At 38.7% G+C, this 72,089-nt stretch overlaps 1 protein-coding gene across 1 annotated transcript; it reads left to right on the top strand.

The window, feature by feature from the left end:
* Positions 1-27,629: 27,629 nt before the first annotated feature.
* On the top strand, positions 27,630-57,601 carry LOC103974394 (zinc finger protein BRUTUS). Its single transcript, XM_009389210.3, has 14 exons — positions 27,630-27,982; positions 35,404-35,709; positions 47,928-48,122; positions 48,235-48,590; positions 48,954-49,182; positions 49,261-49,429; positions 49,525-50,778; positions 50,905-51,076; positions 51,152-51,373; positions 53,454-53,591; positions 54,470-54,704; positions 54,828-54,887; positions 56,989-57,060; positions 57,130-57,601. The coding sequence occupies exons 1-14, from the start codon at positions 27,698-27,700 to the stop codon at positions 57,256-57,258; spliced, it is 3,822 nt and encodes a 1,273-aa protein (XP_009387485.2). The 5' UTR covers positions 27,630-27,697; the 3' UTR covers positions 57,259-57,601.
* Positions 57,602-72,089: the final 14,488 nt, after the last annotated feature.

The following is a 72,089-nucleotide window of genomic DNA, read 5'->3' as shown; positions in this document are numbered from 1 at the left end:
TATAATTTGCTCTTTTGGATGAGCATCTACATACTTCCATTCTTTTGGTAAAGAAATTTCGGAAGAAGATGCATTCAAATGGCTATTTTGAGGAGAGGGTTCATTTAAATTCAAATTATCAAAACCAAGATCATCATCAAAATCATTTTTCTTTAAATCACAAATTTCATTAAAAACTACATGAATAGACTCTTCAATTACTAAAGTTCTTTTATTAAAAACCCGAAAAGCTTTAGAAACGGAAGAGTAACCAAGAAAGATGCCTTCATCGGATTTAGCATCAAATTTTCCTAAAGCATCCCTTTCATTTAAAATAAAGCATTTACAACCAAAAACTTTAAAATAGGAGATGTTTGGTTTTTTGTTATTCCATAATTCATAGGGAGTTTTGGATAAGGATGGTCTTATTAGGACTCTATTCATGATGTAGCAAGCCGTATTTACGGCTTCGGCCCAAAAGTACTTAGGTAAACTATGTTCATTCAACATAGTTCTTGCCATTTCTTGTAGGTTTCTATTTTTCCTTTCAACTACTCCATTTTGTTGAGGATTTCTTGGAGTTGAGAAGTTGTGATTGTACCCATTACTTTCGCAAAAATTTTGAAAGTCACGGTTTTGGAATTCACCACCGTGATCACTCCGAATTGATGAAATCATGAAGCCTTTTTCGTTTTGAGTGAGTTTACAAAATTTAGAGAAACACTTGAAGCAATCACTTTTGTGAGCTAAGAAATAGGTCCAAGTGTATCTAGAGTAGTCATCCACAATCAAAAAAGCATATTTGCTTCCACCTAGACTTGTTGTATCAATTGGTCCAAATAGCTCCAAATGGATCAATTGTAATGGTCTAGTAGTGCTAATTTGATTTTTTGGTTTGAAGCTTGTTTTTATTTGTTTGCCTAGTTGACATGCATCGCATACTTTGTCCTTAATAAACTTTATATTTGGAATTTCTCGTATTAATTCTTGAGATGAGATCTTAGATATTGTTTTCATGCTTGCATGGCCTAATCTCCTATGCCAAAGCCAAGCATCATCATTTACGGCGGAGAAGCACATTTCATTACTTAGTTCATCAAGATTGATGGTATAGACATTATTTTGTTTTAAAGCAATCATAGTCATGTTATGATTTGGTTTTTCAATAATGCACATATTTGATTCAAATCTAACGATGTAACCTTTATCGTATAGTTGACTAATACTCAAGAGATTATGTTTCAATCCATCAACTAGTAAGACATCATCAATGGAAAAATTAAATTTGTTACCAATAGTTCCCTTGCCAATGATTTTGCCCTTGTTGTTGTCTCCGAAGGTAACGTACCCTTCTTCTTTGCTAGTGAGCATAGAGAAATGAGATGGATCTCCAGTCATATGTCTTGAGCATCCACTATCGAGATACCATCTCTTGCTCCTAGCTTGTGGGTTTGTCTACAAAAGAGGATGATTTTTAGGTACCCATTTGATTTTGGGTGCCTCAAAAATTGACCCACTAACTTTGTTATTTATTATTGAATTCTTTATAGTTCCTTTAGGAACCCATATTAATTTTTGTGAACTAATTTTCCTAAATGGGCATTTGTAGGCAATATGTCCGGATTTGCAACAAAAGTTGCATTTCATATAAGAGGAAACATGTAATGTAGTTCCTTTTATGAAAGTGGTAGGATTTTGATGTAATCCTTTTACAAATCCAATTCCATTTCTATTTGCGATGTGACCCTTGTGTGCAAGGATCATATCTAATCCTTTGCTACCGACCTTAAACTTGTTTAAGGTTTCCTTAAGAAGCAAATTTTCATTTTTTATTGCTTCTAAGTGCTCACACTTAGAGCATGGAGGAGTTTGAAGACTATCAAACTTATCTTGTAGCAAAGCATGCTCTTTCTTTAAGATACTTAACTTCTTGCTAACAGCTCTACATTCATCAAATAATTCATGAAAAGCGATAGATAGTTCTTCAAAAGATAACTCTTCATTAAATAAATCACATACCTCTTCTCCTAACGCCATTAGCGTGTAATGAGCAACTTGCTCGGTGTTGGACTCCTCTTCTTCGGATGCGCTTGAATCATCCCACGTTGCCTTGAACGCCTTCTTCTTCGATGTTCTCTTTTTGGCTTGAGGACAATCGTTCTTGTAGTGTCCCGGTTTTTTGCATTCATAGCAAATCACTTGGTCCTTCTTTTGTTCAAATTTGTTTTTAAATTTGTTCTTTCTTAAGTATTTCTTAAATTTTTGAGTCAAAAGTGCAATGTCATTATCACTGTCCTCATCACTTGATGTTCCTTTCAAGTGGTCTTCTTGTGATTTGAGTGCCATATCCTTCCTGTTCTTTGGAAGGGGGTTCTCGAGCTCGTCATGAGCTTGACATGTCATTTCGTAGGTCATTAGAGACCCAATGAGTTCTTCAAGAGGGAATGCTTTAAGGTCTTTGGCCTCTTGAATGGCCGTAACTTTTGGATCCCAACTTTTAGGGAGGGATCTTAAGATTTTAGTTACTAGTTCAAAGTTAGTAAAATCTTTACCAAGAGCTTTGAGTCCATTGATGACATCCGTAAACCGGGTGTACATGTCTCCGATGGACTCACTTGGTTTCATTCGGAAAAGTTCGTAAGAGTGCATAAGGATATTGATTTTGGACTCTTTCACTCGGCTAGTGCCTTCATGAGTGACCTCAAGAGTTCTCCAAATATCAAAAGCCGAATCACACATTGAAACACGATTAAATTCATTTTTGTCTAGTGCACAAAACAAGGCATTCATAGCCTTTGCATTTAAAGCAAAAACCTTCTTCTCCGATTCATCCCATTCGCTCATCGGAAGAGAAGATTTTTGAAATCCATTCTCGACAATAGACCAAAGCTCAAAGTCCATAGAAATGAGGAAGATTCTCATGCGAGTCTTCCAATATGTGTAATCCGACCCATTAAACAAAGGTGGTCGTGCAATAGAATGACCCTCTTGCATGCCGGAGTAAGCCATCTCTCTTGGGTATTAAACCAAATATGAGAGATAACCTTGCTCTGATACCACACTTTAGGATCGGAGCGGCACTAAGAGGGGGGGGTGAATTAGTGCAGCGGATTAAAACTTCGATTTTAATCAAAATCTTTCGTACGTTAAGAACGAAACTTGAGAAATTTAACTTGAAGGCGTATTCTTAAAGTTGCGCAGCAAGAGTAATACAAACTAAAGCAGTAAGAAGATTTGCAGTAATGTAAATGACAATAATAAAAAGCAAACCAGAGATTACGCCGATTTTTAGAGTGGTTCGGTCAAATGACCTACTCCACTTGCGAGGCCCCTCTTCGATGAGGCTCCCATCTTCCACTAGCAAGTCTCTTGAAATGGAAGGGTAAACACCCCTCTTACAACCTTTTACAAGCAGCTCAACCTCTTACAAATTTTTAATAAGAAAGAAGGAGGAGAACTCTCTAGCAAATTGAAAACAAGACTTGCTAAGACTTTCTAAGATTTTTCTCTCAATCAAAATACTTCTCAAAAGTTGTTCTCTTAGCTGAGATTAGAGGGGTATTTATAGGCCTCAAGAGGATTCAAATTTTGGGCTCCAAAATTTGAATTTTCTTAGGGTTTCCGGTGCTGGAGGTGCCACCGCCCAACCAGGCGGTGCCACCGCCCAGCGCTCGGGTGCTGGACGGTGCAACCGCCCAGCCAAGGAGGTGTCACCGCCCAGCTCTCGGGTGCTGGGCGGTGCCACCGCCCAGCTAGGCGGTGCCACCGCCTACAGTGTTTTCAGCCCGACTACAGTGTTTTCAGCCACTAGTTGGGCTTCAATCTTGGCTCTCTAGTTCGCTGGTTTAGCTTAATTTTTAGCCTAAACCAACTCTGACTTTGGGCCCAGTTGGCCCCTAACCAAGATATAGGATTATCTCTTAATCCTAATCCTAATTACAAGTGAACTACATAACAAAAACACATCCTAAGCAAGCTTTCAACCGCGAACGTCGAGTCTTGTTTCGGCGAGCTTTCCGACGAACTTCTTCCGACGGACTCCCATCAAGCTCCCGATCTTGTGATGACTTTAACGAGTAGCCGAGCCTTCTCGGTGATCTCCGTGAACCTCCGACGATCTCTTTGGCGAACTTCTGATAGGTTCCCGATTTCTTCTCGGTTGGTTCCAGCAGCATCTCCGACGATTCTTCGGACTCTTAAACGTCCATCGATCTTGACTCCGGTATTCTTGCTTTGTGTTTTCTGGTTATCGTAGTTAATCCTACACACTTAACTCAATAATATGGATTAGATCAAATAACCCATCAATTGATTTTATCATCAAAATCCGAGATTCAACACAACCTTGGCTGCAAGTTGGTACTTAAGGATGTGAGACATGTGGTTGACTTGAGGCTGAATTTAATTTCAGTTGGAAGACTAGATGATGAAGACTATGAAAGCAGATTTCACAGAGGACAATGGAAACTCAGTAAGGGTTCTCTTGTTATAGCTAATGGAAAGAATTGTCATACTTTGTACAGGTTGCAGGCTAAAGCTTATGGTGAGCAGTTAAATGCTACAGAGAAAGACTTCAGTATGGAGTTGTGGCATAGGCGATTGGGACACATGAGCGAGAAGGGGCTGCAAACTCTTTCCAAGAGAGAGGTATTACCAGATCTCAGAGGTATACATCTGAACCCTTGTATTGATTGTTTAGCTGGTAAACAACATAGAGTTTCATTTGCTAGTGCTGCTTTGTCTAGAAAAATGCATGCCTTAGACCGTGTTTATACAGATGTATGTGGTCCTTTGAGGACAAAAACTCCTGGTGGATCTGTTGATATTCTTGGTATAAGTGGTGCACTTTATTTTGTCACTTTTATAGATGATTTTTCTAGGAAAGTTTGGGCCTATGCTTTGAAGACCAAAGATCAGGTTATTAATGTCTTTAAAGAGTTTCATGCCAAGGTTGAAAGGGAGACAGAAAGGAAATTGAAATGCATAAGATCAGATAATGGTGGTGAGTATACAGGATTGTTTAATGACTATTGCAGGTCACATGGAATCCAACATGAGATGACAGTTCCTGGTACACCTCAGCATAATGCAATTGCAGAGAGGATGAACCGCACCATCATGGAAAAGATCAGATGTATGCTTTCACAGGCCAAGCTATCCAAAAGGTTTTGGGATGAGGCTTTGAGGACTGCAGTTGATGTGATCAACTTATCACCATGTACAGCCCTAGATGGTGATGTTGTAGAGCATGTATGGTCAGGGAAAGATGTTTCCTACAGGCATTTGAAAGTGTTTGGTTGTCGTGCATTTGCACATGTTCCAGATAATGAGAGGTCCAAGCTGGATGGTAAGTCTAAAGAATGTATTTTTCTTGGTTACTCACATGATCAGTTTGGTTACAGGCTTTGGGATCCAGAAAAGCAGAAGGTGTTCAGGAGCAGAGATGTGATCTTCTTTGAGGATCAAACCTTTGAGGATTTGAAGAAGAAGGCACCAGCCAAGACTTCTGTAGAAGGATTAGCAGATTGTGACCCAGTTACTCCTCCAGTATATCAGGGTGATGGGGGAGATATGCAGGAAGATGGTGTAGAACCTGATATTGATCTACCTGTAGGACATGTTGAGCAAGAAGAAGTAGGAGAGCAAGTTCCCGCAGAACCTCAGTTGAGAAGATCTTCTAGACAACGTCAACCTTCCAGAAGATACTCTACAGATGAGTATGTGATGCTTACTGATGCAGGTGAACCAGAGAGTTACTAGGAAGCAGTTGAGAGTGAGCAGAAAGAGAAGTGGTTAGCTGCTATGCAGGAAGAGATGGATGCTCTTCAGAAGAACCACACTTATGATTTGGTGCTGCTACCAAATGGAATGAAGGCCTTGAAGAACAAGTGGGTTTTTAGGTTGAAGACTCAAGAATATTGTTCTCAACCAAAGTACAAAGCTAGATTGGTTGTGAAAGGCTTTGGTCAAAAGAAAGGTATTGACTTTGAAGAGATATTTTCTCCTGTTGTTAAAATGTCTTCTATTCGTGTTGCTCTTGGTATTGCTACTAGCCAGGACTTGGAGGTTGAGCAGTTAGATGTGAAGACAGCTTTCCTTCATGGTGATTTGGAGGAGGAAATTTATATGGAGCAACCAGAAGGCTTCAAAGTCAAAGGTAAAGATAATTTTGTCTGCAAGTTGAAGAAGAGCTTGTATGGGCTAAAGCAAGCTCCAAGACAGTGGTACAGAAAGTTTGATTCATTTATGACAGAAAATGGATACAAAAGAACAGCTTCAGATCATTGTGTGTACATCAAATGGTTTGGTGAGGATTTTATTATTCTCTTACTTTATGTTGATGACATGCTTATTCTTGGGAAAGATATGTCTAAAATTGACAGGTTGAAGAAGGAAATGAGTGAGTCTTTTGCAATGAAGGACATGGGGCCAGCAAAGCAAATACTAGGCATGCAGATTTCTCGTGACAGGAAAAACAAGAATATTTGGTTGTCACAGGAGAAATACATCGAGAAGGTATTGGAAAGATTCAGTATGAGCAATGCTAAGCCAGTTGGTTCTCCTCTTGCAGGTCACTTCAAGTTGTGCTCAGAACAGAGTCCGTCAAGTGATGAGGAGAAGGAGAAAATGCAAAAGGTTCCTTATGCTTCAGCAGTTGGAAGTTTAATGTATGCAATGGTATGTACGAGGCCAGACATCGCATATGTAGTGGGTGTTACTAGCAGATTTCTTGCAAATCCAGGCAAAGAGCACTGGGCAGCGATGAAGTGGATTTTTAGATATCTCAGAGGGAGCTCTAAGGTTTGTTTAAGCTTTGGAGGTGGACCACCTGTGTTGACAGGTTACACAGATGCAGATATGGCCAGAGATATAGATACGAGGAAGTCTACTTCAGGTTATGTACTTACTTTTGCAGGGGGAGCTGTGTCATGGCAATCCAGGTTACAAAGGTGTATTGCTCTCTCCACCACAGAAGCAGAATATATTGCTGCTACAGAGGTATGCAAAGAAATGTTATGGATGAAAGAATTCTTACAAGAATTGGGGCTGAAACAGAAAAATTATGTGGTGCATTGTGACAGCCAGAGTGCCATCCATTTGTGTAAGAACCCAATGTTTCATTCCAAGTCAAAGTATATAGATGTCAGATACCACTGGATTCGAAATGTATTTGAAGAGAAGCAGTTGCAGCTTTAGAAAATTCATACAGATGACAACGGAGCAGACATGTTGACGAAGACCTTACCAAAAGAAAGACAGGAGATATGCCGACAGTTGGTCGGCATGGCTTCACATTGAGGAGTCATGGGACAGCCTCCCTTATGGGCTGAAGGGGGAGGTTGTTGGGCTGATGGCCCATATTCAGCCCATGTGGGCTTTATCAGCCTACAGCCCACACCCTCTCTTAACCTAACCCTAATTAAGATTAGGGGGGTGTGGTGGCTGCGTTTTAGAGGCAGATTAAGGCTATAAAAAGGCAGCAACGAGGCAGATCTTTGAGGCCACGGGATTCCAAAGAGAAGAAGGAGATCAAGGCAGAAAAGGAAGAGAAAGAAAGGGAAGAAGACAAGGACAACGCAGAGAGACTGTTCACAATCATCTAGCAGTGTTCTCATCTCAGGTCAGATCAAATCTACAGTAGACTCTTGCTGTGATTACTTGGGGAGGTTTTAGATATTGTGGGCAGTGACGTGATCCTTGTATCCTAGTTATTCTCTTGTGGTTGTTGCTAGGGTTTTGGGCAAGAGATTGAGATTTGTACATTCATTATTCTCATAGTGGATTATCTCTAGTTTGCCCCGTGGTTTTTACCCTTCACATTGAAGGGGTTTTCCACGTATATCTTGGTGTTCTGTTTGATTGTGTTTCCATTTTATTCCGCTGCGTATTTTGGTCTTCTAGTATTTGTTCCTATACAAAGGTTATTCCTGTTTATATCCCCATCACTAGTGCCTTCATGAGTGACCTCAAGAGTTCTCCAAATATCAAAAGCCGAATCACAAATTGAAACACGATTAAATTCGTTTTTGTCTAGTGCACAAAACAAGGCATTCATAGCCTTTGCATTTAAAGCAAAAACCTTCTTCTCCGACTCATTCCATTCGCTCATCGGAAGATAAGATTTTTGAAATCCATTCTCGACAATAGACCAAAGCTCAAAGTCCATAGAAATGAGGAAGATCCTCATGCGAGTCTTCCAATATGTGTAATCCGACCCATTAAACAAAGGTGGTCGTGCAATAGAATGGCCCTCTTGCATGCCGGAGTAAGCCATCTCTCTTGGGTATTAAACCAAATATGAGAGATAACCTCGCTCTGATACCACTTGTTAGGATCGGAGCGGCACTAAGAGGGGGGTGAATTAGTGTAGCGGATTAAAACTTTGGTTTTAGAAAAATCTTTCGTACGATAAGAACGGAACTTGAAAAGCTTAACTTGAAAGCGTATTCTTAAAGTTGCGCAGCAAAGGTAATAAGGAACTAAAGCATGTAAAAAAGGTTTGCAGTAATATAAATAGCAATAATGAAATGTAAACCAGAGATTACGCCGATTTTAGAGTGGTTCGGTCAAATGACCTACATCCACTTGCGAGGCCCCTCTTCGATGAGGCTCCCACCTTCCACTAGCAAATCTCTTGAAATGGAAGGGTAAATACCCCTCTTACAATCTTTTACAAGCAGTTCAACCTCTTACAAATTTTTAATAAGAAAAAGAAGGAGGAGAACTCTCTAGCAAATTGAAAACAATACTTGCTAAGACTTTCTAAGACTTTTCTCTCAATCAAATGCTTCTCAAAAGTTGTAATCTCAGCTGAGATTTGAGGGGTATTTATAGGCCTCAAGAGGATTCAAATTTTGGGCTCCAAAATTTGAATTCTCTTTGGGTTCCCGATGCTGGCGGTGCCACCGCCCAGCCAAGCGGTGCCACCGCCTGACTCTCCGGTTCACTGGTTTAGCTTAATTTTAGCCCAAACCAAATCTGACTTTGGGCCCAGTTGGCCCCTAACCAGGATATAGGATTATCTCTTAATCCTAATCCTAATTACAAGTGAACTACATAACAAAACACATCCTAAGCAAGTTTTCAACCGCGAACATCGAGTCTTGTTCCGGCGAGCTTTCCGACGAACTTTCTTCCGACGGACTCCCATCAAGCTCCCGATCTTGTGATGACTTTAACGAGTAGCCGAGCCTTCTCGGTGATCTCCGTGAACCTCCGACGATCTCTTCGGCGAACTTCCAAAAATTCCGATAGGTTCCCGATTTCTTCTCGGTTGGTTCCGGCAGCATCTCCGACGATTCTTCGAACTCTTAAACGTCCATCGATCTTGACTCCGGTATTCTTGCTTTGTGTTTTCTGGTTATCGTAGTTAATCCTGCACACTTAACTCAATAATATGGATTAGATCAATTAACCCATCAATTGATTTCATCATCAAAATCCGAGATTCAACAGACCTTATGAGGGCTATTGAGTGTCGATAGAGGATCATCCACTCTCGGCGTCATGAGAGGAATATCCCATGTGTTCTTGCTCAGACAAATCCCTAGCCAGGGTCATTCGGGTTGAGAGAGAAAGAGTTCTCCGAGAGAATCCGATTAGAGCGAGACTCGAGTAGAAACCGTATGGGTCTGACAACACCATGCTCGATATACGGTCTCTGGGATATTAGATGGATGAGGGACTATAGGTACATGGTAACTGAGGACAGACAGGTCCAATGGATTGGATTCCCCTGTATCATCTGGGGACTACGGCGTAGTGGCATAGTACGCCCGTAGTCGATGAGTCAAGTGAATTATTACAGAGATAATAATTCACTGAGTTAGAAGGAGTTTTGACGGGTATGACTCACGGCCAGCTCGATATTGGGCCTAGAGGGTCACACACATATGGTAGGCATTGCAATGAGTAGAGGTTCGGATATGAGATATCCGACGGAGCCCTTGTCTTATTGGATGCAGATCCAATACCCACTAGGGGAGGACCCATTAGGGTTTGATAGGGGACCTCTATAAATAGGAGGGATTCAGAGCCTCAAAGGCTAGAGTCTTTGCTTGCCTTTCCTATTCTCCTCTCCCTCTCCACCTCAGAGTAGGCCTGGAGTTTTGAGGAGCGTCGTCGCAACCCTACTGTGTGGATCACCACTAGAGAGGAGGACGCTTGACCTCCTTCACCCTCTCTTAAGGATCTGCAAGGAAACAGGGATATACGATCTCCCTAGGTAACACAATCTACTCTATACGCAGTTTTAAGTTTTGTGGATTTTGCTCACCAATCTTCGCACGACGACGAACATCTCTTTGGGAATCGAAGATTTTATTTTCTTGTTCTTTCGCTGCGCATATGATGTCGCCCCCAAGATTTCCCAACAATGTGTTTTTCGGTTTTGAATGAGGATGCTTGGCTATGACATAGAAGATTAGGTCATGCTAGCATGAAACTAATCACTCAAATATCATCTAAAGAACTTGTAAGAGGAATTCCTCATATTAAGTTCATCAAAGATAATGTATGTGATGCTTGCTTATTAGGTAAATAAATTAAGGGTAGTTTCAAATCTAAGAATCAAATAAGCACCTCTAGGCCCTTACAATTGATCCATATGGACTTGTTCGGACCAATCTCTACATCAAGCCTAGGAGGTAGCAAATACGCCTTCGTCATTGTGGATGACTATAGCAAATACACATAGACTTACTTCTTAAAACAGAAAAATGAATGCTTTAGATATTTTACCAAGTTTTGTAAACTTGTTCAAAATGAGAAGGGTTCTATGATTTCGTCAATTAGAAGTGATCACGGTGGTGAATTTCAAAATCATGATTTCCAAGAATTTTGTGAACTCAATGGATACAACCATAATTTCTCTACTCCTAGAAATCCTCAACAAAATGGAGTAGTAGAAAGAAAAAATCAAAATTTATAAGAAATGGCAAGAACCATGTTGAATGAACATAGCCTACACAAATATTTTTGGGCCGAAGCCGTAAACACTGCATGCTATATTTTGAATAGAGTTCTAGTAACACCCTTACTCACCAAAACTCCATATGAGTTATGGAACAACAAAAAACCCAATGTTTCATATTTTAAAGTCTTTGGGTGTAAGTGTTTTATCTTGAATGAAAAAGATAACTTAGGAAAATTTGATGCTAAATCCGATGAAGGAATCTTTCTTGGTTATTCTTCGGTTTCTAAAGCTTTTCGTATCTTCAATAAAAGAACTTTAATTATTAAAGAATCTATTCATGTTGTTTTCAATGAGATTTCTGAAATTAGGAAAAATGATTTTAATGATGATGTTAATTTTGATTCCTTGAATTTAAATGAAACCCTGTCTCCAACTAGCAACTTGGATGCATCTACTTCCGAAACATCCTTACCCAAGGATTGGAAGTATGTAGATGCTCATCCTAAGGAGCTAATCTTAGGAGACACATCAAAGGGGGTTCAAACACGTTCTTCTCTTAAAAATTTTGGTGCCAACGCCGCTTTTCTCTCCCAAATTGAACCCAAATGTGTTGACGAAGCCATGAAAGATGATTCATGGATTATCGCAATGTAAGATGAATTAAATCAATTTGAGAGAAATGAGGTGTGGAAGCTTGTTCCTAGGCCAACTAACCATTTAGTTATTGGTACTAGATGAGTTTTTAGAAACAAGCAAGATGAATATGGTATCGTGGTTAGAAACAAGGCTAGATTAGTGGCCAAAGGTTTCAACCAAGAAGAATGTATCGATTACGAAGAAACCTTCGCTCCTGTGGCTCGATTAGAAGCCATAAGGATGCTCCTTGCCTACGCTAGTAGTAATAATTTTAAGTTATTTCAATGGATGTTAAAAGTGCTTTTATTAATGGCTTTATTTCCGAAGAAGTCTATGTTAAACAACCTCTTGGATTTGAAAATAATAGCCTCTCTAATCATGTGTTTAGATTAACTAAAGCTCTCTATGGTTTAAAACAAGCTCCGAGGGCTTGGTATGAGAGACTTAGTTCTTTTCTTATTGAAAATAATTTCACAAAAGGCAAGATTAATATTACATTGTTCATCAAGAATTTAAAAAAAAAATTTCTCATTGTTCAGATTTATGTTGATGATATTATCTTTGGTTCTACGAATGAATCTCTTTGTGAATCTTTTGCTAAAACTATGAGTCTTGAATTCGAAATGAGTTTAATGGGAGAATTAACATTCTTCTTAGGCTTACAAATCAAACAACTAAGCAATGACATCTTTATTAGTCAAACTAAATATGCTATAAATTTGCTAAAAAGGTTTAATATGAATAGCTCAAAAGCTATTAACACTCTTATGAGCACCTCCACTAAGTTAGAAATTGATGAAAGTGGAGAAAGCTTCGATCAAAAAACTTATAGGGGCATGATAGGAAGTTTACTTTACCTCACTACAACTAGACTAGATATCATGTTTAGTGTAGGACTTTGTGCTAGATTTCAATCAAACCCTAAGATATCTCATCTCAAAGCCGTTAAAAGAATACTTAGATATCTTAATGGTACCACAAATCTAGGATTATGGTACCCAAAATCAGAGAATCTTGAGTTAATTGCTTATGCTGATGCGGACTTTGCTGGCTGTAGACTAGATAGAAAAAGCACGTCAAGAACATGTCAATTTTTAGGACATGTCCTTATTTCCTGGTCATCTAAGAAACAAAACTCGGCTGCACTATCAACAATCGAAGTTGAATATATTGCAGCAAGTGCATGCTGTGCACAAGTTGTATGGATGAAAAACACCTTAGAAGATTATAAAGTTCATCTTAAAAATATTCCCATTAAATGTGATAACACAAGTGCAATATGCTTAACAAAGAATCCTATACAACACTCAATAACAAAACATATTGATATTAGACATCACTTTATATGAGATCATGTTACTAATCATGATGTAATCATAGAGTTCATTGATACTAAACATCAACTAGCTGATATTTTTACAAAACCTCTAAGTGAAGAACAATTTGATTTCATAAGAAGAGAATTAGGAATGTTGATGTGTCCGAATACATAAACTAGTTAAAATTATTTTTCGGACTTTATTGAATGATCAAATCACTTGATTGCCATTACATGCCTAAATAACATGTTGGAAATTATGTGTTGAATATAAAAATTTCCATAACAATAAGCATGTTTTATCTTCATGATTGTATTTGAAAATCTATAGCATAGTCTTGTCCGACTGCATGAAAGTGTTAATTTCATTTTCGGATTCGCTTAACAATTGGTATCCTAACAATCGGATTTTCTCATACACTTATTATATGAAAAATATTTTTCTGAAATGGATTTGATGAAATGATTCCTGCTTATAAATTCCATATTAAAATATGGATGATAGTGTTTTTACTTGCAAAGATTTGTTTCACATACATATCTTGATCCTTGTAAAAATGAAGCATGATTTAATCTCTCATCGATTTTAACTTCACTCAAAGTAAACTCACAAATAGTCTTCCTCCTTCATGCAAAAAGATTATAACAAATAAAAAGGAAGAAGTACTCAAAGCGATCTACATATCATGCTTTCCTTTATATGCTTGTATAATTGATTTCCTATCACTCACTATTGGAAAATAACATGAACCTAGTAAAGGCATGAACAATTATCACACTTATGCTTAAAATTTGCTTATATTATTCTCCTGGTATCATAATTACCACACTTTTTGTTGATGACAAAGGGGGAGAAATATATGAGTATTAATGCTATGCTATGCCTTGTTTGTACCGTGTCAAGATATCAAACAAAAAACTTGCATCGTAATTTTACGTATTGATATCTTACCATGTGATGAAATGCAATAATTGCTAAAACATTTGAAATGTGTGCATCATGTAATGATATCAAAATCTTACTTCGCAGTTTTACATGTTGACATCTTATAATATGATGAATTGCTACTATTACCATCATTCAAACTTGTAATGTAAAATTTGAAAATGAATGTCAAGCCTTGACATCATCTTCAGAGAGAAACATCATGATGGGAATCATGATGGGAGTATTGATAAATTTAAATGATTTTAACTTATCAATATGTCTCTTGAATTCAAAGGTTTTGAATTCAAGAATGACTTATCTCAAGTATGGCATATAGACAGGGGGAATTAAGGTTAACTCCATTATCAATTGATTGTCATCATCAAAAAAGGGGAGACTGTTGAATCTCGGATTTTGATGATGAAGTCAATTATCATTTGTTATCTAATCTATATGTTAAGATAAATGTGTAGGATTAACTACGATGAAAGTAAGAAATGCAGCAGGAGTTGCGCCGGAATCAAGACAATGATCACGTTGGGAGTTTGTGAGTTCGACGGAAGTTCGGACAGTCGTCGGAGGTTATACGGGAACAAATCCGAGAAGTCCATGAGCTTGCCAAAGAAGCTCATCGGAACTTGCCAAGTGGATCGTCACAAGTCTAGGAGTTTGCCGGAAGTCCGTAGGAGCATCACTGAGGGTTCATCGGATGATCGACGGAAGTTCGCCGGAAGCTCGCCGGAAGAAGCGATTGACGCACCGGAGCAAGTTGCAGTAAATGTCTTAGGAAATATCGTAGTTAGCACAATGATTAAGTTGGAAATGGGAGATGATCCCATTAACTTAATCTTAGGGCAATTGGGCCCCTAAAAAACCCAAATTGGGCCGAATGGATCAACCCATTCGGACCCTAATTTCTGCTAGGCGGTTGAACCGCCCCAGCCAAGAGGTGGCACCGCTTGAGCTCGATCTTCGAGCTCTGGCAGGAGGTGCAACCGCCTCAGTCAAGCGGTGGCACCGCCTGAGCTCGGTCTTCGAGCTCTAGCAGGAGGTGAAACCGCCCCTGATAGGAGGTGGCACCGCCTAGAGGCTCAGTCTTCGAGCTCTACCAGGCGGTGCAACCGCCTCAGTCAGGAGGTGCACCCGCCAGATCCCAGAATTCCAAGAATTGACAGTTTTGAGCTCGAAATTCAAACTAGGTTGGGGCCTATAAATACCCCACCCTTTCTGTTAGGATCAAGAGCACTAAGAAGGGGGAGGGTGAATTAGTGCAGCGGAAATCTTTCACTATTAAAATCGAAAGCTGCGTTCGTTTGATAAAAGCGATTTCGATGTAAAAGCCGATTCTAAGATTACTTTAACTTAAGATTAAGCGAGATGATGTTAAAGTAAATCTACGAAGGCAGTTTGCAGTTTATGATGAAAATCAGAATGCAAGCGCAAACTGAAATGCGACGTTCGTATGATAAAACCGGTTTACGTTTAAATGCCGATTTTGAAGATACTGAACTTTGAGATACGTTTTATAAATGCGCAGAAGGCAGTTTGTAGTTATGATTGAAATCAAAACATAAACGTAAACTGAAATGTAATGATCGTACGAAAAAGTCGATTTACGTCTAAACGCAGATTCGGAAAGCTCTTAACTTAGAAACTCGTTCGTAAAAGCGCAGAAGGCAGTAGCTATTTAGGAGGTTTGCAGTAAAGATAAAATGCTCAAAGTAAATGCAAACCGAGATTTAGAGTGGTTCGGTCAATCTTGACCTACTCCACTTTTGGCTTCCTCCACCGACGAAGTCACCGACGTCAACTAGTGGCCTTCCTTCAATAGGCGAAGGCCAATCACCCTTTTACAGTTTCACTCCTTTTGACGGGCTTAGGAGACAACCCTTACAGAAATTTTCTCTCATCTCTTTACAACTCAAAACTTTGAAGAATAGAGGGAGAAGAACTTTCGGCTTTTACAACAATTTTGAGCTCTAAGAATCACATAAAAAGATCAAGATTTCGAGTGTAAGTTGTGCTCTCTCAGTGCTGAATGGGTGAGGTATTTATAGGCCCCAACTCAGTTCAAATTTGGAGCTCAAAACTGTCAATTCCCGGAATTCCGGGATCAGGCGGTTGCACCTCCTGACTGGGGCGGTTGCACCGCCTAGCAGAGCTCGAAGACTGAGCCTCTAGGCGATGCCACCTCTGTCAGGGGTGGTTGCACCTCTCTGCCAGAGCTCGAAGACCGAGCTCAGGCGGTTGCACCTCCTGACTGGGGCGGTTGCACCGCCTGCCAGAGCTCGAAGACCGAGCTCAAGCGATACTACCTCCTGTCAAGGGAGGTTGCACCGCCCAGTCTCGCTCGGAGACTGAGCCCAGGCGGTGCTACCTCCTAGCTGGGGCGGTTGCACCGCCCAGTCTCCCTGGGAGACTTAGCCCAGGCGGTGCTACCTCCTGGCTTAGGCGGTTGCACCTCCCACAGCAATCAGGGTCCGAATGGGTAGATCCATTCGGCCCAATTTGGGTTTTTAAGGGGCCCAATTGCCCCAAGATTAAGCTAATGGGATCACCTCCCATTTTCAACTTAATCATTGTGCTAACTACGATAAATCCTAAGACAATTTCTACAGCTTGCTCCGGTGCGTCAATCGCTTATTCCGACGAGTTTCCGGCGAACTTCCGTCGATCATCCGATGAACCCTCGGTGATGCTCCTGCGGACTTCCGGCAAACTCCTGGACTTGCGACGATTCACTTGGCGAGTTCCGACGAGCTTCTTTGGCAAGCTCATGGACTTCTCGGATTTGTTCCCGCAGAACCTCCGACGATTGTCCGAACTTCCGTCGAACTCTCGAACTCCCAACGTGATCATTGTCTTGACTCCGGCACAACTCCTACTGCATGTCTTACTTCCATCGTAGTTAATCCTGCACACTTAAAACAAAACTTCGATCGAGACAATTAATCCTAAGCAATTAACCAAGTTGTCCGGCATGTCATTGGTTCTTCGACGCTTCGTCCGATTCTTCGACGCTTCGTCCGATTCTTCGGCGCATCGTCCTTTCCTGCGGCCTATTGCCCAATCGGCCAGTTGACTCCGCAACTCCGATATCCTTGGCACAATACCCGCTCTTCTTGGTCCGATGTCCGAGTCCACGGCCCGAAGCCTTCTGTCGATACGTCGACCGATCCACCGGCCCGACGTCCAATCTTCTAACATGTTCCTCTGGCACAACATGATTTTCCTGCTTAAATTGTCTCATCCTGATCGAGGCATCCTGCGTCACTCAAAACGCAGATTAAATCATAAACATATTTCAAGTAGTTTCATCATCAAAATACGAGATTCAACAATCTCCCCCTTTTTGATGATGACAACCACTTGATCACGGAGATAAACTTAACTCCCGAAGTTTAAGCAAACTCCCCCTATCAATATGCCATATTGATAAAACCTTGAATTCAAACTGAATTCAAGTCATTGCAATATTCATCATGAATACTTGCAACACGTCATCATGAACTTATGCATAAACTTATGCATAACATTTCATGTCATCAACATACTTCTCCCCCTTTGTCATCAACAAAAAGGAGAAGTACCACAATCAAGTGTTTGTGATATTGGTTCAACTCATTGCATGAAAAACATAATATCAAGTTTTATCATCATGCAAGTTTGCTATTATCAAATATCAACATGTAAAATTGCGATGTAAGCTTTTGATATCATAACGCAAACATTTCAAGTGTTTATCAATTGTAGCATTTCATCACATGGTAAGATATCAACGCGTAAAATTACGATACAAGTTCTTGATATCTTAACGCATGATGCAAACATGGCATAATACAAATTTGGCAATCATAACATCAATTCATATATCTCTTGATGATGCAAGCATTGCAAATATGGCAATCATATTAATTCATATATCTCTTGATGATGCAAGCTTGGCATAATCATAGCATCAATGTTCATAGTATCAATTCATATATTTCTCCCCCTTTGTCATCAACAAAAAGCATGGTAGTTGTGATACTAGGAGAACGATATAAGCAAATTTTAAATATAAGTGCGATGCCATAAGCAAGTTCATGTCATTTTTCAACGAAAAGTGATAAGATACCAAATATTCAAACATTTCAAGGAAAACATGACATGGAGATAGCTTTGAAAACTTCTTCCATTTTATTTGTTATTTTCTTTTTGCATGACGGAGGAAAGCTATTTCTGAGCTTACTCGAATGAAGTTAAAATCAATAAGATATTAAAGCACGCTTCATTTTTACAAGTATCAAGATATGTATCAAATCCTTGTACGTAAAAATGACTTCCTTTTTCAAGAAGGAATTTATAAGCAGGAATCATTTCATCAAATCCATTTCTCAAAACAAAATATTGTTCACATGATAAGTGTATAAGAGATGTATTTGCTGATTGATTCCATATGTCAAAAATTAATGATATGAATTAAACTTGATATGACATATGCTTATTAAGTATGGAAGAGGATAATTCGAAAATCCAATTGTTAGGATGCCAATAGTTAAGAGAATCCGAAAATAAAATTAACACTTTCATGCATTCGGACAAGGCTGTGCTATTGATTTTCAAATACAATCATGAGGGCAAAACATGCTTATTATCATGGAAATTTTTGTATCCAAAGCACATAATTTCCAACCTATTATTAGGGCATGTAATTGTGTACAATCATCATGGCAGTCGAGTGATTTGATCATTCAATCAAGAAAGTCCAAAAATTAATTTTAACAAGTTCAATCATTCGGACATATTTTTGTCATAGTTTTTCAAATACAATTATGAAGATAAGACATGCTCATCATCATGATAGTACGATAGCAAGTTTACAATATACAAGCTAGCAAAAACTTTTCAACATTTTAAGACACGAAAGCTAGCAATTTTCTCTTTGAGATATGCACATTAGCAACTCTTTCTCCCCCTATGTCATTGGGAAAGAGAAGGGAAGACCCTTTACATTAATTTCTAAATCATGACAAGGGAAGGTTTCAATCTTATTTGTGCATCATTATATTTTCAAATTCGAACATGCATAATTTCAAAAACCTTATATTTCATTCATGCATGGTACTGAATAAATCAATCAATATTATGAGCATATCATACATGATACTTAAATTTTTAACTATTTATCAACATTTTGATCATGATACCAAACATTTATTATTTAGAGTATTCATGACATTAAATCAACATACATCATTTTAGTAACAACTCATAGCATTTTAAATCATGATTTACATCATATGCAATACATCACATCATAATTAAAAAGCTCAAGTATTGCATGCATCATTGCAAATCATAAATGCTTCATATCATGATGGTATCAATTTTGTCAAATTATATCTTACCATGATCATAACTTTTCATTTGTATACATCAAAATAAATTAATGAATATTTCATGTATTCATATCATCACATAAGGAATATCAAGATGAGTTGGTAATGAGATTTACGAATCATGTAGACAAATTATGAATATTAAGAGACATATTATGATTCTTTTTAGATAACTCAAATAGCAAAAAAAAAGAATCACAGTAAGTTATTTTGATTTATAAAAAGAATTCTCAAGTTATAATTCCAAGAAATGACGATTCATTTCAATAAATTTCAATAAGAACACATCATCAAAATCTCAACATTACTTTCAAGAGATTCAAAATGGCATAGATAATTTTATTGATCTCTTAGTGAAAAAGTCAATACGGTAGAGAAAAATAAATTTTCAAGAAAAATACTTTTCTCTTTTTAGTTGTTTTAGTTCATATGATTTTATTTCATCTATGCCAAACATGTAGCATGTTTTAAAATCGAAAGTGCAAGTTTTATTACGACAAAGATCAATAAGGCACTTTCATTACCGTGAAAATCGAAAATCGAAAGATTCATCATCCATAATTATAAAACCAATAAACATGATTTTAAAAATCTCATGCATAGAATAAAATCATGGTATCAAAACATTATTATATCATGAAGCATGATTTCATATTTTCAATCAAAATCATTTTGTTTGTTTATCATAAAATATGTATTTTTCATGATTATTTTCAAAAATCATAAATTTTGTATTTTCATCATATATTATTTTTTTTTAACATGTAATTTTTAAGAAAATTAATTCTATATTAAAAAGAAAATGTATTATGAAGAGCATCATGTAATTTCGAAATAATTCAAGAGAGTTGAGTTACTTACCTTGTAGTCGAAGCCCGTCAAAGCCCAATTCGCCGTTTCACCTTTGGAAGTTCTTGATTCATCCTTGGTTACCTTCCTCTTCTTTGGCCTCTTCCTTCGTTCAAGTTCATTGTCTATTTTAGATTTTTGTTTAATAAACTTATTAAGATTTAGTGTTCGAAGTTCAAGTTCATCATTGTCCTCATCACTTGAGTCATCGCTCAAGTGGCATTCATTTGTCCGGAGTTCCAAATCCTTCTTGTTCTTTGGAAGGTGATTGTGTTCAACATGTTCATCATGTGCATTGTGCACCATTTCATATGTCATCAACGAACCAATTAGTTCTTCAAGTGGTAAGTTGTTTAGGTTTTTAGCTTCTTGTATTGTAGTTACTTTTGAATCCCACTTCTTAGAAAGAGAATGCAAAATCTTGTTTACGAGTTCAAAATCTGAAAAACATTTTCCAAGAGCTCTTAAACTATTGACGATATTCGTGAAACGGGTGTACATGTCGCCTATAGTCTCGCTTGGTTGCATTCGAAAAAGCTCAAAATCATGCAATAAAAAGTTAACTTTCGAGTCTTTGACTCTACTAGTTCCCTCGTGCGTGATTTCAAGTGTTCGCCAAATGTCAAAAGCCGTTTCGCACGTAGAAATCCGATTGAACTCATTTTTGTCTAAAGCGCAAAATAAGGCATTCATAGCCTTTGCGTTTAAAGAAAAATACTTCTTCTCCAAATCCGACCATTTGTTCATCGGTTTAGAGGGAAGTTGAAAACCGTTTTCAATGATATTCCATAAATCCAGATTCATAGAAATCAAGAAAACTCTCATTCGAGTTTTCCAATAAGTGTAGTCCAATCCGTTAAACAACGGTGGACGAACAACCGATAAGCCCTCTTGAAGAGCCATTTCTCTCGGGTGTAACTCCGAAATGAGAAATACCGGGATCTGATACCATTTGTTAGGATCAAGAGCACTAAGAGGGGGGGGGTGAATTAGTGCAGTGGAAATCTTTCACTATTAAAATCGAAAGCTGCGTTCGTTTGATAAAAATGATTTCGATGTAAAAGCCGATTCTAAGATTACTTTAACTTAAGATTAAGCGAGATGACGTTAAAGTAAATCTACGAAGGCAGTTTGCAGTTTATGATGAAAATCAGAATGCAAGCGTAAACTGAAATGCGACGTTCATACAATAAAACCGGTTTACGTCTAAATGCCGATTTTGAAAATACTAAACTTTGAGATACGTTTTATAAATGCGCAGAAGGCAGTTTGCAGTTATGATTGAAATCAAAACGTAAACGTAAACTGAAATGTAATGATCGTACGAAAAAGCCGATTTACGTATAAACGCAGATTCGGAAAGCTCTGAACTTAGAAACTCGTTCGTAAAAGTGCAGAAGGCAGTGGCTATTTAGGATGTTTGCAGTAAATATAAAATGCTCAAAGTAAATGCAAACCGAGAATTAGAGTGGTTCGGTCAATCTTGACCTACTCCACTTTTGGCTTCCTCCACCGACGAGGTCACCGACGTCAACTAGAGACCTTCCTTCAATAGGCGAAGGCCAACCACCCTTTTACAGTTTCACTCCTTTTGACGGGCTTAGGAGACAACCCTTACATAAATTTTCTCTCCTCTCTTTACAACTCAAAACTTTGAAGAACAGAGGGAGAAGAACTTTTGGCCTTTACAACAATTTTGAGCTCTAAGAATCACAGAAAAAGATCAAGATTTCGAGTGTAAGTTGTGCTCTCTCAGTGCTGAATGGGTGGGGTATTTATAGGCCCCAACCTAGTTCAAATTTGGAGCTCAAAACTATCAATTCCCGAAATTCCGGGATCAGGCGGTTGCACCTCCTGACTGGGGCGGTTGCACCGCCTGGCAGAGCTCGAAGACTGAGCCTCTAGGCGGTGCCACCTCTATCAGGGGCGGTTGCACCTCTCTGCCAGAGCTCAAAGATCGAGCTCAGGCAGTTGCACCTCCTGCCAGAGCTCGAAGACCGAGCTCAAGCGGTGCTACCTCCTGTCAGGGGAGGTTGCACCGCACAGTCTCGCTCAAAGACTGAGCCCAGGCGGTGCTACCTCCTGGCTGGGGCGGTTGCACCGCTTAGTCTCCCTGGGAGACTTAGCCCAGGCGGTGCTACCTCCTGGCTTGGGCGGTTGCACCTCCCACAGCAATCAGGGTCCGAATGGGTAGATCCATTCGTCCCAATTTGGGTTTTTCAAGGGCCCAATTGCCCCAAGATTATGCTAATGGGATCACCTCCCATTTCCAACTTAATCATTGTGCTAACTACGATAAATCCTAAGACAATTTCTGCAGCTTGCTCCGGTGCGTCAATCTCTTCTTCCGGCGAGTTTCCGGCGAACTTCCGTCGATCATCCGATGAACCCTCGGTGATGCTCCTACGGACGTCCGGCAAACTCCTGGACTTGCGATGATCCACTTGGCGAGTTCCGACGAGCTTCTTTGGAAAGCTCATGGACTTCTCGGATTTGTTCCCGTAGAACCTCCGACGACTGTCCGAACTTCCGTCGAACTCTCGAACTCCCAACGTGATCATTGTCTTGACTCCGGCGCAACTCCTACTGCATGTCTTACTTCCATCGTAGTTAATCCTGCACACTTAAAATAAAACTTCGATCGAGACAATTAATCCTAAGCAATTAACCAAGTTGTCCGGCATGTCATTGGTCCTTCGACGCTTCGTCCGATTCTTCGGCGCATCGTCCTTTCCTGCGGCCTATTGCCCAATCGGCCAGTTGGCTCCGCAACTCTGATATCCTTGGCACAATACCCGCTCTTCTTGGCCCGATGCCTGAGTCCACGGCCCGAAGCCTTTTGTCGATACGTCGACCGATCCACCAGCCCGACGTCCAATCTTCTGACATGTTCCTCTGGCACAACATGATTTTCCTGCTTAAATTGTCTCATCCTGATCGAGGCATCCTGCGTCACTCAAAACGCAAGCTAAATCATAAACATATATCAAGTAGTTTCATCATCAAAATTCGAGATTCAACACTTTCAGCACTGAAAGAACACCAAAAACACACCGAAATCCTGATCTTATTCTGTGATTTTTAGAGCTCAAAATTGTTGTAAAGGCCAAAAGTTCTTCTCCCTCTTTTCTTCCAAGTTCTGATCTTTAAAGAGAGGAGAGAAAATTCTGTAAGGGTTGTCTCCTAAGCCCGTCAAAAGGAGTGAAACTGTAAAAGGGTGGTTGGCCTTCGCCTATTGAAGGAATGCCTCTAGTAGACGTCGGTGACCTCATCGGTGGAGGAAGCCAAAAGTTGATGTAGGTCAAGATTGACCGAACCACTCTAAATCTTGGTTTGCATTTACTTTGAGCATCTTATCCTTACTGCAAACCTCCTCAATAGTTTACTGCCTTCTGCACATTTACGATCGTGTTTTAAAGTTCAGTATTTTCCGAATCGGCGTTTAGACGTAAATCAGTTTTATCGTACGAACATCATATTTCAGTTTGCGCTTACATTTTAGCTTTCATCATAACTGCAAACTGCCTTTATAGATTTCCTTTCACTACATCTCGCTTGATTACAACTTAAAGAGATTTACGAATCGGCTTTTCTACCGAAATCGCTTTTATCGTACGAACACATTTTTAATCGTCGAAAGTTTTTCGCTGCACTAATTCACCCCCCCCCCCCCCCTCTTAGTGCTCTTGATCCTAACAATGTCCCCCTTATATTTCCCTACAAGGTTTTTCTAATTCATGCGCTTCGGGCATATCTTACCTTATGCCTTTGTCATGATAGATTTCTTCTCACACGGGTCAAGTTTTCCTGATTCATGCATCTCATATATATTTTACCTTGTGCCTCCTCCATTGTGATAGATTGCTCCTTATATGGGTCCAATTTTTTTAAATCATACATCTGGGACACATTTTACATTATGCCCATGATTTCTCCTCATACAAATTTAAATTAGTTTAATAAAAATTGACTCTATTATATTTGAAATTAAATTAAGTTATACTTAATCATAAAACCTCTCCAATTTTAAATTTTGAATATTTGATTCATAAATTTTTTTATCATTTATAAAAAAATACTTTAGATAAAAATAAATATGAGGGATGTCATTCCATAAAAAATCAATAGTTTGAAGGATCTCTTATCGGGGTTCATGTCTTTTCTAGGTTTCTTTATGCGGAAGAACTTGGAAAACACATACGAATCTAATGCTTTGGATACAAGTGGCGCGGTGCAACATCTGTGGCCTCCCTGGCGACCACATTTCCTGCATCGCTAACTTTGTCTGAGATGAAACAAAAGCAACAATCGTGAAATGGCAATTGGACCATTTAGATGAAATGGAGATGCAAAAGCTTAGTGCATGCAACTATGTAGCATATCCAGCGCAAGGTGGTGCTTGGACCAACAATGTCACCGAAGGAACCCTCGAAAGTTATCCTCCTTTGAGAATGACCGTCAAACACCTCACTTTGAGTTCAAGAAAACATAAAAGAAGTTCTGTATGCTTACTGAAATGCATTAATTGGTCACAATTTTATTTATCTTTAACTAATAATAAAACAGAAATCCAGAAAAACAAACTTTGATTGACACTCCTTTCTTGTATTTATATAGGAAATTAAAATTTTCGTCATACCAATATATCATAATAATATACATCTTTGTTTGGAAAAGAAGAAAACTGAGATGACAATAAGATTAAAATCCAAAACAGTGTATATAAGATTTACATAAGAAACAGATTAATTTATTATTACACGAGAAAAAATTTAAAAGCTTCCGAATGTTAACTCAAACTTAGATAAAAACATCTTTTTATACCTTCTTACATAAGTATTAAAGATTTTTCCATATATTTCTCTCGTTCTCTCTATATATACCAAAGAGAAATTTTATGAACGCTCAAAATGTTTTTCATATATTTTCTAAAGATATACTATGCATTTATAGAAGAATAAAAACCTTATTTTTATGAATATTTTCTTCATTTTTTATCCTTTAAATATCGTAGTTTCATAGATCTAAAGATACTTGTCATCCCCAATAATGTCAACTATATGACACTGATTATAATGATCTTTTTCTATTTATTTTCTTAATCAAACTTAGAATGGTCTCAAATATTAATTTAAAGATAAAATGGATATCATGGATCTTTCATTCGCTTCACTCCACTCAGATATTACAATGTAAAGGCAAAAGTCCAGATATATAAAAATTCTGTTCTATGTTGATCCATTCATGTGAAGATAGAAGAGTGGCTGAGAATTACGTAGCTCCAAAGGTGCAGGTGGGTTCTGAGGCAGCAACAACACTTTCCATGCACAGGGAAACACAGATCAGTGGCCATATTTGGTGAATGGAATGTGGCCTTTAGGACACCCAAATGGTCACTGCAGAAAACAATAACAAGTGCTGCAAAGCTGCTGCCTTTAGTGGCCTTCTTTCAATCATCATTGTGATGTTTCTTCCCATTGATTTGGGTGGCAGACCTACCCATGCTGAAAAGCTGTGGTTGCGATCCCTTGCCAAAGCACATACAAAACAATTAATTAGTTCAGACGATAAAGATTTTATGACAATATCTTAAATTTAAAGATTCATCATTGTTGTTTAATTTTTTCATTAAAGAAAACCTTATATGAGTGATGTATTTTCGTCATTGGCCATCTATGTTATCCTGAAGTCCTTCAGATAATAAAATAAAGCTTGGATCAGCTGACATTGAAGCTGAGTTCTTGTGTTCTTGTCCATAAAATTATGTAGTCACGTCAGTGAAATTCTTCAGCAAAAAGAAAAAAAAAGGAATTATGGTGTTATCTGGAGAACTTATATTATAATAATATATGTTTTCCCACTGAAACTTTTTAGTATATATATGTGCCACTTTAATTTTAATATTTGGAAATATATGTCAGTCGGGTAGGTTTTGCCTACACTATTAACACAATCGTACTTAATTTTTGGTTTGACATCTCTATATATTCCCAATTGAGTATATGGAGATATCTTCTAGCTTTTTTTTTTTTGGGTCCTTGCTTATGTAATTAGAATGTCAAATTTTCTAGTGTTTGATGTGTTAAATAGGTAAACTTGGTAGCCATTAAGCTGTTCTGTGGTTATATAAATTAATTTATTTTAGTATTAACATTATTTTACAGAAATAAACTTGCATTGACCTTTTGTTTTTTTTTTTTCGGAGAAAGCAAAAGCACTAAATGGTAGACAAAGATTAAAAAATTTCAAATACAAATGTATTTCTCATATCTATATATATATATATATATATATATATATATATATATATATATATATATATATATATATATATATATATATATATATAAAGATACGTGAGATAGACGAAAATTGATATTAGGACTTTGCTATCAATTACACAAGCTAAACTTATTGTTATTTTCTAAATTTTATTCGATGAGATAAACAATTTATGAGATGACATTTCAGACCCTCAGCTTTAAATTTTAAATAAATCAATCATGATTTAATTTTTCTAAAAAAATAATATAAAAAATCTGAAATAAAAGTATTATTATAGATTTTAATAAAATGTTGATTGAAATTAATATCCAAGATTTCTAAACCAACAGTAATAATAAAATAAATAAAAAAGGTCGGAAAGGCTTCGGCAGTACGTGCTGAATACGGTCCCACAAAGCGGGGCCCAGCGAATTTGACTCCATGTCAACGTACCAAAACCGCGCACTACCTTCGGCCCCACGACGGACCGCCGCGTGGGAACGCCACGTGTCTTCCCGGACTCGGCACGCTCTCCGGCCCCCGCCGCGCGTGCCCCGTCCGTGCTCGCCTATGCGTGAAAAAGGAGAGTTCTTTTTACATATTTATCCTTATATAGTTTGGAAATGCATTCTTACGCCCAACATTTTAATATTATACTAAAAAGAAAATATCAATACCATGATACATAATAATCGACACCAATAAAAGGCTTCCACATGGAGCAACTTTCATAAGCTGAAGCTCCTATCGCAAAGTCGATACAACTTAGCATAGGTAGTGCTCTCTCATTCGAGAAGCACGTGGGAGACCTTAATATAGAGTAAAAATTATGTGGACTCCGATCCTCCACTCGAGACGGACGGTCGAGATCTGATCTCACGGCCTATGATTTAGTACTATTTATGATGAGCTACGCATGCAAACTAACATTTAGAGGTACCAATGTGAAAATAAGTGATTTCGGAGGGATATTTATGCGATTAATAATCATGCTTCGTGTCATGGGTTTCTGAGGTCCACTTGGAAGACAATCGGGCCCATTCACTTGACACGGTCGCTTAACAAAGTTGATCAGGAGCTGACGAGGACGTAACCGCGAAACCTCTCACACAACAGGGGCGTTTTGGTAAGTGGACTCGCTGAGTATCGTGGTCTCAAAAGAACTCCCGCGACGGGGAGGGGTGGAAGTGAACGAAACTGAGGACTTGAAATGTCCATAGTGCCCCATCATGACCCAAAGTGGAGCACTCGGTGGGAAACACGTGCGATGCCTACGCTGCCCACTCGGTGGCCACTTCGCACGTGCCACTCTTTCCTTATCAACGATGGTAGTGCTCGACGCGAATGAGACGTTCTAAATCTCATACGAGAGAGAGAGAGAGAGAAGAGAGAGACAGAGAGAGTCGGCTGAACCGAGGTCGGTTGCCATGGCGACGCCGGTGGCGGGGGACGGGGTGCTCGCCCTGATGCCGCAGGAGGTGGTGAACTCGATCGATCCGTCGCTGTCGCCGTCGCCATTCAATGGCTCGTCGGAGAAGTCCCCCATCCTGATCTTCGTCTACTTCCAGAAGGCCATCCGGACGGAGCTCAACCGCCTCCACCACGACGCTGTCGAGCTCGCCACCGCCGGCAGTGGCGACGTGCGTTTCCTCGCCGAGCGCTGCATCTTTCTCTTCGACATCTACCAGCACCATTGCAACGCCGAGGACGTGGTACGGAGTAATGTGTTATGCATACATATATATATATGTAGTTGCCCGTTCTTTCTATCTTGAAATTATCGTGGTTTGGGGGCTTGGTAAGTGGTCCGATATCGAGTCAATTAAAGGGTTTGGGGTGAAAGGTTTTGATCTGTGGCAGAAACCTCTGAATTGGGTGGTGGGTCCTGGCAGGAATGAAAACGATGTAGATAACTCGAATACGACAAATTAGTGCGTGTTTACTGTTGTTGTCTCTCAAAGTTTTGGCGAATAGGGGAAGAGTGACGTTTCTGATTTATTCGACTGATCTCTTGAGGCATACTAAAACGTAGTGCTGATAGGTCATTGATTGCATACTTGCAGAAATGCTTTTCCTGTTTGCTTCATTCTTTTCCTGCTATGCTGAAAGAATTATTTCTCATAAGATTGAAGATTTGCCACTACAAGCTATTCTCTGTTGCTAATTGTGTATTTTATTCAGCAAGAGGGGTCCATTTCATGTTGTCATTATTGCGACTTCCTTCACGTAGAGAAAGACGAGTAGCTGAAGTTTAGTCACAAAATCTTGACGTAAGTTAGTTATGTGATTGCTTCCAGCAAACTAGATTTTTCTTTGGTATTGTGACAGGGATCCATGAATGCTGAGTCAAGTCTTGTCAGTCTAATACAATCACGTTGCTATGATATCAAATTGATGCAATTACCAAACTGAAGTAAGCACAAACGGTGTTGTTAAACAAAAAATGAAAGGCAAGGGAGATGACAGCTGTGGTAGTGTAGATGGGATGAGAGCTAGGAGGGAGTCTCACAAGAGGTAGGGGCCAGAAGATAAACATGGCCATGAAACTCAAACTAAGAAATTCTTGTAACTCAAGACATTATCCAAGGCCAAGGTTCTACATATTGCATGGACCAGTTCGTACCAAGCGAACCAAGGCACAGACTACCTCGTTCAAGTGGTTCACTGGCAGGACAAGCCTATCCCACCTTGTCCCTCTTTTTAATATGGAATGTACCAGTCCGCTCGTGAATTGAGATGTAGATTGCTCGGATCAGGGCAGTCCATTGGTAGGACCAGCCTATCCCACCTTGTCCCCCTTTAAATGTCTCTTGAGCTATATAACAGCTTCATAGAGACTCTTTTGAGCTTATGTCCTCCCTTAAAGCTCATGGCAACACACAACACATTCATGCATCTGGTTATCATGACAAGGGAAATGATTAGGCTCGTACTTGGTTGTTCTACTTGATGCAATTGACGAGCTACAAGTTCATTTCGGTGATGAGACATCTTCTCCCTCACACTTAGCTCTTGGTGGGATTCATGGAGAGAGTAGCAATATGGATAGTATTGCTCCAACTAATGATGGTGGCCAGGGCTCTTGCTACTCAGACACAGGTGGGTGATGCATGGACCAAAGAGGAGTCTTTTATTCATGCCATCTAAGATCATAAAATATGAGGATCTACACGACTTGTTTATGGTCATAATGGAATAGGAAATTCTGCCGATGATTCGTACAAGGATATGAGACCAAGCCTATATGATGCCGAGTCATATAACAAATCCTCATCCTCAGCATTCCGATTATCCTGGATCTTATGGCCAACTGATCCAGAATTATAGTTAGTCATTATTTTTGGTGTCGGATACATTCTACAACACACAAAAATAATATAATGATGAGAGCCACAATCCAGGTGCACTACATCTTACACAATCGTATTTGCCATGATCGTACTTGGTCGAGGAGCCTCCTACCATATGAGTGATTCACTGCTGTGACATTGATGCATCAATGGCATAGTATGTTACCAATATCAAATGTCATGGGTGAGGCATACAAATGTACTGTGTCGCAAATTTTCTTGTAGTTTTATGTACTTTTGATGAGAAATGAGTTTCCCATATTGGTTTCCATGTAAATTGAAGTTGTTTGGTTTACCTAAATAAGGAGGTATGATCAATGTCTTGTGTTTTGGTGGCACCTTCATGCTTCTCAGCACTAGTCCTTGTGCTGGGCACACTAAAAAGAAATAAAAAATGAAAGGATTGTATATCCATAAGAGTACATTTTATTCAAGAGAAAAGTAGGTGGATTTGTTAGGTCTTCCTATTACATAAAAGATAAAAATAAAAACAAATCATCCTAGACTCTTACCCTAATAATATTAAGAATTTCACCTCTTGTCAATATATGTGAGAAAATGCACGAGTGTATATTTTAATATTATGTACTAACAAATTAGCCCAATACAAGTGATTTTTAGGTTTGGTTTCTCATCGGAATGACACATGCTACTTAATATTAGCATAGTATGCACCGAAACATAAAATCTTGAAAATTATTTCTTGTACATTAGGGCTGCATTTGTTTTAGGGTTAAGGCAACTTAAGGCATTTGTAACCCCCCAAATTTCTAGAGTTGAGAAAAAATAAATCAACCTGATCAAAGGATTTAATATGGCCGATTAGAGATGAGATAACCTATCGAAAAATCAATTCTAGTGATTTCAAAAGGTGCTCGGGCGAGGTGAGGCCTGAGCGCCTCATAACAGGGTCGAGTGAGGCACTTGAAGAAGGCATCGCTCGAGTGTGTGCCTGGGCCCAGGCGTTGCTCGAATCAAGTGAGCACCCGAACAAGTCCAAATTAGGTTAATTTCACATAGGTGGCTCAACCGAACTGACTAGACACAACACTTACCCTCCTTCCCCTCTACGTGCTTGATCCATTGTAAGGACTAGAAACCCTATCGTGAGCCGCCTTCTTCCTATGCTGTCGGATGCTATGAGCCTCATCGTCCTATGCTGCTTAATCGCAAGTGTACATCGTCAGACCACAAGCCCCCTTTGCCCTACGCTGCTAGACCACGAGCCTCCTCCCCTTACGCCACCATCTGCAACTTTGTTTCTTCGTCGTGTGTACTTATATGATCGACCAAATATGTTTTCTGTTGGTTGCCAATATCCTCTGCCCTAACCACCACCTTCCTCCATTGGTTACTACTCCATCTCCTCCTCTTTCTCAGTGTATAGGTAACAGAAGCTTTGTTAAATGATCTCTTTCCTGCACTATTAATGATCTACTTCCTATTTGTATTTCCTACACTTTGTTAAATTTCCAACATTAACTTGAGGGGGGTACCTTATTAGGAGTTAGAAGTTAGAACATAACAGAACATATACTGTTAGGTAGGAACATCTCAGATATCTGCTCTTATTTCCTGCAATGTAACTTTACTTTATATGATTGTGTCATTTTTAATTTTATGATCATATTTATTAATCATAATATATATTTTTTAAATTTTAATATATGGGAGTGTCTTGCTTCACTCAGGTGGGCGCCTAGCACCTCAGGCGTTTTGGCACCTAGCACTTTTGAAAACACTGATCAATTCTATATTGATCAATATGATATCATAATTATGTTGGTATGTGTCGGTTTTGATTGGTATCACCTGAACCGCTATAAGCATAGAGAGAGAGCAATATGTGTCAAGGAGGAGGTGGCAACATGGACAAAGGGTGGCAATGCGGATGAGAAGAAGAAGATGAGAAGGTGGTGGTGAAGCAAATGAAGTGGAGGGTGGAGAGTAGAAAGAGAGCAGGCGAAGAAGAAGAAAAAAGACAAGGAAAAGGTGGAGAAGAAGGTGGTAGTGGAGGAGGAGAAAAATAGGAAGAGAAGGTTGAGAAGAAGAGAAGGCAAAGGAGGAGAGAGGCAAGTAGAAAAGAGAACAACTAGTGACGACTAATCTTTAAATATTTGACCAATATCATTGTATCTAAAAGCATAAGTCGGCAAATTGACCAAAGCCTAACAAGTGAAACATGTTACTTAGGGATTATATATATTTTAATGTGTGACCTAGAGAAGATTTGAAGACAAAATCTTTTGTTCTAATACCGTTTAAAATTTTTGAGCAATGCCATATTTTTATTTCCTTAACACCATCGAACATTTATATTTTTATTTCCTTAAGCTAATAAATAAAACATAATCTAAAAGTTTAAGCTTATAAGTAAAACATAATCTATATTTTTGTTTCGTTAACACCATTGAACATTTGTAAATAGAAAAAAAATGGGGACTCAATAGCAATATTGGGTGGTAGGTTTGTTGCTTAATACAATTTTGATACTTACTGTGCGGAAAGTTTGATTTCGAGTTGGACTTGGAAAGGTTGTCCATCACACAAGCCGATCAATGGCCGGACCAATAAATATTAATCTGCACTGACTGATATAGTTAAAACAAAAAATGAAATTAGTTTTATTAAGATATCTTAACCAACTAATTTTGATCTCAAACGAAACACAACTTATCAAATGCATATATACATTATGGAGACATTATTTTATTTGCTTGTTAGTGTTTTGATATTTACAGAGAGAGAAGGTGACAAGAAAACAAGAAGATCTTACCATTTTTGGGACATTTTCTTTTTATATTCTTGGAAATGGTTTGTAAAATTAGCATGGATTTGATATCACCATATATGCCATCTAAATTGAGTTATCTAGAAAAATGAGTGTATGAATGGTTATTTGATATCATCATTCTAGTAGTCGATTTTGTTATATCTAATTTCTTTTATTAGGATGGTGGTGTCCAATGTTTATAATGGTCAAGAGGAATAAAAGAAGAAGAAGAAAGTAAGAAGAAAAGGAGAGGATTATAAGAGAAAGGGGGAGAGTAGGGGAAAAATAAAAAATCCATCAAATGCTTTCTACAGTGCCATTGCTCGTCAAAAGTTGTTGTTGCTCATACTAATGTAGCACTTGTCACGCACTTCTTGAGACTAATTTGGATACATCAAAACAAACAAGGGTCTATATGTAGGGCAGAATTTCTTTTTTCCCCTAGGGTTAGAAAGAGAGGAAGAGAATGATAATAATGATAAGATAATAGTAAAAAACAAAACTATTAGATTCGCTTCATCTTATAGAAAAAACTCCCAAGATGAATGCCTCACACCTCTGCATGTCTTGCACGTAAAAGTTGAAATCATTCTATCAAAAAAATAATTGTAGTCTTGCGCTACTCACATATAACATTAAAAAACAAGCTCAATTCATTAATTTATTCTCTGATGATGTATACAAGAAAAAAAAAAAAATTGGATCAAATAAAATATATTCTTGATTTAGTATTCCAGACGTAATAAAAAAATATATTTCTGGCTTAATTTGAAAAATAATCTTCTCTTTTGATGATATTCTTAATTGATAAGCTTCCTTTGATGAATAATTAAGGAATTCAATCAAGATTTGTAATCTTCTATCAGAATCAAATCTGATTTCTTTCTTTTTTATATTTATTTCCTTTTTCTCCTCCTTGAGTAGATGTTGCCATTTGTCCACTTATGACATATTCAAAATACCTCTAAACTAATTAAATTTATTTAATAAGAGAGTAACTAAATTGGTTCCACATCAATATGCATCATGTGCATATGCTAATGCTAATATATGGTACCATTATAGGGCACGATATACTATTTACATATAGAATCCAGATGTCAAACATGGATGATGTGTACCTTGACCTTTTTAAATTATTATGTGTGATGTATTTGAGGTATTTTCTGATTGGATTTTAGATTTTTATGCTTCTTGTAACATATATATAAAAAGAATGCATATCGTATGAAATACATCTTCATATTTAAGATTATCATTGTATAAAGTATATAAAATATAAACTATATTGTACTATAAACCAAGGTATTCAATTTCGAATAATACCGCCCGGTACGTACCGGTCTGTCAACTGATCGGTACACGGACCGCCCGTTACCAGACGGAACAAAAAAAAAAAAAAGTATATATATATATATATTAATATATATATTAATATATATATATATATTAATATATATAAATATTTATATATAAATATTTTTATAAAAGGTGACGTCACGTCACCTTTTTTAGCGACGTCGCCTTTTATAAGAATATTTATAAATAAATAAATAAATAAATAAATAAATAAATAAATAAATAAATAAATAAATAAATAAATAAATAAATAAATAAATATATATATATATATATATATATATATATATATATATATATATATAAACGAGGCTACGTCGCCCCACCTAAGAGAAGAGAGAGGTGACGTCGCCGAATTATATATATATACATATATATACATATATATATATATATATATATACCGAGTGGTATACCGAACGGTATACCGCTCGGTATTCAATATCGTACCGTTTCGAACGAACGTCGAAACTCCGGTATGGTACGATATTGCATACCTTGCTATAAACTATATACTTACTAGTTGTTTGTCCCTATGTTACCTCATGTCATTCTTGAAGATAAGCCATGTACCATGTCCGTGTTTGTGCTTGCTAAATGTGATGAAGGATTTGAATATTAGTATGATATTGGTCTCCATAACCTGTTGACCGATACTCTACAAATAGACCAACCTGTACCATCAAGTATCATTGAATGAAATAATTAAAAAACATAAAACAATGAAAAATAGATCGATACACACTAGTGTCGAGCTATATGTTTCGACACCAGTACTTGGTTGACAAGTATATACCAATCATGTACTGATATGACTAGTATTTGAAACCTTGGATGCAACCTTCTTTCTCATGTTTGTTACTGCCATACCTGTAATAACTAGCCTATTGCTAAGACTCCTAGGCTGATTGTTTTATCTCTATGGTAGTTGAAAGTTGAAACATATTTTCAAGATCATGGCAATAGTGAGGGCCTAGATGATTTTACGTTGCTTTGATGCTACAGATGCCTAAGAGACCTTACATGTCATTCTTTACATGATTCTTCTCTTAAGAGAAAAGGCAAAAATGCATTGTGCATTGCATCTCGTAAAGCTCCTGTTTCAAGAAGTTGAAATTCATGTTAAGTGACTATTCTTAGGTCCATTTTGGAAAATTTTGGAGTTTCTTTTTAACCTTTTGCAAGATTGTTGGTTGCTATTATTTGGATATAGAAGGAATTATTCTTATTTGTTTAATCTTTATTTATAACCTAACTTGAGATATCTAAAGCCTGGATTAACATACCTATCCATTTGGTATGTATAGACCTTGGCTTACCAATTCAATCAAGGACTATGATCTGGTAATGGTCAATAGTATTATTTTTATCATTTTTTAATTGATACAATACGATATGGGTAGGTATTTATTGCTTGGAGTTGGTGTGCTAGTGCCACACTGGTTTGGTAGATTACTGAAACTGATATCTGATCGAGATTTAATCCTTGATATGAATTGGGTGTCAATTGGAATATTTGTTGGATTCCAAAATCTCCTTCTTAGAAATTACTTGTATTTTACTTAATAAATACATGATAAATATCTATTCTCAATAATGGTAATTTTGAAGAAGGCTGATATGATGTAACATGTTTTTATCTATATTTTAGGTCATCTTTCCAGCTCTCGATGTACGTGTCAAGAATGTGGCTAGAACATATTCTCTCGAGCATAAAGGGGAGAGCCATCTCTTCTATTATGTGTTTATCCTGTTGGTATCACATGTGACAAATGAGGAATCTCTTCGGAGAGAACTTGCTGTTCGTATTGCAGCAATAACATCATTTAGCCATCATATGCCTAAGGAAGAAAAGCAAGCATTTGTTTCAGAGGATCATTTCCTAAGAGAACTGGCTTCCCACATTGGAGTCATAAAAACATCACTTAGCCAGCATATGTCTAAGGAAGAAGAGCAGGTCTGTGTTACTGAGATTTTCTTCTTTAGATTTTTTTTATAACAAAGCAAATTGTTTTATCAATTTTTCTTGAACATGGTCAACACTAGCAATTTATTGAACTTCTACAAATTTACTTACAGTTTAACAAGAATTTAACAGACAAAGTTCTTGACTTGGTTATAATTATTAACACCTCAGACACATAGATGTTTAAATTTATGAAGTTTAGCATTAGGAAGCTTTTTCTTGTATTCGATAGTGTTATAAAGTAAGTAATTGAGAGATATTTGTCTTCGGTTCCATGATTTTTTATTTCAGTTGAACCATTATGGTAATAGTCACAGGATACATCCAGCAACAATGAGATCATCATGTTTTCGTAGCATTATTGCTAGAATATGTTCTTCCATGGAAAAATTTCTTTTTTCCTTTCTGAAAATCATCAAAAAATAAAATATAACAAGCTCTTTAATGTACCTATTATGACTATTGGTCACATCATGAAACTCGTACAACTGGACCAAAAAATATTCTATAAACATGGCAGATCACAAAAACCTAATAGATGTTCTAATGGAAGGACAGAATTGTAGTATTGTAACTTGTAAGAAAGATGACTGGTTTTATGTTTTCGCCCTGAGCCACTTGATCTTCCAACTGCAGTGAAAGCCATTCTGAGAAATTTGGTCAGATGATGGTCATTTGTGGAAGGTGTTTATGCATGTAAATTTAAAATAATGAGGCCATTGGCTTTCTCCTTTCAATTTCTTTGCTATAAATTTACTGTTCAAATATTGTTGACTGTGACCAACATGAACCAATTTCATGGTCTTGACATGCAGTACATTGATGCACTCTATAGGTGGCTTCATTTTACAGTTTTTGTGCAATTTGAAGCCAAAATCGCCAATCAGCATATTTTTACATGATTTGGAACCAACATCAAATACAAATGGTTCGATGATATACCTGAAATAGCTTCTTTCCCTAGGTTAAAGAGAACTGAGATTTTTGGCAATTGTGTGGTCTCATATTATCAATTTTTCTTTGATATAGAATTATCCTCCTTTTCATGCATACCAAGTTTGTTCTTGGGGATTGAACCGCACATAGAATAAGCATTTTTGAGTTTGTTATTGCATAGTGCAAGTGTTTAGTGCCTTTAAATGTGAATATCTATTTAAAATAATGCAAGACATCAATATTAAATCCACAGTTGTGTGATCTAGAAGTATATATTCAACTTAGTGGTCTGTGGTAAAATACAGTTGATTAGAAGCAAAAATTTGACAGCTAAGATTATTGAAGTACTTGGGGAGTTGTGGAAACATGGAGATTGATGATGCTTTAATATAATATATTATCTATAAACTAAGGTGACACGTCGTGTTGTCACGGACTTAGCTGGAATTGCCTAAGCCGTGAGGCACCCTTGCAGCCAAGTCGCGAACTTAGCTTGAGTTGCCTAAGTTGCGAAGCACCCTTGCGCCAACTTCTCGGACTTAGTTAGGATTGCCTAAGTTGTGACGCGCCCTTGCGTTATGCGTCCGCAAAGAGTCAGCTAGTTTGCAACCTCACTCAGGTCCCGAAGGACTTGTAAAAGAGAAAGTTGATTAGTTCGAAGAACGAGCGACAGACAAGTCCCGACGTCTCGCGGAAAGGGGAAGCTTTACAAGCAATTCAGCAAGCACCTTGAGTGCAAGAGATAAAAGAGAGGAAGGAGAAAACAAGGACTTTAGAAGGTAGAACGAACAGTTACAAGTCCACAAACAACTACTCATCGGGTGCTGGGCGCGAAGGCAAGTTCCCGTCAAGTTAACGTTCGAACTTGTGAAGATTTTTTAACGCCCGATAATACACCGAAGCCCCATCCAGTCCTGTGCCACCCAGGGGGTTCCAGGGTGCTGAGATGACTGACGTTTTGGGTGCTGCAGCGGTCTGCAAAAAATAGCCCGTGGCACACGAAAACGGAGCCATTTTGCGGCTTTTTGGCCTGGCGCGGTGACCTGTTCGAACATGTAATTTTACGAGCAAAAGCACACAAAACCAAGGCAAAACAGGGTGCCATGTCTCTGTGCAAGCATGCAAAAGCGACGAATGGTTCGTTGAACGAAGTTACATGATATGATATGCCCAAGATATTCCACCTTCTGTTGAAGAAAGCAAAAATTCGTAGTGATTGTTGTGTGTTCAAAAGGTGGTTTTCGGTATGTCTTCTACGCACACTCATATTTGATGATACCCGGATCAAAGGTCCAACTTTGTGAAGATTTGTGCTCCCTTTCATCTAGCAATTCATCTGCTATTGGAATAAGATATTTGTCCTTGATGGTTATGCCATTGAGAGTTCGGTAATCAACGCATATTCGCCATGTTCCGTCCTTCTTGCGTACAAGTAGCACCGGTGAAGAGTAGAGGTTGCAACTTGGCCGAATAACTCCTGTTTCGAGCATCTCTTTTACAATCCTTTCTATTTCATCCTTCTGGAGATGTAGATATTGATATGGTCGAGTATTTGCTGGAGGTTTGCTTGAAAGAATCGTTATATAATGATCATGCCGACAGGTAAGAGGTAGGTTGTATGGTTCGTCAAATATATCTGAAAATTCAGCAAACAAAGGAAGTAGGTTTGGATCTTCAAATTCTATTGGCTCTCCCTTAGTTTGCTGCTCAAGTTGTACCAAAAATCTACTGCATGCTTTATGCAAAACCTTCTCCATTTGTTGTATGCAAATCGTCGTTACGTCGCCCCCACGTTTCCCGTTCAGTATCACCTGTTTCTCCTTACTGTAAAATTTCATAATTAGTTGCATAAAATTCTAAGAAATATCACATAATGTCGTCAACCATTTAATTATGAGCATGGCCTCATGATCATCAAGAGGGAGAAGGAAGAAATATGCAATTATCTCTTGGTAAGGCCTCATAATCAGCAACAATTTCACTTGTGGGCGCCTACAATCATACTTCAAAATCCATCCATCGGCGACCTTAACGTCAAACCTGTTGCAATTCTCGATAGGTAAGGCCATCTGGATAGTAACCTTACTGTTTAGAAAGTTATTAGTACTGCCCATGTCGATGAGAACAGTGATCGGTTATTGTTTGAGAAGGCCTCTAACTTTCATCGTTTGCGGGTTTGAGTAGTCGGCTAGTGTATGTACTGTAACTTCGGTCGGTTGTGGCTCTTCTTCTGCATTTTCTTCTTCATGTTCAAGGCTCTCTTCTGGATGTTCAATGACCTCTTCTTCTATTGGTTCAATCATAAGAAGTCTTCCTTTACTACAGCGATGCTCACGGCTCCACGGCTCGTCACAATGCCAACATAACCCCTTCGCATATCGCTCCCGAAGCTCTTCTCTTGTTAACCTCTTTGGTGTAGGGACTTGGTCGATAGTAGGGGGGGCTGAGGGCTTCAATATTACTGGTTGAGGAGCGACCCTAGTCCTCTGAGCTTCATGGTTCAATTGCTCCTCTTGATGTCAAGCGAAAGAGATGGCTGCCATAAGCGTGTATGGTTGTCGCGTCTTAACTTCCCCCCGGATCTCCGGCTTTAAGCCCTCAATAAAGGTCCCCAATAGCTGTTTTTCAGACCAATCACGAGTTTGATTAAATAACCTTTCAAACCTGGTTTGGTACTCCTGAATGGTGGAGGTTTGTCGGATCTTTGCTAGTTGTCCATCAATATTCTCGTAATAAGTTGGTCCGAAGCGGTTCAGCAGTTCTTCTTTGAATTGTCATCATGAAAGGACTCCATAAGTGTGTTCAAACCAGTCAAACCACTGTATGACATCCCCTTCAAGATGTATAGCTGCAATTTCCACCATGGATGCATCCGCAGTTTTATGGTACCGAAAATATCGCTCGGCGCACGAGATCCAACCAATTGGGTCTCCTTCTTCCCATCTAGGGAAGTCCACTCTCATGCGCGAATAGTTGGGGTCGGTCATAGAGCCTCCCCTCTCTTGGAAGTCATCTCTTTGGGCATGATGTAATTGGTTAGAGCTCTCTCCTTGATGTGATTTCTTCGGGCTTGGTGGTCGGCCCAAACTGAATTCGGTAAGGAGAGTCCGAATCTTATCTTCCATTCGTGCCTCGAAGGCTTCAAATTTAGTATTGATTGCCTCCTCAAATGCCATAGTATATGACTCCAAATCTGTGATGTTAAGATCTCTCTTTTGTTGACGGGTTAAAGGCATGTATAGGTTGAGAGAAGTGATGGTTGAAAGGGTTGGTGGATTGGTAGATGTAGGCTGCGGTTTAGGTTTGTTTTGTGGCTTTTTTGGGTGCAGTTTGAGGGTGTGGTTTTGTGGAGTTTTAGGGCTGTGGATGAAAGTTTTCGATCTGTGGTGGATGGCAGCAAAGGTTTGATAGAAATCAGTGAAAGTTTGCTGCAGAATTGTGTTGTCTTGTAAGAACAGAATTGTCGTCGAAGAAACAACGGTTTCTTGACGAAATCTCCACAAAAAATTTGAGAGATTTGAGGAGGGAATTGACAGTAATATCTTAGTTTATATGACAACAAGGATTTCCAATTTAATCAAGAAAATTTTGTAGAGGTTTCGACAGAGAAAATATAGTATCAAGATCAAACAAACAATGCTATGCGGCTGAAATTCTGCAATGTATCTTTCGTTGTAGAGATGAAAACTTTATAACTAAAAGTTTATGCAGCAATATAGGAATAATTTTTTTTTTTTTTTTTTGGATTTTCAGATAGGTATAACTAAATTGCAGCAGCAGTAAAGTAGGAAACCAGAACCTGTTGCAATTCACGGGGAGATCAAAGGATGATCCGCGGTGGTGGAGATGATGGTGGAATTTGGCGACGATCTTTTAAGCAATTGTGGGAATTGCTTTGGCGGCTGTGGAGGGCTGATGGATGGCTATGGAAGGGCAGCGAGATGCCAAGAACGCTGCTCTGATACCAGGTGTTAGAACCCTTGCAGATTCTAAACTTAGGGTTGATCTCTTTAGGGGATCGACCTCCTTGGAACTCTATAGGGGTTCCTCCCTCCAAGTTGCTGCTCAAAGGCTGCAGAAAAGATTCATCTATTGCTTATCAAAAGAGGAGGAATACATGGTTCTTTATAGGGTTTCTAAACCCTAACTCCTAATAGGACTCCTACTCAAGACTCCTACTTCTAACCAACTCCTAATAGGACTTCTACTCAAGGCTCCTATTCCTTTACAACTCCTAATTCATCTCTAAGAAACAACCTCCTAACCCTAGTCGGCCTCTTCACCTCTTTAATAGGGGTCGACTTAGGTAGGTTTTACATGAATGTCCCTCTCAATTAGGACTCTCCTAGCTAGAGTCCTAACACATCTGTATGGACTTCGAAGGGCTCCCCGTAGTCCGGCAATTTAAGCACCTGTTTTTCCAACACAACAGCTTTCAGATCTTGGAATGCAGCTTCACATTTATCAGACCACCTCCAAGGCTGCTCCTTCAGCAACTCCGTCAGTGGAGTTTCACGCTTCGAATACCCCGTTATGAAGCATTAATAGTAGTTGACGAAACCAAGGAAGGATCTCAGCTTTGGCACCTTCTTTGGAGTTTGTCATTTCGCAATAGCTTGCACCTTTAATTTGTCCATCCGAACGCAGCCATCACCGATTCGATGCCCCAAGAATAAGATCTCCGTTTGAGCAAAGTAGCACTTCTCCCTTTTTATGAACAAAGTGTTCTCCCTGAGAACCTTGTAAATTGTTCAAAGGTGCTTGACATGCTCCTCGAGCGTTTGGCTGTAGACGATGATATCGTTCAAGTAGACGACCACAAACTTATCCAAATACTCCTTGAATAGTTGGTTCATTAGAGTGCAGAACGTGGCTAGAGCGTTGGTGAAGCCGAAAGGCATCATCACTAAGAACTCAAACGCTCCATACCTGGTCACATACGTAGTCTTCGCTTCGTCGCCTTCAGCAATGCGCACCTGCCAGTACCCTGACCGGATGTCAAGTTTGGAGAAATACTTGGCTTTGCCCAATTGGTCGAACAAGTCCGCGACGAGTGGGATGAGATACTTGTTCTTCATCGTCACTTTGTTGAGGGCTCGATAATCGACGCATAGTCGGAGGCTCCCATCTTGTTTCTTTTAGAATATAACTGGAGCTCCGAAGGGTGCTTTAGAATTGCGGATGAGACCACCGCTTAGCAGTTCACCTAATTGCTTTTTGAGCTCTGCCAACTCTAGAAGGGGCATGCGGTAGGGTTGTCTCGCTGGAGGCTTCACTCCTGGCTCCAACTCGATATGGTGATCTACGCCTCTACGTTGCGGCAGAGTCTTCGACAACTCGGGTGGCATAACGTTTATGAACTCCTTCAGAACGTTCGCCACCACAGCAGGTTTATGAATGGCCTTCTCGTCGAGTGGCTCTAGTTTCATAGCAGTCACGGATGTTAATTCACCTTTTCGTACCCCTTTCATCAGTTGTACTGTCGATATCTATTGGGGTCCTTGGTTCCTCTCTGAGAGACGGGAACCAAACAGGGGTCGTCACCTCCCATTATACATAGGGAGTTTAGGAACGACATTGGCACCAACTTTGCTGCCTGCATGAACTCTATTCCAAGAATCACTTGGAAGTCTTCCAATGGTATCGCCATTATGTTCGTGCTCTCGCTTCATGTTTCGATCTTGATGGGGACTCCCTTTGCCAACCCGGAGACCCGCTTGGCCTCTTAGTTCACGACCTTCATCTGGCTTGGGTTCTTCTCCAAGATTAGCCCAAGTCGCTTTGCTTCTCGATCGACAATAAAGTTATGGGTTGCGCCCGTGTCCACCATTGCACGGGTTGTTTGGCCATTGAGCTTAATGTCTACATACATCATCTCGCTACTCCCTGCTTTCAATGGCTTTGCTTTGATGTTCTTCCCCACTTGACCTCGCAATGCATTTAACAAACGTATTGCTCTCATTCGGGGACCTTGCGACTCTTTATCGTCGCTGTTAGGTTCTGAACTGCTTGAATTGAGGGCGACGACTTTGCCCTTGTCTGATTTGGAGGGATGGATGGAAGTTGTTAAAGCATTGAGTGCTTATTTTTTTGGGCACTCCCTCACCATGTGCGGCTCTCCGCACAAGAAGCATCCGTCAGGTTTCGAGGCCTTGCCTTTTGAGTTTGGCCCTTTGTGGGAACTCTTCTTCCTTTGTTCGCCTCCGGGCTCCTTCTCTCGAGAATATTTTGGAGGGCAATTTCCTGAAGATTGTTTCCTTTTTCCTGGGTCTTCAAAGGAAACAAAGTCGGTGAGCCTTTCTGCGGTAGCAATTGCCCCGATCACATCGGTGACATTCCTTCGATGCAATTTTTGTTGAGCCCATGACTTCAAACCATCGAGGAAGCTGGATAGCTTATCCTTTTCGGACATGTCTTGTATGTCCAGCATTAGTGCAGAAAATTGCTTCACGTAGTTTCGAATGAAAGTACTTTGGCAGAGTTATCTTAGTTTCCTCCTTGCGACGAACTCGGTGTTCTCAGGTAGAAACTGAGTTCTCAACTCTCGCTTTAAGTCCTCCCATGTGTCCACCCGACACCGACCTTGTTGGATCTCCTCCCAACGGGTTCGCCACCAAAGTTTTGCATCCCCATTTCAAATACATGGTTGCTATCAAAACTTTGGTTTTTTCAGAATCAGGCCTCGTAGCTCGAAAGTATTGTTCCATGTCGAACAAGGAATTCTCGAGCTCTTTAGCATCTCTGGCACCCCCATAACAATGCGGCTCAGGTGCCCTAAAGTTTTGTGGCGGCGCAACGCGGGTGTTGCTCCCTCCCGCATTTAGTGCCCTTGTGAGCATTGTCGCTTTGGAAGTGAGTTCCGCCACGACTTCGTGCAGATGTTGCACGGAGTCTTTGGTGTCGTCCGACAGTCGATCGACTAGGGCCTCCACCTTGTCGATTCGGGATTCAGCTTCTTACGAGCTCTCTACCCTAAGAAGCCTTCTTTGGCTATGGTAAAGTTCCTCCAAGCTCGCTTCAAGAACATCCAAGCGGGTTTCCACCGCTGTGAGCCTCTCCTTATGGCTCTTTTTCTCGGTTGGTGCTCCAGATTGTGCCTCCTCCGCTCGCGGAGAGTAGCCAACTTCTCGCTCATCATGTTCGTTGCCATGCTCCTCTTGAGCGGCTCCAACAACATGAGAGCGAGTTTGCACTTGCAGCCCACCTGCGGCTGCTTGGGGCAAGGGTCCGGCTTGCCCCGTCTTGCTCGATTTGCCACGATGCTTTGCCATTGCGAGATTGCGAAGTTTCTTCGCTGCTTGCTCGAATTGCTTGCCCGCTCTGATACCATAATGTCACGGACTTAGCTGGAATTGCCGGTCGTGAGGCACCATTGCGGCCAAGTTGCGAACTTTTCTTGAGTTGCCTAAGTCGCGAAGCACCCTTGCGCTAACTTCTTGGACTTAGCTGGGATTGCCTAAGTCGTGACGTGCCCTTGCGTTATACGTCCGCAAAGGGTCAGCTAGTTTGTAACCTCACTCTGGTCCCGAAGGACCTGTAAAAGAGAAAGTTGATTAGTTCGAAAAACGAGCGACAGACAAGTCCCGATGTCTCGTGGAAAGGGGAAGCTTTACAAGCAATTCAGCAAGCACCTTGAGTGCAAGAGAGAAAAGAGAGGAAGGAGAAAACAAGGACTTTAGAAGGTAGAACGAACAGTTGCAAGTCCACAAACAACTGCTCACCGAGTGCCGGGCGTGAAGGCAAGTTCCCATCAAGTTAACGTGTGAACTTGTGAAGATTTTTCAATACCCGACAATATAGCGAAGCCCCATCCAGCCCTGTGCCACCCCGGGGGTTCCAGGGTGCTGAGATGGCTGATGTTTTGGGTGCTGCAGGGGTCTGCAGAAAACAGCTCGCGACACGCGAAAACAAAGCCATTTTGGGGTTTTTTGGCCTTGCGCGGTGAGCGGTCGCACTGTAGCACTGCAACCTGTTCGAATTTGCATTTTTACAAGTAAAAGCACACAAAACCAAGGCAAAACAGGTTGCCATGTCTCTGTACAAGCATGCAAAAGCGATGAACTATCACGGACTTAGCTAAAATTGCCTAAGTCGTGAGGCACCCTTGTGGCAAAGACGCGAACTTAGCTTGAGTTGCCTAAGTCGCGACGCACCCTTGTGCCAACTTCTCGAACTTAGCTGGGATTGCCTAAGTCATGAGGCGCCCTTGCGACATATGCGTCCGTAAAGTTTCAGCCTAGTTGCAACCTCGTACAGGTCCCGAAGGACCTGTAAAACAGAAAGTTGATTAGATTGAAAACGAGCGACGGACAAGTCCCGGCATCTCGCGAAGAGGGAAGCTTTACAAGCAATTCAGCAAGCACCTTGAGTGCACAAGAGAAAAGAGAGAAAGGAGGAAAACAAGGACTTTGGAAGGCTGAACGAACAGCTGCAAGTCCACAAACAGCTGCTCACCGGGTGCCGGGCGCGAAGGCAAGTTCTCGTCAAGAAAACGTGTGAACTTGTGAAGAATGATCAACGTCCGACAATATACCGAAGCCCCATCCAGCCCTGTGCCACCCGGTGGGTTCTAGGGTGCTGAGATGGCTGATGTTTTGAGCACTGCAGCGGGCTGCAGAAAACAACCCGCTGTCACGGACAAACTTCTAAACAAGATGTTTGATGTAATGCTTATGTATGTATGTGTCTTTTGGTATGTTCATGCCTTGTACAGCATGTAGAGGGACGGCCGAAGGCTTAATGGTTCCATTTTAGTTAGGTTAGTGGCCTCTTTAAGCTTGTAAATAAAGGTTGTGCCGCACGACTTAGGCAAAACCAGTTAAGTCTGTGACAGATGGTATCAGAGCGGGACAAGCACTCATAGAAACACTTAGCATGCAAACATGGGAGACCTAGCGGGGCTGCGTTGAGAGCAGTCAGCACACGCGCGACCGTTTGGGGGAAAACGGGCATGGAGATGTAGGGAAAAGGAGTCACTCAGAGGAGCGGGCATCTGACATTGGCATTCAGAGGAATGGTCAACCCTTCGCGCAAGAGGCACCACGAGAACAGACAAGCTTGGAAGAATGAGGAGCGCACAAAGGTTGGGATGACTGAGTTTGAGCTACGACTCAATGTTGACAACCATACTTGATGAAGCTCAAGGCAAGCGAGGTGAGGGGAATTGCTAGCTCGAAGAATTTGGTACTCATACATGGGCTTGTATGCGGACGATGGAATGTTCGTGGCCATCCCAAGGCGACCGAAACTCGGTGCCATGGAGCATTGAAACTTTTTCTTCGGCATGTGAAGGATACGTCCGTGGGAGGCTGAAGTGTGCAACGAGTTCAGCATGTTGCTAGGCCTTGAGTGGTGCAGCGGGGGTTGTATTGACGTGGAGTCACAATCTAGCAAGTGCATTTGTAGGAGGCAGAACAATGCACAGTTTGTTCAGCAGATCGGAGTAGTCCAAGGGGATGGTGGTCTCCGAAATGAAGAGAGATGTTGCTCAAACGGGACAGTTATCCAGGAGGGATAAGTCCCGGCTCTCTAGAGGGAGGAATATGTGGGATGGACCTCACAGGAAGGACCCAAAACTTCAAAAGTTTGCGAGACGATGCTCGTTAAAGCTCCAACAAGCATCCACCCAGTTCAAGCAGCATGAGGCATTTGAGAGACTAGCGCAGTAAGAATGGTCTTTTCCTTCATTTGGAGGATCCGCAGGAACCAACAGGGATCAATATAACTCGGCCAACCCCATACTAGAGTTAGAGTCATTAGCGAGTTGAAGCAGCATGGCGGATCAAAGGTTCGACTACTCAAAAAACAGCAGCGAAGAGCAGTTGGGAGCCAAGAGGCGCATTGTAGCTGGAGCAGAAGATTGAAGACTCAGCAAAGGCGAGGAGTTGTAGTGTCGACAAAGGCTTCAACGAGGACGTCGAAGGAATAAGTGGGGGAGAATGTCACGGTCAAACTTCTAAACAAGATGTTTGATGTAATGCTTATGTATGTCCGTGTCTTTTGGTATGTTCATGCCTTGTACAGCATGTAGAGGGACGACCGAAGGCTTAATAGTCCCATTTTAGTTAGGTTGGTGGCCTTTTTAGGCTTGTAAATAAAGGTTGTGTCATGTGGACACGTGTGAGAGATTTTCGGTCCGTAATGGACCATTTTACCCTTTGTTGTGCAACTGTTCAGAGCTTGTAAAATTTGTTTGTAATTTGCATTGTCTATGAAGTGTTTTTCAGAGATGTTTGCTTGTGGATCCCGATTGAGGCGTTCTCTCTAACCCGTTCTCTCTTTTGTTGGTCCTAAGGGACAATGGGAGACTTCGGGGAGGCTGACCTTTGCGGACGGACACGCAAGGGTGCCGCACGACTTAGGCAAAACCAGCTAAGTCTGTGACACCGCGGTATGCGAAAACGGAGCCATTTTAGGGCTTTTTGGCCCGGCACGGTGAGCGGTCGCACTGCAGCACTGCAACCTGTTCGAACATGTATTTTTATAAACAAAACACACAAAATCAAGGCAAAACAGGCTGCCATGTCTCTGTTCAAGCATGCAAAAGCGACGAACGGTTCGTTGAACGAAGTTGTTGCGAGTGCGCGACGACCGTTCGTGACAGTGTGTCATCTCTTTATTTGGATTCTGGAGGCCAGTATCATTCAAATGTTGAGAAATATATAATATAAAATGATTAGTTAGTTTTATATGGTCTGGGACAACAGATGCAGGAAAAGATTATAAAGAATTAACTATGGATAGTAAGGATGCAGGACAACAGTGTTTGCCTGATTAGTAAATTTTACACTATGCAGTCAAGCATTCCCTTTGAAATCTCTTTAGTGTCATCTTTACTTAGTCCTCATTGACAATCTCATTTACATAATCTTAGTCTTGTCTTTGTTGCATTCAACTATAAAAAAATGAATTTGTGAGTTGAATTATACAAAAAAGTCCAAATCTACCATTATTTCTGGACCTAGGAGTCCAATTTGCTTTCTTCATAGAAAGAAACCAAAAAAGTTGCCTGCTTTTAGTAGTGTTTTGGTAAAAACCTCTTACAGATCAAGGTAGAAGCCAAGTTTTGACTACTTCTGTTGTTGGATGGTGGTTCTGATTTGTCACTTAAGCTGATTCGGTAGTGAGATGTTTCATGGATTTGTCTTACCAACAAATTGTTAGTAAATGTCTACATAAAATTGCAACATTTTTGTGCTCTTTCTTCAAATCCCATTACGACATGATATTTTCTGCTAAATGTAAGCTGTGGCTAATAGTTGATGGTCGTACAGGTCTTCCCCTTGCTTATAGACAAGTATTCATTTAAAGAACAGGCTGATCTGGTCTGGGAGTTTTTGTGTAGCATCCCTGTGGATATGATGATGAAGTTCCTTCCCTGGCTTTCATTTTCTATTTCGTCCGATGAACACCAGGATATGATCAACTGTTTAAGCAAGATATTACCAAAGGAAAAGCTTCTTAAGCAGGTAATGTTTCTCTTCATGCAGGATTCCTTTGTCTTTAAATCAAGATTCATTCAACTAAAGCTTCTTTTATATTATATTAATATATATATATATACATTATTTGTAATTACAGGTCATATTCACTTGGATAGAAGACAAAGGTATGGCCAACATTGGGCAAAGTCATGTTGATGATTTTCTATCACAGAGTTCTGCACCTGGCAGGTCTATTGTTCACACTGAGAAGTATGCCTGTGTTTCTGATCTTTCCATGACTGGGAAGAGAAAACACAAAGAATCGGACAGCGAAGGTTTTGATCTTGGGTTGTATCCAATAGATGAGATATTGCATTGGCATAATGCTATTAGAAAAGAATTGAATGATATAGCAGAAAGTGCAAGAAAAATACAACTTTCTGGAGATTTTTTGGATTTGACTGCCTTTAACACAAGGCTTCAATTCATTGCCGATATATGCATCTTTCATAGGTAAGAAAATTCTTTTAAGACTTTTTGTTGAATAGTAGCAGAGAAAATTCATTTGAATTTTGGTTAAGACCTGTTGCTTGGATTTTAGTTAGCTGCCTGAGCATTTTTGATATAGTTATAGAACAAAATTTAAACATTAACCATTCCAAGGAAGCGGACTGTGATTTATAGAAAGTCTGAATATATCATAATTTTCATATAACAAGTTGGATCAATGCTTTCACAATAAGAACAGGAACTGCATTTGAGACGATGAGTTACAAAATGAGACAACAGTGATCTAGGAATTCTACATACGTTTACCGTGATTCTTTGACTTAGTGCCTTGTATCTATTGACGAGTAGTCATTTTTGCACATGCAGTTATGCTGAGGACCAGGTAATATTTCCGGCAGTATTGGATGGAACGGAATCCCTTTTGCAGGAGCATGCAAATGAAAAAATTCAGTTCAACAAGTTTAGGTGCTTAATTGAAGAAATCCAGAGTGCAGCGGCCACTTCTACTTCTGTAGAATTCTATTCTGAGTTGCAGTCACATGCTGATCAAATAATGGATACTATTCAGAAACATTTCCAAAGTGAGGAAGCTGAGGTAGGCTGATACTGACAACATGAACATTGTGGTTGTCTTTTATGAGTGTCTGAGAATATGTATTATTGTTCTCTTTAGGTTCTTCCTCTTGTCAGGATGCATTTTTCTCCTGAGAAGCAGCGGAAGCTGCTTTTTAGAGGTTTGTGTGTTATGCCCTTGAAATTGTTAGAGCGTGTTCTGCCATGGTTTGTTGCAAACTTAAGCGATAAGGAGGCAAATTCATTTCTCCAGAATATGCATCTAGCAGGTTGGGTTATTCTCGTGTGTATCTGTACTCGTACTTTTTGCTGCATTTTACTGCACTCTTTGAAGGCCATATAAAATTTATGTTTTATGACACAGCCTCGCCATCTGAAGATGGACTTGTCACACTTTTCTCTGGTTGGGCATGCAAGGGTAGGAGCAATGCTATTACCAGTTCTGGCAAGTTCATATGCTTCACTTCAAAAGCATTCAGCTGCTTTCCTTTAGAAGACAATACTGAATCAGAAGAAGATTGCAGTAAAGATTTCTGTGCATATGCTAGTCTAGTTGGTTATAAGAAAGACATAGAAGTTCTGGAAGGTGAGAACATTGCTAGGCCTGTTAAACGAAGCAACTTCACAGAATCATATGGAAATTCTGGCAAGAATAATAGTCTAGAAAGTGATGAATTTGAAGGCATGTCAACTAGCCAAAAGCCCTGCTGTGTGCCAGGGCTAGCAGTCGCTAACAGTTACACTGGATTAAGCTCACCTGAGGCATCGAAGTCCTTGCTTTTCTCATATTACAATCCGTCTGTTCCTTACTTAAAATCCAGTCTCTTTATTTCAGAGATGGAATTGAATTCATATAGTAGAGAGACCACTTTGAGGCCAATCGACAACATATTTAAATTTCATAAGGCCATAAGCAAAGATGTGAAGTATTTGGATGATGAATCAGGAAACCTTATACCTTATGATGAAATCGTTCTTCGGCAGTTTAGTGGAAGATTTCGCTTATTGTGGGGTCTATATAGAGCTCATAGTAATGCTGAGGATGACATTGTTTTCCCGGCTTTAGAATCAAGAGAAACTCTTCATAACGTGAGTCATTCATACACCCTTGACCACAAACAGGAAGAAAAGCTATTTAACGATATTTCAGAAGTACTTGCTGAGCTTTCACAAATGCATGATAGCTTGGGAACGAAAAACAATAAAGATGTTGCAAGTGGAAGTAAGTCCTGCCCTTCTCTTCATGTAATTGATCGGACAAAAAAGTATAATGAGCTTGTGACCAAGCTTCAAGGAATGTGCAAATCTCTACGAGTTACTCTTGATAATCATGTCTTCAGAGAAGAGCTTGAATTATGGCCATTGTTTGACAAACATTTTTCAGTGGATGAGCAAGATAAGATTGTTGGACGAATAATAGGAACAACAGGTGCAGAGGTCCTCCAATCAATGTTACCATGGGTAACTTCTGCTCTCAGTCAAGAGGAACAGAATAAGATGATGGATACATGGAAGCAGGCAACCAAGAATACCATGTTTAATGATTGGCTAAATGAGTGGTGGAAGGACACTTCCTCATTTTCTACAGATGCAACAGGGAGTTCTAGTTTTCAGAAAGGTCTTTTATTTAATCATATCTTTTGCTATTTGTACTTTCTATGGTTCTTAATGTTGTGGAAATTATGCCCCTAGGCCTATGCTGATTTTGTCCCCATATAAATAATTTATTGTTGCATCCACTTAGGGGTTGATTACGAAGAAAGTATCGAGCAAAGTGACCAGATGTTCAAACCTGGTTGGAAAGATATATTTAGGATGAACCAGAATGAGCTGGAATCAGAGATACGAAAGGTTTCACGAGACTTGACGCTTGATCCACGAAGAAAGGCTTATCTTATACAAAACTTAATGACAAGGTTTGTGTTTTTTGAGCTACTTATCATGCTAATGTCGGTACATTTAAGTCAGCAACTTCTGGTTGGACATTGCAGTCGTTGGATAGCTGCTCAGCAGAAACTACCTCAGGACAGAACTAAGGAAGCTTTGGATGGAGAAGATGTACCTGGATGCTCTCCATCCTTTCGGGATCCAGAGAAACAAATCTTTGGCTGCGAGCATTACAAGAGGAACTGCAAACTCCTCGCTGCATGTTGTAACAAGTTGTTCACGTGCAGATTTTGCCATGACAAAGTCAGTGATCATTCAATGGACAGGTATCATCTTTAATTATGCTAAAAAGATTTTTCCATGTATAATTTGTCATGAAACTGTGCTTGGCTCTAGTTCCATCATTCCATGTTAATTATTTGTTAATTTGTTTGTAGAAATTTATATAACCAAATTGATTTGCTAAAAATGTTGATACAATGGATTTTGTGCAAGCCTTCATTAAGGCTAAGTTCTTATGTACATTTTATTATTGCATGGAGCACCTAAGATTCCCCATAGAAAAATCACTTCTCAGTTCTCACACATCACAGTTCTCGAGAATCTCTCACCACGTCAGCCCCTCACACACTGCCCATCACCGCCCGTCCATCGCTGCCTGTCGCCATCCTCATCCACGGTTACCTGGTACATCTTCTCCTTTCCTCCTTCAGCTCCTCCTCCACGTCCTCTTCTCCTCCTTACCTTCCTTTTTCTTCCTTCTTTCATCTTCTTCTTCCTTCTACCTCTACCCTGCTCCCTCCCTCAAACCAGCAAATGGTACTGCAGTATATGCCGCCATACCATTTGATGGTACCAGCATGGAGTGGATCTGTATCGGTCCGACAATGGACCGGCCTATATTGGTCTAATACCCAAAATTGAATTCCTTGCATATCAATGTATGCCATACAATTTTGGTTCATGTTCACACATTAGCACTGTGCAACCCTTTGCCGTGCTTCTATATTTACTTGTATGATATATAATATGTTATAGTCAGTACTTGGCAGTATGGCTAGTTCTATTTTTGAAAACATTGGCACCAATGATTTAAATCTCATTTTGATAACTGTTTCAATAATAACCTATTGAACTAGCAATACATTGGTTTGACCATCTGATTTCATTGAATAAAATAACAAATAAAACATAGAAGAATGATTTTGTTCCAATATCAAGCTATATGTTTCGATGCTGATACTTGTTGGAATGGTAAAAACTAGATGTATGATCGAAATTTGAAACCTTGTTTGGTCCTATCTCTATTGGCTGTTGGTTCATCTTCGCTCATGATGATTGTTACAATTGGATTGTATGTGGATCGAGGGTTGTGTTTTGTTCCATATAGGACATTGTCCACTTGGGCTCTCCAGCTTGCACCAATCAACATGTGGGCCACAAGGTTGTCTTTAGAAACTGTGCCCTATGCCAGAAGGTTGAAACTTGCTTAAGAGCCATATACATCCTTGACTTATTTTTTATGTGCGATCTTTAGACCCCTATGTATGCCATGCTAGATCATGTTTGACTTTTTAAGTGTGTAGCTGTTTGTAGTGGCTGATAAAACCTTTTGCTTTATGGTGTCCCGGGCATTTTTCAACTAGTAAAAGGGTGTGTGTGTGTATATACATATGTATATGTATATATATGTTGTTAGGACTCTAGCTAGGAGAGTCCTAATTGAATTTTATTGAAAGGGGCATTCATGTAAAACCTACCTAGCCGACCCTTATTAAAGAGATGAAGAGGCCGGCTAGGGTTAGGGTTAGTTGGGAGGTTGCTTCTTAGAGTAGGAGTCTTATTAGGAGTTGGTTAGAAGTAGGAGTCTTGAGTATGAGTCCTATTAGGAGTTGGGGTTTAGAAGCCTTACATGTATTCATCATCTTTTCATAAGTAATAGATGAATCTTTTTAGCAACCTTTGAGCAGCAACTTGGAGGAGGGAATCCCTATAGAGTTCCAAGAAGGCCGATCCCCTAAAGAGATCAACCCCAAGCTTAGAATCCGCTAGGAACATATATATGTATATGTATATGTATATGTATGTGAATTTATATATATATATGTATATATATATACATATATATGTATATATACATGTATACATACATATATATAATTTATATACATGTATACATACATATATATAATTTATATACATGTATATATACATATATATGTGTGTGTGTATATATATGCAAGGATTTTTGTTGAAGTTTTCAAATGGTGGAATGCACATCCTGTTATGGTGTTGCTATTTGGAGGACTAACAGTTTTGGATTCCTTAGCTATAACGTTGACATTGCAATGTATTATAATGCCAAAATTTGGTTCTTTATTGATCATCCTTTCTTGTCCTTCGCAGAAAAGCAACAACTGAAATGATGTGTATGCGTTGTTTGAAAGTTCAACCAGTTGGCACATGTTGCAAGACACCTTCCTGTGATGGATTCTTGATGGCAAAGTACTATTGCAATATCTGCAAATTTTTTGATGATGAGAGGTTGATGCTCAATACTGTACTCTTAGTAGCATAATTTGGTATCAGGAAAAGTAAATGCCCCATATTTTATTTTTTCTTTACTATTCCTTGGTTGAATTTCTATAAGTTCTATTTGACTTCTTATGCCTATTGCTGAAGAATCATTTATTATTTTTTGCATCCATCTTGAGCATATAGACATTTTATCTATGCATATATAAAAAAATAATCTTTTAGGTGAATGTATTAATTCAGATACTAAACCACTGCATAGCAACATTTTGCTGTATGATTTGAACTTTAAAGTTCCTCAGAGAGAAACAGAAACGTCCTATACACAACTAAGGGATCAAATACTGATTTACTGGTCTGACCTAGGTCGGTACCAGACCAGACCATATAGGTTGCTAGTCAGCAATTGATTTTTATTATACCTAGTAGTACAGATCAGTACACTGCTTAATATACTGATATCATATGGGTCCAAATGGTCGCAGAAACCAGTATTAGACTGAGATTTAAATCCCTGTTGACTACTGTCTATTTCTGGCAGAAATTGATCTCTCTCTCTCTCTCTCTCTCTCTTTGCAGAACTATGTTTCCTAGATTGACTGTGTATTGATAAAATACCAATTTGTAGATGCTATTAAGTGACTTCTGCTAGAACAAACCTGAAACATGATGCTGGTACAATTTTGATCTTGCTGCAATAATTTCCTTCACAATTCTCAATGTGAAAACCCCAGCATCACTCGTCACCTATTAACATATAGCATAATCTGTTGATTCAGCCAAACATGAAAATAACATTCACATATATTAAAGATTTGAAAACCAAATTTTATAATAAACAAATGTATATGTTTCAAGTAGCTAATGCTGTAATTTCTGTATTTCAGAAGCGTCTACCACTGCCCGTTTTGTAACCTGTGTCGTGTTGGAAAAGGGCTTGGCACAGATTTTTTTCATTGTATGACTTGCAATTGTTGCTTGGGAATGAAATTGAAGGAGCATGAATGCCGGGAGAAAGGTCTAGAGACAAACTGTCCGATTTGTTGTGATTTTTTATTTACATCAAGTGCAGCTGTAAGAGCTCTACCCTGTGGACATTTCATGCATTCAGCATGCTTCCAAGTATGTTCGTATTCCTGTCATTTTTTTCTTTTGAGGATTTTTATTAGCTATGTTGTTGTCTTGCATGTCTTTGATTCAGGAACTTGATTGATAACCAGCAATTTTCTCGTTATTTTTGTCTAGGCGTACACCTGCAGCCATTACACCTGTCCGATTTGTAGCAAATCCTTGGGAGACATGGCTGTAAGATAACATCATGTTTTCCATGATTGAGCAAAGTTCTATTGCATTTGCATTATAGGTCTTTTTGAGGGTTTCATTGTGAATTATAAGTATGTTCATGAAAAAAAGAAGAGTGAACTAAAAGCTGGATATGATCCTTTGATGATTCATAATGCCTTTAATTTCACATCACTGTAATAGAATTAATGGCGAATTTGGTTTCTGGTTGTGAGATGTGTGTGCATGAGCACAGCATGCATTTGAATCAACTTGTATGCATGCCATCATTGTTACCCTTTTTGTGTTGTCAGATGCTATAATAAAAATGATTTATTGTCAGATAGCATTAATTTCTTTCTTTTACAACATATAACATTCTCTAGAAGTTTCATTCTCTAATGTTTTTATTCAATTGTGAAGCTAAATTCATAGCTAATTCAGCTGGAGTTCTGGAATCTTTAAGTTATTTGTTGCATGTCAATATATGAGTCCTTATTTTAAATAAGATAATCGCCATGCCAGAGTAACACTATATTTTTGTCTGCTTCCAAGTAATCAAATGTTCTGCCCAATAAAAAAATGTGTGTTGACAATTAGATGGTAAGATGTGACAGTTAAGAATTCTATACATTGCTTCATTCTAACCTTGAATCCCTGACTTCAATGTAGACCCTGAAAATTTCCATGTAATTTTTCTATATGACCATTGAATCCTCCTAAATGCAAAAGTTCATCACTTACTAGCATTTTTCTAATGATAATTTCCACACTTTTCCAGAATTCCTATTTGATTTCATCATCTAAACTGGCACCTATAACATTATCAATTTCTCTAGCATTCTGTTACTGACTCATTCAGCCTTTCCAACATGAGTTGTGTAACTGATTCCATTTCAGATCAACCACAATCTTGAAAATTTGTCTTTTTACTGATCATCAAAATCCAACATTTTGCCAAGGGAATTACACCTATTCCCTGGTTCCTTGGGAATCTCTTGGGGGACTTTTTGTCTCTAGTTGATGCTCTTGAGGTTGTTAATCTCTCCCATATTCCTAGAGATCTCAATTTTGTAGCACATAAACTTGCTAGAGATCACACACATTTCCCTTCTTCTGGAATATTGCTAATTCTTTGGTAGCGCAATTTTATTCTGACGCTGTAATCTAATACTATGTTCTCTTTTCCTTTCAAAAAAAGAATCAATGACTAATCCCAAGTTGATTATAGCAGCCTGAATGAATATCATCTTAATTTCAATTGATCCTGGCTGATTCAATCATGGCCGATTTTTATTTGATTTCTAGTTGTTTGAAATAAACCCATCCTACAATTGGTTTGAACGATCTAGCTGATTTGAACCTGCCTTCATCCTAAATCCCACAAACAATCTTGGGTCCAATCAGGATCTGCAATTATTGCTGCAATATTTTCTACAACAATGCCCACCCTACTCCCGCAATTTTCTTCTTGTATATCAAGGTTTATATACTTTTAGTTTCTTAAATTTTCACCCATTTGATATGTAAGCATTTTATGCTTATCCTCTTTCTGATTGTTGTATCAACTAATTCTAACACACTTCCTAAAGGTGTTCTGATATTGTGATATTGCATCTTTACCTGCAGTATCAACTAGTTCAAAACAGTGCAAGAATGGTTGCTCATTTTTCACTGCATCTGAGTAACATTCTAATTGCTTCTTTGTTCTACAAAGCATGTGGTCTTAAATATGCTCTTCATCATTTCAAAGCGACAACTTAGCCCCAAATCATCTGGTAGATTGGTAGAGATTCACGTTTCATATGTGATAAATCAAAATTTAGCTAAGCAAATACGACATTCCTCTTCCATTTGGGGCCATTTGATGGAAAGGATTTAGTAGCATGCAACCATAGGCAGAGTTCTATCAGGTCATATGCGTAATAACTACATAAGGACACAGCTGAACCTCCTATTAGTTCTATCAGGTCATATGACATGAGGACACAGCTGAACCTCCTATTACAAGTGCTTAACATGACAGTTGAAACTACACAAATGTTTGCTAGGGCATGCTTGACGACATATTATTCTGCATTATTCTTCATTTATTCTAACTAGAAGTACTTGTGTACTTGTTCAGGTGTACTTTGGCATGCTTGATGCCTTGTTGGCTGCTGAACAACTTCCTGAAGAGTACCGGGATCGATGTCAGGTAACAAAAGACTATCTTTACTCGCCTTGCATGATACTAAACTAATTACTTACTCTATGATAATTCCAGGATATCCTATGTAATGACTGTGGCAAAAAGGGCAAATCTCGCTTCCACTGGCTTTACCACAAATGTAATTCTTGTGGTTCATACAATACAAGGGTGATTAAGATTGACAGTTGCTCTACATCAAATTAATGAAGTAATCACTTGTTTATTCAATGTTTTGTTTTCGGTGTGTGTAAATATACAATTAGTAGCAATTTTTACATCTGTGCTGTAGTGCTCATAGTTCATAGCCTACCAATTTCGCAACAAACATAGAAAATCACAATTATTTGCATTAGTAAGTGCTTCCTTGCTTCCTATGGTTTGTACAAGGAAAATTTCTTTTCCCTGTAACCTCAAAAGACAGAACAGGTTGGATGTGCTTCGTTCCACTGTGTCAAGTTCGGTCAACAAAAAAGTTAAGCTAAATGTTGTTACTTATTTATGTTACGTTATGTTATCATTGCAAGTAGCAATCTCAAGACATTTTCAATTCACAGTTTCATCTGGTAACTTTTGTAGCTAAGAACTTTCAATTTATTTTTGAATTCCTGCAATTATTATCTGGTATTTTGTATTCTCCTCTTTAGTTTGTGCTATGGAGAACTAGTGCCCTCTTGGTGTTGGTGTTCTAACTTTGTCATGAACGGTGGATGTTCCTCTGATTAAGCCCTTTGCAAGGCCGGAAAGCTGATGTTGAAAGAAAAAAAAATGATGTTGAAAGATTCAAAATTCCAAATAATACCTGGACTCAAGATTTCAAATAATACTTGTACACATTGATCAGCAGTCCTATCAAGAATTGATACTGGGCCATATAGATTAGTATGAGTCAATTATATTTTTATATTTGGTGATATTGAATGATACAGGTTGACATACCCAGTATATCAGTACCTTCGAAGCAGATGGAGATTTGAGAAAACCTTGCACAGATTATTTTATGTTTTATTCTCCTGGTGACATTTTATGCATTGAAGCTTTCATCTCTGTATATGCTTTACAATTGGCTTTTCACAAGAGAACTCCACAAGTAGTTGCAATGCCAGTAGGTGGTAAACAGATATGCAATGCCTCCAGAGTTTACACAAGAATTCCTTGATGGTTTGCTGAAATTGATATCTTCATTTGCCATATTCAATAAAATTAGTCTATGATTTTTATGTTCATGCAATAGAAAATGTAGGCAAAAGTTGTTTGTAGCACAAGACAAATGATTGGTGATTGATGAAAAAAATTGATCACACTTACAATTACTTCTATATTTTCCTGATGCATGGGTTGACACAACTTGAAGTCTTCATGTACCATTTTCAAGAAATATATTGCTTTTCTTCTCTTTTCTCTAAAATTATCGCTGTTTTATAGTTGCCAATTTATGTTTCTATTTTCTCCTCTTCCGCCTATTTTGAATTTTCTTGTTTCTATTAACTTGATATCACAATTACAATGCAGAACTCACCAAAACCCCATGTCACTGGCAATGCCGAAAGCTTGAGTCATATTTTGTCCTCTTTTCGTACATGGAGAAGAGTTAGCCTACTAGAGCTATCTAATCTGTTAACACCATCTCTCTCTTTCTCTCTCTCATCAGACATGCAGCTTTATGGAGGACTCAACCATGGGAGGGGATTCCATAGAGCTGCCATCAAGAAACAGTCGCCACCATCGTAATCGTGATCATGATCATGATCAAGGAGGCATGCATGATGATGACCCAGAGGACTAGGGATGTTGTGGCAGGTTGTCCGGCGTTAGCACAGCATGAGTTCGTCATCAGCTGATGGCTCACCTCCCACAGTTCATCCTCGTGCCTTAACACAGTGCAGGGACTTCCATCATATGCTCATGTGATACCACCACTTGAGTTGGCATTACCACCATCTTAGGGTAATGTAGGAACATGTGTTTGGCCAGTAAGAATCCAAATCTAGCCCAAATTCAAGCTCAATATTGTAAGTTATCGTAGCAAGTGGCCTCTATCTCAACTTAATTCGGTTGAGAACAACTTCAATAAGATCTTGATATAACAACGACTCTTTCGATAAATCATCAAAACTTTTGGCATTCCATCAAATCTTCTGGTATATCATCCTATCTTCCGATATGATGTTTGATTTTTAGTATGTCGATTAATCTTCCAACTTAATGTCTAATTGCTTAATGATCTTTTAGACATAATGATCAAGTTTTTGGCTCGATATTTGATCTTATAACAATCTAAATCCTTAGTTAAAGTATTTTCTTCAACAGTTATCTCAACATCCTCAAATTCATTAATTAATCTCATCATTAAAATTTAAGATTCAACATATATAAAGCCTAAAATTGATAATAAGATTATCATTTTATGAATGAATTAGAGTTTCAGTTCTCACATTGTGTGTGGTATGAGGCAATGATTTTCCTCCCAATATAAGTTGGAGGACTTAAAGTGAAGTCCAAGATGCATTACTCTTATCTTCTTCACCTCTCCTCTCCCGACAAGTCTATCATTTACATTCCTATTCAAACCTAGTCATTTTGAAGTCAACTTGCAATCAAGATTCAATGTTCTAACTTGTCAACAAAGCAAATTAGCCTGAAGAAGGATTCAAAGCAAATTGTTAAAAACTGAATTAGCAAAACTTTTTTTTATTACAAGAACTGAACTTTTGTGAATTGAATTTAATGGGATAATGACACATTAATTCTAATGTCAGTCATATATGTTCTATTGTGATGACAAGATTATGATCTTAACAAATGATAAATGACCAAGGTAAGATGATAAAATTTTAATAACTATGATCTTAACAAATGATTAAGATAATAATGATCCGTGCAATAATTTAAAACCCTAAAAAGTAAATCAACTTTGACTTTTTGGCTCATCTTTTCTAAATTGTTACATGAAATCATATCTCAAAATTTTCATTATAGTGATGTTATGGCATGCAATATGATTCTAACATGTGATCTGCTAGTTACATGTGCCTTATACGTCAATCATGTGTGTGATGAAACTTGTGTTCCGTTGTATAATATGTTTTGGTTAATATTAATATTGACTTTTTTTTATTCTATATTGTATGATGAATATATATTGTGATGCTTTTGAATATATGCTATGAGAATTATATTATGATGAGATCATGATAATAAAACTAGTTCTCTTTAAACATAAATCCTAAATATTCCTGGTCATAGGTTATTCAAGAAGGACATTGAGAAAACCGGATAGACCGGTATACTATATATTTGTCCATATGATTGAGGTAGCTGGTCTGATAGTTGCTTGTGTGGGGACATTAGGGATATAGTGCAAGTGCTCATTGGAGAATGAGTTTACTAAATAATTTACTTATGAAATGCTAGATGGTTAATGATATCACATATATTAGCACCGAAATTGACACTGAGAGGGGAGGATGAATTAGTGCTTCAATAAAAACCTCAATGATTCGAAAACTTTTGTTTGATGAAAAACCGTATCGGAAATGTTGAAGGTGTGCTTGACTTAGAATTAAGTGCAATAAGTAATTAAAGCAATATCAATGACAATGAAAAGCAAAACAGAAATGCAAATCGAATTTTATAATGGTTTGATCGTCGTGACCTATGTCCACTCCCGATTCCTCCTTCGTTGAGGCCACCAGTATCCACTAATGGTCTTCCTTCAATGGGCGAAGACCAACTACTCTCTAGGTGGTACCATCGCCTGCCAGTCTGACACTAGGCGGTACCACTGCCTAGTTTGATGATACTATCACCTAACACACTGACATTGGGCGGTACCATTGCCCAGTCTGGCGGTACCACCGCCTGACATAGTTTGGAAGACTGTGTTTGGGTGGTACCACCGCCTGACCTTGTTACAAGACATTGAATGGACCAAACAATATGCCAAATTGGCCTCTAATTGAGTTGACATTATTTCACCCCAATACCGACTCAATTAGACCTAAACTAACTCAATCTAGATAAATTATTACAAAGCACAAATCATATGTTGTCCGACATGTCATTGGTTCTTCCAGCACTTCGTTTGATCCTTCGGCGCATCGTTCTCTCCTTTAGTGTATTGACCAATCTGTTGAATCTCAAATTTAGATGATGAAACTAATTAATAGTGTTTATGATTTAATCTGTATTTTGAGTGATGCATGAAGCTTCAATCAAGGAAAGATAATTAAAAGTAGGAAGAATCATGTTGGACCGGAGTAGAATATGTTAGAAGATTGGATGTCGAGCCGAAGGATCGATCGAGGTATCGGCAGAATGCTTCGGGCCATGAGTTCGGGCATCAAGCTAAGAAGAGCAGAAATTACACTAAGGATATCAGAGTTGTAGAGGTCAACTGGTTAATTGGGCAATAGGCCGCAAGAGAGGATGATGCGCCGAAGATTCAGACGAAGCATCGATGAACCAATGACATGCCGGACAACATTTGATTTGCTTTATAATAATTATCTATATCAAAGTAGGTTTTAAGTGTACAAGATTAACTATGATAGCGATCAAGGCATAAAGCAAAATGAAGTCCCGAAGTCAAGAACAAAATTTCGTTTAGAGTTCGAGAGTTTATCGGAAGTCCAGACGTTCATCGGAAGTTCTGCCAGAAATGATCAAGAAGTCCAAGAGCTTGCCTAAGAAGCTCATTGGAACTCACCAAGAAGATCATCGTGAAGTCCAGGAGCTTGCTAGAGTCCGCTGGAACATTATCGAGAGATTGTCGGAAGTTTGTCGGAAGATCGCCGAAAGCTCACTAGAAGAAACCTAGACTTGTCAAACTTATTTAAGCTTAGTGTATGCCTTAAAATTCGTAATAAGCACATAATTGTATTGGAATTGGGCTAACTCAATTAGGAGCCAATTGGGCCTAAGTTTGGGCTGTATTAGGCCAAGTGAAAAGGCCCAAATAGTGACCCAACAAGTTAAACCATCGTGGCACAGTCTCCGAGACTGTGTCAGGTGGTGGTACCGTCGATCTAGGTAGTGGTATTGCCCAGACATAGTCTTCGAGCGACTGTCAGGCGATGGTATTGCCAGACTCAGCGGTGGTACCGCCTAGTGGTAGGGTGTCAAGCAGTGGTACCATAAGACTGGGCGGTGGTACCGCCCAGCATAGGTGGTGGTAACGCTAGGACTTGGGAAACCCGAGATGAGACCTTTTTAGGCTCCAAGTTTGAATTCAATTTAGGCCTATAAATACTCCTCTCATCCTTGGTTAACAAATACAAGATTTGAGAGCAAAAAAGTAGAAAAACGCTGTTGTAATCTTATGAGAACTCCTCTTAAGCTCTAAGTGTTAGTGTGGTCTAAGAGAGGAGTAAGTGGGGGTGTAAAGGTTCTCTCCTGAACTTGTCAAAAAGAGAATCAAATTGTAAGGGTAGTTGAAGGAAGATCGTTAGTGGATGCCAATGGCCTCGACGGAAGGGGAATCGACGGAGTGGATGTAGGTCACGATGATCGAACCACTATAACTCGGTTTGTATTTGTGTTCTCATAATTTATCTTTACTGCAAACTGCCTTACCTTCTTACTACTTTCACTATACTTATGAACGAGATTTGAAGTTATCTTTCTGAGATCGGTTTTAATCGGAATGAAGATTTTTCAAACCGACGTAATTTATCCGCTGCACTAATTCACCCTCCCCTCTTAGTGCCGACTCGATCCTAATAGTTGGTATCAGAGCCACATTTTTCTTCTTTGGTTTAACACCCAAGAGAAATTGCTCTTTTTGGCTTTCAAGAGGGCTTTTCAATCATTCATCCTCCTATGTTCAATGGGACGGATTACACTTATTGGAAAACTCGTATGAGAGTTTTATTGCTTTCCTAGAACCTTGATTTATGAAATATTATTGAAAATGGTTTCAAAAGTCTTCTACTCCAATAAACGAATGTAATGATTTGGAGAAGAAAACTTTTTCTTTAAATGCTAGAGCTTTGAATGCTCTATTTTGTGCCTTAGACAAAAATGAATTCTATCAGGTTTCTACTTATAAAACGGCTTTTAACATTTGTAATACACTTGAAATCACACACGAAGGTACTAGTAGATTTAAAGACTCTAAAATAAATATTTTGATGTGTGATTTTGAATTATTTAGTATGAAACCAAGCGAGACTATTGGAGACATGTATACCCGTTTTACGGATATCGTCAATAGTCTAAACACTTTTGGTAAAAGTTTTTTGAATCTTCAACTTGTTAATAAAGTTTTACGATCACTTTCTAAAAATTGGGATTCGAAAATAACAGCAATACAAGAATCAAAGAACTTAAACCATTTTCTACTCGAAGAACTTATTGGGTCTTTAATGACCGATGAAATGAGTTGTATGGCACATGTTGAACATGATGAACTTGAGAAGAACCTTCCAAAGAACAGGAAGGATTTGACACTTAGAACAAATGAAAGTGATGATGATTTTAAACTCTTAAAAATAGAGCTTATGAAAAATTTAAAATAAAAATCAAAGAATAAAAATAAACTTAAAAAGAAGAGACTGCCAAAGAACAAGAAGACACTCAAGGCGACTACGGACAAAACGAGCTCATCCGAAGACGAGGAGCAAACCAACAAGGGTAAGGTGGCGAATTGTGCTTTGACAGCTTTCGTCAACGAGGTAAGCGACTCAATCGAATCTCTTTTTCCTTACCATGAAATTACTTAGTGATTTTCATGATTATATATATATATATATATATATATATATATATAAAATCATGAAAATTATATATTTTATGAAAAAGAAATAAAATGTTAGATTTAAATCTAATGATTAATCCTATGTATGTTTTTAAGAAGAAATAATGTGTATCATGTTGATTTTCGTATTGCTTTTTTATTTTGATTAAAGATGCCTTATGTTCAATGAAACTATGCTTGATGTTTTAATGAAAATATTAAAAGTTTTAGTACAATACTTGATGATTTTATTCTATGCATGAGATTTTAAAGTTATACATGATGATATTTATGATTTATTGATCTTGATAATTTTTGTAATAATACTGGCACATCAAATAAGACTAATTCCTTGCATGAAACAATTATGTGTATCTTGATGATTTTGTATTTCTTTTCAATTTTAAACATGATGGATGGTTTTATTGAGCATACTTATATGAAATCAATCACATAAAATGAAACTCATAAAAAGGAAAATGTATTATCATTGGAATCAAAATGATAAATCAAATCATTTGTTTAAAATAAGCCTTATGTTTAATGTGATTGGTCGTGATGATTTTGATGATAAAATTTATGTTTCGGTTTTAATCAATGATGAATGGATTTAGCATAAATGAAGAGGGCATCAATCACATAAGCTGAAAAAAAAAGAGAAACGTATTTTTCTTTAAAATTTCTCAATTGCCTTATCGAGTTTTTAAAAAGGGATATTGATGAATCTATTTGTATCATTTTTATGAATCTCTTGGATTATGAAAGTGATTTTAATGATTATGAATTTGAATGAATTTTGTCTATATCATGATCTTGATTTCTCGAAATTATAACTTGGGATTTTCCTTATATGAATCAAGATCTCTCATTTTATCTCTTATGTCTCTTTTTGCTATTTACTAAAGAGAAAAATTATCTAAATTATTCTTTTGATTACAACTTGAAAATTTTCTATGAATCAAATTTTTTCATTAATTTTCCTCTTATAATTCCTCTTGGTATTTTCTTAAGAGGAGATTTTCTATATGAATCTTGAGAATTCTTATGCATGAATCGAGATCATTTATTATTTGTTCTCTTACAATTCTTTTGTTGTTTACTGAAGAGAACATCTTTTTCAGAATTCATGACTTAAAATTTCTTTTGAAGATCTTTTTTATTTGATCTCCTAAGATTTCCTTTGGATTATTTAAGAGGAGATTTGTCAAAATGAATTATGTCTTTTGGTATTCACATGATCTCATCTTTCATGATATGATTTTTCTTTGTATAATTTCTTATATTCATAAAGTATATCTCATCACCAAATTTTTCTTATTATTCTTCATGTGATAATATGAAATTATACAATACTCATGATATTATGTTGATTCGTACAAATGAGATGTTATGATCATGCATGGTAGGATATAATGTAATTTAACATTTTGATGCCATCATGATTTGAATTATTTATGATTTGGAATGATGCATGCAATACTATGATTTGTTGCTAAAATGATGTATCATGAATGATTGAGTATCATGTATGATATGCCATAGTGATGATTTATTTTTGGTATCATGCATGAAGTAAGGATGAAACGTAAGGTTTTGAAATTATGCATGTTTTAATTTGAAATTATAATGATGTACAAACATATTGAAATAAGATTGATAATTTACCTTTGTCATGATTTAAAAATTATTGTCAAGGGAAAAAGAATTATAAAATTATATTCTTCCCTTCTTTTTGACAATGACAAAGGGGGAGAAAAATTTGTTAGCTTGTATATTTCCAAGATAGAAAAACTTGCTTGTTTGCTTGCACATCTAAAGAGAAGCAAAAATTACAAACATACACATCACAAAGAGAGGCAAAACTATCTTGCAATCTCAAGAGAAGCAAAAGTACTATCTTGCCTATCTTAAGAAGCAAAACTTGCACATCTAGCAAAATTTACAAATTTACAAAACTCAAAATTGTTGCTAGATTGCATGTTATAAAATGATATAAAATTTTGTTAGCTTGCACTTTGCAAAGGAAGCAAAAATCGCTAGCTTGCACTTCTCAAAAGAGAAGAAAGAACTCACTAGTTTGCATATTCTAAAATGATGAAAAATTTGCTAAATAGCTTGTATATTGTAAATCTTGTATATATCTAAAACTTGATAGTTGCGATTTTCCTTTTTGTTGATGACAAAGGGGGAGAAGATATGATGATATAAGAATCATACATGGCAGGATGTAATAATTTTGATATTTTGATACCATGATGATTTAAAATATTTATGATGATGCATGCAAAACTTATGATAATGATGCATGAAATGCAATGATATGCATATAATTTATTGCATATATTTATGATGAAATATTACTTTGACTTGAATTCAAGGTTATATCAATATGGTATATTGATAGGGGAGTTAAGGTTAACTCTATCATCAATTAGTTGTCATCATAAAAAAAGGGGAGATTGTTGAATCTTGGATTTTGATGATGAAATCAATTAATAATGTTTATGATTTGATATGTGTTTTGAGTGACGGAGGAAACTTCGATCAAAGAAAGATAATTAAAAGCAGGAAAAATTATGTTGGGCTGGAGTAAAACATGTCAAAAGATTGGACGTCGAGCCAGAGGATCGATCGATGTATCGGTAGAAGGCTTCGGGCCATGAGTTTGGGCATCAGGCCAAAAAGAGCAAAAATTATGCCAGGATATCAGAGTTGTGGTGGTCAACTGATCGATTGGGCAATAGGCCGCAAGAGAGGATGATGCATCGAAGATTCGGACGAAGCTCCGATGAACCAATGACATGTCGGACAACATTTGGTTTACTTTATAATAATTGTATAGATTGAAGTAGGTTTTAAGTGTGCATGATAAACTATGATAGCGATCAAGGTATAAAGTAAAATGAAGTCCCGAAGTCGAGAACGAGATTTCGTTGGGAGTTCGGGTTCGTCGGAAGTTCTACCGAAAATGACCGAGAAGTCTAAGAGCTTACCAAAGAAGCTCATCGGAACTCGCCAAGAAGATCGTCATGAAGTCCAGCAGCTTGCCGGGAGTCCGCTGGAACATTGCCGAGAGATCATCGGAAGTTCACCGAAAGCTCGCCGGAAGAAACCTAGACTTGTCGGACTTATTTAAGCTTAGTGTATGACTTAAAATTCATAGTTAGTATTGGGAAAATCTTGGGGACGATATCACATGCGCAGCGGAAGAATTAGAAAAAACAAAATCTCTAATTTTCTAAAAAGATGTTCGTCGTCATGCGAAGATTGGTGCGCAAAAATTCGTGAAACAAACTACGTATAGAATAGATTGTGTTACCTAGGGAGATATATATCCCTGTTTCCTTGTAGATCTCTAGGAGAGGGTGAAGGAGGTCAAGCGTCCTCCTCTCTAGCGGTGATCCACACAGTAGGGCTGCGACGACGCTCCTCAAAACTCCAGGTCTACTCTAAGGTGGAGAGGGGGAGGAGAATAGGAGAGGCAAGCAAAGGCTCTAGCCTATAAACCACTAAATCCCTCCTATTTATAGAGGTCCCTTGTCATACCCTAATGGATCCTCCCCTATTGGGTATTTGATATGCATCCAATTATCCAAGCCTTTTAGATTAATGGATCTCTATCCAATAATCTCTCATGGGCTCTTATTGGATCTCGTCTATGGGATCCAATAATTCAGGAGCTTATTGGATATCCAATAAGATAGGGGCTCCGGTGGATATCTCATATATGAACCTCTACTTATCGCAATGCCTACCATATGTGTGTGACCCTCTAGGCCCAATATCGAGCTGGCCGTGAGTCATACCTATCAGAACTCCTTCTAACTTAGTGAATTGTTATCTCTATAATAATTCACTCGACTCATCCACTACGGACGTACTAGGCCACTACAACGTAGTCCCCAAATGATATAGGAGAATCCAATCCATTGGACTTATTTATCCTTAGTTATCGTATATCTATAGTCCCTCATTCATCTAATATCCCAGAGACCGTATATTGGGCATGGTGCTGTCAAACCCATACGATTTCTTCTCGAGTCTCGCTCTAATCGGATTCTTCTAGAGAACTCTTTCTCTCTCAATCTGAATGACCCTGGCCAGGGATTTGTCTGAGCAAGAACACATAGGATATTCCTCTCATGATGCCGAGAGCGGATGATCCTCTATCGACACTCAATAGCCCTCGTAAGGTCGAATGCCACTCCCAATGACCAGTTGTACTAGATCTGGGACATCCAAACCTATAAGTCTGGTATCAAAGAGTGGAGCACTCATATAGGACATCTGTGGTATCTCAAGTCTAAGGACCAGATACACCATTAGGACTATGGAATCACTGTCTGACAATAAGGCATCATCAACCATCTAGTATTCCGTAAGCGGATCAATCAGTGAACTCATTCTCCAATGAGCACCTGTATTATATCCCTAGTGTCCCCACACGAGCAGTTATGAGACCAACTACATCTATCATATGGACGGGTATATAGAACACCAGTTTGTCCGGTTATCACAATGTCCCTCTTGAGTAACCTATAACGGGGATTATTTAGGATATGTGTTTTAAAGGTAAATTGATCTCATTATCGTGATCTCATCACGATCCGATTCCCATTGCACAGATCCAAGGATATCACAATATATACATGCATATATGCAATAGTTAATATAAAATGATAAATGTCAAAATATAATAAGCAAAAAGATTCCGTGTCAAGTCACATGTGCCATCACTCGCGTGATTGGCTTGTTGGGCACTTATGACTAGCAATCTTTCACTTGACCTAAAGCCAATCACCTATGTGTCTTATCCCCATCAAACCGCTATGATGCTCAAAGACAATATGAGACAATGGCTTTGTCAGTGGATCTGCAGTGTTATCTTCGGATGGAACTATTTCCACTACTACATCTCCTTAGGTCATGATCTCTCTAATAAGTTGGAACCACCTCAGAACACTTCTGATAAGACCCGGGTTCCCTTATTTGTGTAATCGCCCCGTAGTTGTCGTAATATAAAGAATCAACTCATCGCTAGTTGGCCCGACTCCTAGATCTGTGATGAACTTATTCATCTAGACTCCCTCCTTTGCTGCATCTGCTGCACCAATGTACTTCACCTCTGTTGTCGAGTCATCAGTAGTATCTTGCTTGGAACTCTTCCAGTATACTACTCCTCCATTCAAGGTATACACATACCTCGAATTCGACTTGCTATCAGTGACATCAGACTGAAAACTTGAGTCCGTATAGCCTTCAACCCTAAGGCTACTATCTCCATATACTAGTAAAAGATCCTTAGTCCTTCTTAAGTACTTAAGGATACACTTTACTACTTTCTAGTGCTCCAAGCCTAGATTCGCCTAATACCTGCTCGTGACACTGAGAGCATGCGCTATATCAGGCCTAGTAGTACATAGCATGGTATACATGATAGACCCTATCGCTGAGGCATAAGGTATCATATCCATGTTCTCCCTTTCTTCTGGAGTCTTTGGAGACATACTCCTAGAAAGCGATATCCCATGTCTCATCGGTATGAGACATCTCTTGGAATTTTCCATGCCAAACCTTTTGACAATGGTTTCTATGTACCTGGACTGGGACAAGCCAAGCATCCTCTTGGATCTGTCTCTATAGATCCGAATCCCCAAGATATAGGAAGCTTCCCCTAAGTCCTTCATGGAGAAGTGTTTAGATAACCAAGCCTTTACTGTGGGTAGCATTCCTACGTCATTCCCAATGATCAGGATGTCATTCACATATAACACAAAAAAGGTGAAAGTGCTCCCACTTACCTTCCTGTACACACAAGGCTCATCTTCGTTCTTAACGAAGTCATAAGATCTGATTGCCTCATCAAATCTTATGTTCCAACTTCGGGAAGTTTGCTTTAGTCCATAAATGGATCTAAGCAACCTGCACACCTTATCTGGGCAGTTTTTGGACACAAATTCCTCAGGTTGTATCATATACATCTCCTCCTCGAGGTTCCCATTGAGGAATGTAGTTTTCACATCCATCTACAAGATCTCTTAATCATAGTGTGCTGCAATAGCCAATAGAATTTGGATAGATTTTAGCATTGCTACGAGTGAGAAGGTTTCATCATAGTCAACACCTTGCCTTTGACGATACCCCTTAGCCACTAGCCTTGTTTTATAGGTCTCTACCTTTCCATCTACTATGATATTTTTCTTAAAGATCCACTTGTATCCAATGGGTATAATATCCTCGGGCACATCAACTAGGTTCCAAACCTTGTTGGAGTACATGGAGTCCATTTCTGAATTCATGGCTTCTTGCCACTTCCCGGAGTCTATACTCATAATAGCCTCCTCGTAGGTTTGAGGAGTAATGTCCTCAACATCCTCTCCTCTAATATGTCCCACATATCTCTCAAGAGGATGGGATACTCTGCCAGACCTACGTAAAGTTGAAACTTATGTGTTATGTACCTGAACAGACTCGGGCTGTAGAGTGGCGCTTGAGCTTGGTTCTCCAACCTTGCTCAACTCTATCATGCTCCCACTATCTCCGCCAAGAATGTGTTCCTTCTCAAGGAACAATGCTCTCTTGGCTACAAAGACCTTTTGGTCCTCGAGATGATAGAAATAATATCCACAAGTTTCCTTGGGGTATCCCACGAACTTACACCACTCTATCCTCGATTCTAACTTATCGGGATTGTGTCTGGGCAAGGCAGCCCCAAATCTTAACAACCTTAAGATTGGGCTTCTTCCCTTTCCATATCTCATATGGCGTAGACACTACCGACTTAGTTGGAACTCTGTTCAGAAGGTAAGTTGCGGTCTCTAGGGCATATCTTTAGAATGAGATGGGTAGGTCAACGAAACTCATCATGGACCGTACCATGTCTAATAGCATATGATTTCTCCTTTCAGAGACACCATTGAGCTGAGATGTATAAGGAGGTGTCCATTAGGATAATATCCCATGGTCCTTGAGGAACTGAGTAAACTTTGTACTTAAGTACTCACCTCCTCAATCTGATCGAAGCATCTTGATACTCTTTCCAGTCTGGTTCTCCACTTCATTCTTATACTCTGAATTTCTCAAAGGCCTCAGACTTCTACTTTATTAAGTACACATATCCATACCTTAGGAAATCATCAGTAAAGGTAATAAAGTAGGAGTAACCACCAATGACATGAGTTGACATGGGTCCACATACATCACTATGTATGAGTTCCAACAACTCAGTGGCTCTCTCTCCAATTCCACTAAATGGAGAGTTGGTCAGTTTTCTAGAAGGCAAGGCTCGCAAGTTGCATATGACTCATAATCGAATGGATCTAGATATCCATAATTTAGTAACTTTTGAATCCTTCCCTCATGGATGTGACGTAGCCTACAATGCCACAGGTATGCATTGTTCACCTCATCTCGTTTCTTCTTAGACACACTTACATTCATGATATGTGGAGTAGTGTCTAGCATAAACAAACCTTTATGCAATATTCCTCTCGCCAATCTCCTCGACTTTGCCAGAATCTACAACAAATTGTAGATATGATAAGTAATACCGGTATCCAATACCAATGCACTATCACAAAAATTTGACAATTGAAGATTGATCATGAATGTACCTGAAGATTCTCCAAGCTTCTGTTTCGCCCTCTCTATAAGGTACTCTTTGTAGTTCCTCTTCTAGTGCCCATCTTTGCCATAGTGGAAGTATTGGCCTTTGTCATTTGTTGGGTCTTTCTTAGCAACCTTTGCTTTACTTGGTCTACCCTTGCCCTTGCCCTTCTTAAGGGACTTTACTGCTTTCCATTTCTTTCTGATCTCACTAGTGTAGAAAACTGGCTTCTCTTTCTTGATAGTACTCTCTGCCTCCCTCAACATATTGAGGAGCTATAGGAGAGTCACCTCAAGCTTGTTCATAGTAAAATTCAATATGAAATGTGAAAAGGAATCTGGTAGGGACTGAAGCACAATGTCCACACATAAGTTATCCTCTATGACCATTCCTAGTCTTATGAGTTGCTAGTCATAGGTGCCCAGCAAGTCAATCACGTGAGTGATGGCACGTGTGACTTGATACATAATCTTTTTGCTTATAATATTTTGGCGGATATCACTTTATAACTATTGCATATATATATATATATATATATATATATATATATATATATATATATATATATATATATATATATATATATATATATTGTGATGTCCTTGGATTTGTGCAATGGGAATTGGATCGTGATGAGATCACGATAATGAGATCGATTCACCTTTATACACATATCCTAAATAATCCCGGTCATAG

Source organism: Musa acuminata, chromosome BXJ3-11, assembly GCF_036884655.1.
Source record: "Musa acuminata AAA Group cultivar baxijiao chromosome BXJ3-11, Cavendish_Baxijiao_AAA, whole genome shotgun sequence".
Classification (NCBI taxonomy): domain Eukaryota; kingdom Viridiplantae; phylum Streptophyta; class Magnoliopsida; order Zingiberales; family Musaceae; genus Musa; species Musa acuminata.
The sequence above is the reverse complement of the archived record's forward strand: the minus strand, read 5'-3'. Positions and strand labels throughout refer to the sequence as shown.

Coding starts and splice junctions, on each gene's coding strand:
- LOC103974394 (XM_009389210.3), top strand. CDS start 27,698: ATGGCGACGCCGGTGGCGGGGGACGGGGTGCTCGCCCTGATGCCGCAG. Junction 49,183..49,260: donor TCCAAAGTGAGGAAGCTGAG/GTAGGCTGATAC, acceptor TGTTCTCTTTAG/GTTCTTCCTCTTGTCAGGAT. Junction 57,061..57,129: donor AGTACCGGGATCGATGTCAG/GTAACAAAAGAC, acceptor TGATAATTCCAG/GATATCCTATGTAATGACTG.